The sequence below is a fragment of the Betta splendens genome, chromosome 4, assembly GCF_900634795.4.
Source record: "Betta splendens chromosome 4, fBetSpl5.4, whole genome shotgun sequence".
Taxonomy (NCBI): Eukaryota; Metazoa; Chordata; class Actinopteri; order Anabantiformes; family Osphronemidae; genus Betta; species Betta splendens.
The window spans coordinates 14,034,295-14,106,383 of NC_040884.2; the positions used below are offsets into that span (position 1 = coordinate 14,034,295).

The 72,089-nt window shown below is 42.4% G+C and overlaps 1 protein-coding gene and 1 long non-coding RNA gene across 2 annotated transcripts in view; one reads left to right on the forward strand and one right to left on the reverse strand.

The window, feature by feature from the left end:
• The first annotated feature begins 5,086 nt into the window (after nt 1–5,086).
• On the forward strand, nt 5,087–55,018 carry LOC114853490 (uncharacterized). The gene is made up of 4 exons (XR_003785581.1): nt 5,087–5,352; nt 30,780–30,961; nt 51,752–51,858; nt 54,249–55,018. It is a non-coding gene; the product is annotated as an uncharacterized LOC114853490 (long non-coding RNA).
• Nucleotides 55,019–65,912: 10,894 nt separating this feature from the next.
• Nucleotides 65,913–72,089, reverse strand: part of LOC114854839 (uncharacterized) — a 7,297-nt gene continuing 1,120 nt past the window's right edge. The window contains exons 2-4 of the mRNA XM_055508652.1: nt 71,998–72,089; nt 69,871–69,991; nt 65,913–69,694 (exon numbers count right to left, since the gene is read on the reverse strand). The exon at nt 71,998–72,089 is cut by the window's right edge and continues 222 nt beyond it. Of these exons, the coding sequence (XP_055364627.1) occupies nt 69,432–69,694; nt 69,871–69,991; nt 71,998–72,089 (476 nt within the window). The 3' untranslated portion in view covers nt 65,913–69,431. The remainder of the gene's footprint in view (nt 69,695–69,870; nt 69,992–71,997) is intronic.

Here is a 72,089-nt window from a genome sequence, read left to right on the forward strand (position 1 = left end):
TGATGACTTCCCGGTGAGGGGACGTGACCATACCTCGCCTTCCTGACCAGAGTGAAAAAGTTACGAATCTGCTTCCACACCACTAGGGGGCGCTCTGCCTGGTTTTGGTCCCTCCTGGTTTGTTGTCTTTCTGGCCGTTTCCTTGTTTGATTTGGTTCGCCTGTTGTGTCTTACATTAAGGTCTATGTTGGTGCAGATTCTTTGCGGGTTCGTTGTTGATTACTTTTATCTGATCCCGTCCTGAGTTAAGGCTTGCCTGGACCCTGTTTAGCGTTTTGATTATTTATGACTAGTTTTTTTCTGTATCGTAGGGATTTTGAGTTGTTGTTGTTATCCCCTGCTTGGTCCTAAGTAAAAATTACTTTTTACATGTTACAGTTGTAGGCCGTGCATTTGCCTTTTCACCCCCATTCGTAGTGAGTTGCTTATTGTTGATTTACAGTGTATGAGCTTGTTGCTGGTTCAATTAGTTTTTATGTTCACACATTAAAGCTGAAACATTAAAAATGAAATTGTCATTATTTCTGTGGCTTCTGCAGCAAATGTGTGTGTGTGTGTGTGTGTGTGTGTGTGTGTGTGTGTGTGTGTGTGTGTGTGTGTGTGTGTGTGTGTGTGTGTGTGTGTGTGTGTGTGTGTGTGCGATAGAGAGAGAGAGAGAGAGAGAGAGAGGAGGGGACCCTATCCTCTCGTAGTTGACCTCCTATCCAGGCAAATCTGAATAAGTTCTTTCACGCGGCCTGTGCATTATTACGGAAGCGAAGAATTATAAATGGTAAAAGTCTTACTGTAAAGCTGTGTGCATGTCTGGGGATTTAAATTTCAAAGCCCTGTGCTTTAATGATGGAAATTCATTAGAATTTGTCATTTCATTACATAGGTAGATGAAAACAAGCACACGCCACACATTGGAACACCATTAATAATAACACATGAAGAACACTGACTAACTTGTAAGAAGTTAAAGCTGAGAGCCGCTCCACACTGAGGTGTGTCTTGTAAAAATACCTGTACAGCAGCTCCCTATATAATTTTCATCGCTGTAGTTTCTGTGGTTGCCATGGTGACACAGCAAGCCAGAAATCTGAAAAAATAAAAAATAAAAACAAGAAAACAGTGGAACCATCAGGAAATGGATGAGATGCAGCAGCACAGACCGGCAGCAGGGACTCCTTAAAGTCGCCACTGACCTCCTGTTTACACAAGCGACCTATAGGAGCCATCTGCCACACGCCGCACATCACTGAACTCAGCCACTGCGCGTCACGTGTTCCGGCTCATGTCCACACACGGAGAAAAAAAAAACCCCACAGAGATCTGTGTCAGAGACGTGCCCGTATCGATTTCACATCAGCTAATGCTTTAATGAAGAGAGGCAGCGAATGACGGGTAGGCGAGGAGAAAGCCGAGGGCACGGGGCTTCTCTGGGCTCACGGTGTGACTCACAGGCTCAGTGCGGTCCCTGACCCGCCGCCACCTGTGCGAATTGAATAAGGACGCAGCAGCAGCCCAAGGCCACCGAGTTAAATAATCCCCTGACACACTGAGTACATTAAGATTTAGCATAAATAAGGAGCAGTAAAGCGGCGGCTGGCCCCGGCGCTGCCGCCTTATTAACCCTGTCAGAGAGTGAGAGACAAACTCCAAAGGGAGATGTCAACAGACAGGAAGAAATAGACGCCCGCGGGGCGGAGGACGCGGGATGAGACCTTGAGATCCAAGTCACGCGAAAGTTTTCGAAGGACAGACTGTAATGTACGATCACTTTAGCCTATCGCTAAACTACAGCACTAACACTCTCACTCACATCCACAATTCAAAAGCTCTACCCTTGTGTTAATGGGCGACCATGGCCTCGACCCTACTTCAAGCCTGCAGATCATAGTTTAAACAAAAATATGTATGTTGCCTTAATAGAATTCACATCCACGGCTCAGAGTCACATTGATTTTCTTTCTGTTGACAGCTCCTGTCCGGCGTTACTTTGCATAATGCCTCACATAAATTGCCCCGCATTTGAATCTCTAATAGCGCTGAATAATTTTACCGCAGTACAGTAGATGTCAGCTAAATAATTAGAGCCACATTCAAATGCGCGTGCGTCTGCCCCGTATTAGTGGATGTGGGCCGGAGCGTTAGGCGGAACAGTATGTGCTCAGCAACATCTGGTAAGGCTCAGTGGTCAGTTGATTGGGTTATGGAAACAGTCGCTGGGTGGAGACCGTAATGACTTTAAAGCTAATCACATTAGCCACTTCTCATAGGCGTTTTTTAGAAGCTTGTGCAGCAGATGACTGATGACTTCCCAGGTTAGCTCGGACAAGGACATGGCATTTTAACAGCAGTCAAACCGGCTGGTAGAAAAATATATTCTCAGCCATAAAAGCATGTAAATGCTTTAAAGGACGGCTGCGGAGGTGGTTTGCCTGACGGGTTGTAGGAGAGATAAAGAAAGTCCTTCTATGGAAGAAAGGCTCGGTGTAAAACTGCTCATCTGAGGTCAAGGTGGCGCCAAGACAGTGAAGCATCGTATGGACTGCTTCAGATTGCATGGAGGTTTATTTAAATGATTATTTTTTCCTCTATATAAACTGCAATTACAACAAGTTTGGAGGTTCTGATGTATTTTTACTAAGGTGGTGTTCATTTTGTCTCTGTAGCAGTTCTACAGTAGATCTACTCAGCTAGTACTGTGCGTCATCACACTCCCTCCATTGGTTTTCATGGCTGGTAAGATGAATACAAATCCATTTCTTTGTTTCACAGCCATTCAATGTTTCACTATGACTTTTCTAGAAATGCCACATTCTGCTTCAATTATCTAAAGAAATCGGCCTCTCCTTAACTTTAAAGTGTGAAACAGGCCATGTAGTTGGGTAATCGTGTTTCCTTTTATATCTCCAACACACAGTTTAATTAGTTTTCACACATTTAGTAAATTTTGGTGGGCCATAAGTCAAATAGTTATTTTAACACTCGTCAGGCGTCACTTATTGGTTTGGTCTACGGCTGCTGGGCAAAGTAGAGGTTTACAATAAAGTACCATGTTATACATCCAGAATCAAAGCCTGCTGTTTTATAAGTGTCTGCCTTGTTTTGTAAGGTCAGGACGATCCTACTTTTTACTATATGTCTCCTTTGTTGTGCCTTTCCTGCTCTTGCCCTCTAAAGCTAGCATCAACATGTATTTCTGCTTTCTTTCAAGATGTGGCAGTCAGATCAATGAAAAGGCTCTTAGCTGAGCTGCACTATCAACATCTGCTATCGAACGAGCACTTTTAGGCCAAACTAAAAGTGCAAGATGCTTTTTTCCCTGTTCGTGCTCGTGTGTGACTTTTTGGATGCTTAAATACGCAATGCTTGAAGTCTTATATATTATTATTCATGTCTCAAATATCTAACTAAAGTTGATGAATGGACATGAGGTAACATTGGTTAATGATGTTCTGTCAAAAGACAGAATCATTATTAGCGCAAACTAAGCTAAAAGATAAGAGTTTATATGTTGCTGACTGATTTTAGGTCCTAAACATTACAAAGAGAAGAAAATGTTCAATGTTCAATTAAAATAAAAATTTGGATGACGAAAAAGCTGACTAAGGGTAAAATGTTGATTAAAAGAAAAATCTGAAAAAAATAATTATTAAACAAAGCAACAGAACACGGAAAAACAAGCCATTAATTTTAACAAAAGTCTTCAGTGAGCATCAAGCAGGATAGAAATGTGTCTCTATCTGCTTCACTCCTATTACGGTTAATGGTGGAAGAACAGGAACTCTGCACGCTAAGGCTGACAGACAAATGTGTAGGTCTGTTGGCTGATCCAGACACATCATTAGAAAAGACATGTTTTCCTACCACTGAGAGAGTGTAAAGAGTTAAAATGGTGGCTGTTATGACAGATTACATAAAAAAGAATGGTTTAAATGTGAGCCTATAACAATAAAATAATGTAAACATAAACATAAAAATAAATATAAAAATAAACATAACATAAAAATAAAAGACACATAGGGGCTGATTTAAACAGCTAAAAGGCTACAGACTCTTTCAAAGGTTAAATAATGTACAGTATGACAAAATAAAAAAACTTCGACCCAAATGCCCAAACACAGCCAAAAAGATGCCACGTATACCAAAAATTCACATCAATGCTGGTGATGCTCAGACTCTAGACGCTCAGTTTGCTGTTGTGAAAGGCAACAACAAACTTACAGTATGTAATGAGACAGAATGAACTGAGTGTGACGAAGCCAGAGGACGAGCAGGACAGGAGCAAAAGGAAGGCGCACTAGCACATGACAACACACAGAGGAGACATACTGTACTGTATATATACACAGATGAGAGGAGATAACAAACATCTGACAGAGGAAACACAGGAAACCCATAACAAGGACAAAATGGTACATAGGAGCTCCCGGTGGGAGGAGAACCGCATTGTTACAAAAGAGTTGTTGCGAGCAAGTGATGATTCCCATAGACGGCGATTAAGATTAAGGTTAAATAGAATTAATCCTCCAATAAATACTTATGATGTGGGGGGAATTTCTGGGCATTTTCATCTTAGATGCCCGGGAAACATATCTAAATTCAAATGAAAGCTGTTCCCTAACCGTTTGGAGTATATTTGAAAGTTGGCAAAAATACAAAAAGTATCTAAATAATGCAGCCAAATGCATTTATATATAAAGAAATAAATCAAATAGTGTTAAAAACCAATATATGGGACTTATTTTAATCAAATTTATGATAATAATTCGCCCCCCCCCCAAATCTGCCTGGGCCAGGTAACCCTAATAGGTCACAACTGTGGCCTGCTTTGACTTACAGACACCAGGGAGGGCTCATATGAAAGCTTATAGGCTATAAAACAACCATATAATGCAAAATTAACATTCACTGTAACCTAAAAGCTTGTATGTAACAATGTGGGACAATAATTCATAGGAAGGAAGGCAGCATTTACGAGGTTAACTCTAGAGGCCTGGGAGTTTATGGGGGGGGTCTGTGTAGGGTTGGAGATAATTGGCTAGGGGTTGCCTTGGTTACCCCATACATGGGCTTTTTCCGCCTGGTTTGGCCTCGTTAGAAGCGGGAGTCCTGCTTCCTCCATTTTGAATCCTCTGTGTTAGTTTTGGTTTTAAATTTAGCAAGTTATGGCTCACAGAAGTGGAAAAAAATATTTTTCGCTCAGGACTTGGAGCTGAACACTTGCAGTTTTCGGACCATTGTGGATATAGCGTGTGTTTTGGATTAACGCTTTATCGGATTACATTTGCTGGATCGTAATGGACAGAATGAAACCACACACGACGTGAATGAGCGACGTTTGGAGCTCAGAAGTCCTCAAAAGTAAGTGATGGAAAAGTTATGAATTTATGGTCATTGGTTTTTGAGCGTTTGGTGACTGCGCTGTGATTGTTGTAGCTGGAAATGTTTTTTATGGTCGTAAAGATGAGAGTCTAAGCTTTTCAATGGTGTAAGACATACCTAGGTAGAAAAAAAACTTATCATAGACATATCATAAATCCTAATTCAAGTGTGTGTGTGTGTGTGTGTGTTTGGGGGGGGGGGGGCTGTGCCTGATAAGAGGTTTTAAGGATTCTACATATTTCACCTCCATGAAAACAGCCCATCTGCAGGAAATCAAAGTACTAATACCTGAACAAGTCAGGATCACAGGTCTCTGTATTTATACAAAGCCTGGCAGTTTGTCTTGGTGCATATTGATCAGGCATCCATTACAAAATCATAAAAAATGAGATGTTCATTCTGCAGGACACACTCAGTTATCCCAAGAGTAAACGTCCCAACAAATGCATGGTAAGGTCAAGACATGGTAAAACACCCCAAGAGCTGACACCGAGCATCTTAAATGTTAAAGCCCATGACAGCACAATTAGAAAAGGGCAGAACAAGAGATGTTGAGGGATTGAAAATACCTTGACATCTGACAGTCACCAAAGTTCTTCCTCTATGAACATCTGTTCTACATCTAGAGCTTTGTTAAGCATAGATTCATGCAAGGGAATCGTGATCCCAGGCTAATAAAGGCCTGTAGAGGAGTCTACTGCAGTAAGAGCTCAGCCGTTAACCTGTGGCAGTAGATGTCATGGTGAAAAGCAGATACAGTATATGTTGTTTCTTTAAAGCCAGGCCATAAGACTAATGTGAAGGGGTTTTCTTTTTTCCACTTTATAAAGTACTGTACATCAAAGAAAGGAGTTTTTCAGCCAAGAGTCATGTTTTGTGCTGCACATGTTTTCATGTATTTACCTTTAGTGAGTTTCCATCAGTGGGAAAATGGAAAATATATACGTGAAACTGTGTCACCGTGTCAGTGCAGTACACAAAGGTGAGCACCTTCGTCTTTATTCAGCAGCAGTAGCAGCAGCTTCTGATGATGTGAGTGATGGGGGCGTTTCTTCCTATGTACTGCCTGTATTATTATACGTACGCAGCACAAAAACCAAGCTGCCTCAAACTGAAAAATGGAAAATGAAAGAGCGTTTCCAATTTGACCGAGAGTGACAGTGGTGGTGATGTCATCGCCGTCCACTCCTTCCTCTTGATGACACTTGGACATGCTCCATCTCCTTCTTTCTCGCTCTGCAGCAGGCTCCTCGCCAGTGGTCGCCTGCTATCGCACCGTTAATATCACATCCAAAGCCAAAAAGGAAGCTAATAAAAAGTGAAATTCAATTTTGGCAGACCAAAAAAATAAATATTACCTTTTATGCTCGCGCACATCGCCCTGGCCGTGTGCACTAAGACAGCAGCGGGGTTAAAAATAGCTCTTCGGTTATTGCTGCCTAATTTTTAATTGCAGGCTTAAATGATTGCCTCCCCCGAAGCTGTTGAGTAAACCTGGTAGGAGCAGTCAATTGCCGGGCTCCACAATTAAAGGCCAGCAGTCGGTGTGATGTCGCCGGCACCGCGGGGGTTAAGCCCCGGCCCCGCTAAGCCTATAGATGGGAAACAATGACGTTATCTGGATGCGTCAACCTGCCTTTCCCATTTAGCCTCTCTGCCAGCCACAAATTTGCATGTCAATCATGGCGGCAGATGACATTTAAAAAGCCTGTAAAAGAACTGGTAGGAAATCACAGCAATTAATTGCGAAGCACGTGTGCACGTTCCTGTGAAATGCACATGTACGTACACTCACTCACATGACAACCCCCCAACCCCCCCCCCCCCCCACCCCGCGTCTTCTCCCTCACGCTTTCCTCACCGGGAATTGTAATTACTTTGTGGAGGTAGGAAATTACCAATATGTTTGAAATAATCTCTGTCAAAGCACCTTTATTTCTTGTAATACTGTTAACGCCGCAGCTATCAAAGGTCTTGGAGACTGTCTGGCAACAATGAATTCAGCAAGTCTCATCTTTTTTTTTTTTCTTTTTTGTTCATTCCAGGATTCTGTGTGTCTTTGAGGTCAGCAGAATAAAACACGCCTCAGACGCCACTTCTCTCTCTAGGATCAATAGGAAATACCGCGCGTTATTTGCCTCTCAATAGCAGGGAATCGCACAGTACTGCTCCGGCTCCAGCTCCGCATTCAGATTTATTGTTTTCATTTTGTGTTTATTCACTTTGCGCCTCTCTCCCCGGTTCGCTGGTTCCTTCCCCTTTAAATTGAACAGAGGCAGAGTTATATAGAAAAAAAACATATTCAGCTGAACGCAGGAGCTGACTGTTGACCTGTGGAATCAGATAAACCAATAAAGCCAATATTGGACACTATCATGTTTTGAAAAGCGGCATTTAACAAAAAAAAAACAAAAAACACTTTGCCGTGTGCCGCAGTAGCACAAGAGAATGATTGGAATGCCTTCAGTCTACTCATTGGTCAAAAGTAAAAATCACAAAGACTGTCAACAAAGAAGCATACGTTAATTGGTGACTGGAGATTTTCAAACTCTGTTTCATGAAGACACGTATGTAATGTCTGGGCATTACCATGAACTTCTGAAGGTTATGCATCCAGATCGACCTCCTGCTCCATATGACATTTTTGCCAAAGCATAAATTACAACTCGTAGCATTTTGTAATATTCACCTCTATAGTAATTATTGCGTAAGAAAGGAAAAGACATGGGTCCGTGTTACTTAGAGTGAGAAAGCCTCTCATGGGAAAAGGCTGGGGTCACGAACCCCAAGGCTTTCCTACAGGGGCCAACATTAAAGTCTAGTCTAATTATAATGTGTCGCGATGCCCTGGAATGTTAGAAATGTCTTGTTTTAACCCTTATCACAAAGTTTGTACGAATCCGAACCCTTTAGTTTCTTTGCCTAAATCGGACCAAGTTGTGTTTTTTAAATCTAAATTTCATATTCCATCCAGTAGAGAGTATTGTCTGACTTGTACCCACCGACGGGGCCCTAGTATGTTCTCCCTGCGTCTTTGTGGGTTCTCTTTGGGTTCGCCAGCTTCCTCCCATACTCCAAACACATGCAGGTCAACATACTTGTGAATGTCTGTCTGTTTTGGTGTTCGCCCTGTGTTGGACTGGAAGCCTGTCTCCCAGTCACCTCTGGGATTGGCACCAGCACGAAGTATGGATCTTTACCGGTCCCCCTAAACTATTCTTTTTTCTTTTGTTGTGCTTTGACAGAGACGTTAGAAGATAATAGCTGTGCTGCTGCAACAAATGCTAACTAAATGGTAAGCCTTTAACTTTTATTACAAATCCAAAGTGAACTGGCCTGTAGAGAGCCCTGCCGGAGAGGGAGCGGGTTGAAGCCGGCCCAGGATGGTGTCATCTCGGTCCGACCCAGGCCACAATTTCTAATGCGCTGCAGACAGGCTGTTATCAGACGCCATTGTTCTCAGTTAAATGGAAATCATTCATGTTAACAATGTATTGACTGCGCAATTACAGCCTGCACAGAAAGCACGTCGCCCTCTCTCCACCGGAATAAAGAGACACGAGACAAAATGTTACAAAAAATGAAACGTAGAAAATGACATGAATGCTCAGTGTGTCTGATTCATCTTACAGTTGACACAGCATGTTAATGAATTTACCAGTTAAACGATCTTGTTTGACAACCGTCCGGTGAGAAGAGCTTTACTACTTCCACCTGTTCCTTTGAAGTTCTGATGGTAAGCCTCTTTAAGTAAATGAGCGTGTGTGTTCCATGTCTACGGGCATGTGTGCATGTATAATTGATTATGTGATCCCAGAGGCCAACATTTAAAAGATGAATATTCTCAATTACAGCATTCTCATTAGAGCGTCTGACCTTCAAGCGAGCTCCCTCCGTATCGATCGTCCCGACCGCGGTCGGCGCTGGCCTTTTGGCGGAGATTGCTCGCCACCGCCGACGCTGCCACAGCGAACACAACAGGCTCGCAGAGATGAACCATAATTGTCTAAAGAGCACGTCCTGAGCGATAATCTGTCTGCAGGTGGCGATCAGTCGGAGCGAGGAGACAGGGTGTGGTGGACAGCAGCATGCTGAAGACGCATTACCAACGACATTGAACGGCCAATAAGCAGAGGCACAATCAATGTTTAAAATGTCCCGTTGTTTAAATGAATGCAGATGATGTAATAATGGATGGTACGTTTCTGTGGTGGCACTAAAAGACAGAGGCAGTCCTGAAAGAGGTTTGTCTGTCTGGTCTATCTCGTGATTTACAGTACTTTGTTGTTTTGAGGAGACAGACATTTAAACCTCTGAGCTTTGTTCACTGTGTGATGTAATGCGGATCTTCTTAGGCCAGGAAGGAAGCTTAGGTTATGATGGGCTTATTACGACTGTTTATGAATCATTTAAAGTTTGAATTGTCTCTGCATTATGGTATATCAGACTACGCAACAACATACTGCACAATTGGCTGTCGTGACATGTAACAGCTCTTTCGGTCAATGATTGGCTGGTGGTGAAGTTAAGTTGCAAACTCTTAAATCATGGCCAGTTGCTCTGCTTAGGGCGTCTCGCCAGATGTTTATGTCACTGCATGAACTGCGTATCTAAAAGATGGAAAAAATAAAATAATAAATGGATGAATCACGCACTCCCACGCACCCCACATTAAAGGCTTATCTTCATCATCTCTCCCTCAGAGATCCCACATCTTTTAGCCTCTGTCTTAAAGTTTTCCGACACTAATAGGCTTAGAATCCACTAGCACTGGATTAAGGGCAGGAAGAAAGGCGAGCCACCTCTCTGTGTTCTCGTCTCGTTTTCCTCTTAAATGAAAGGAGACGCGGGCTTTATCCGCAGCTCAGTAGGAAGGGGACACGGGCTCCCTGCTTGTTCATTTGAAGAGGTGACATCCAGTGATCTACTTCCTCTCCTCAGGTCTGTGTAATTACCGGCTTGATCACCGGCCTGACCTTTCACATTCAAGCTGGACAGAAGAAAGCATCCCCACCTTGATGGAGCTGGATAATAAGAAATGGAGGATGAGTGGGTGAGGTGTGGTGAGGTGGGGGGGAGGGGGGCATGTACTCATGGAGCAGGGAAAAAAGTCTAAAAGGGCGGGACTACAAGCCTTGTGGTAATTGTGCCTTTTTATCCTTGTGGGTGTAATGACATGACCCATATTTCTTTGATCACCCTTTGCTTTTGTTCTCCCCTCCTTCCATTCTGTCACTTTCACAATCTTCACGCTATTTACAACAACACAACTTGCCCTAGTTTAAATAACACTTGTACCACTAAAGCAATGGTGGTACAGCTCAAAGCCAGGGGCACATTAGCAGGTTTGTGGCATGTAGATGCAAAATATCTTTCCTCACTTTAACCTTCGTATCAGGCCTGAATATTCAACGTTTTAACTGAATCTAGGAAAAAACAAACAAACATAAAAAGTAATGGTGAGCAGCGCTGTTGGACACCTACACAGGCCCAGTGCTTTAAGGGCTGCCAAAACAAATTAAATTTCAGTTCTGTTCATTTACACAAGGCTAAATAACAACAAAGGTCATAATAAGTCAATTCACAAAGTAAAAGTGTAAGACCTTAGCAAACACAAACATACAGCTAGGTAAGATAAGGACCCTTCTTAAGCAGCACTAGGAAACAGTGGATAGGAAAAGCTCAGGGTGGGCGGCCATCTGCCTTGACCGGCTGGGGTCAAAGTTCATGACATGCAATGCACTAAAAACATAGAAGCAGAGCGAAAGAGGAAATAAGGTAAACTAGAGGAGCTCAGTGCATCAAAATCTATGGCAGGAGTGACCTGAGCCTGGTCACCTTAAAATACTGGACCATTTGATTCGGTTTAAAAAGCTCTGTAGAGATCTTCTTTCAACTTGATATGATGGGGTGGCAGTGTCTGAGCCAAGAGTGAGTCAAGGCTGCAATTTCAATTTTACAGACACTTCTGCACCTAAATAACCATTGGTTGTTTGTCCCCACACTCTCTTGCTCCTCATGGGAGCGTGTCTGAAAACAGTAGCTCCATGACGGCTGACAGGTGGCAGCTCCTCTAACAGCAGGTATCTGTTGTAATGGCACCGTAATGAAGCCTGTCTTCAGACCTCTACATGCTACAGGACATTTGTCAACGTGGTTATACCTGTAAAGAGGTGGATTACAGTAGTTACTGTAGAAGGAAAGTTTCAGGAAGAAATCAATTCTTCTTCACTTGTGGCAAACGCTGCCCCAGTCGTCTTCCCCACATCCTCCTGCCTTCATCAACCTTCACTCTATAATTACTTCACCTGATGTTCTTTGTTGTTCATGTCATAATTACTGCGACTGTCTAAGTATACTGTACCATGAGCGAATTGGTCACAACACCTGCTGACACGGATATAGCGCAGGGACTTATTTTAGCTCCTGGCAGGCGAACAAGAAACAAAAAACAAAAGAAAACAAATGCAACTTGTTTTTCTGTGGAGGACGAAAGTGCTTTACAGTTCGTTCCTTTGGACTGTTTTTGTTTGGAGTCTAAAACTCATTCTATGCTTCTTCTTACTGTACTTTGTTGCATTACATGTTACATTAAACTTTACTAGCAACAAATATGAGACATGGAAGTCCAGCTGAATGAATGAATGAATGAATCAATCAATCACAACATGTTTCAAATCAGCACCGCCTTTACTAAAATTTATGTCCTATAACTCAATAAAATCTTCAACTGAACCAAATATGACTACAGTATGTATCTTTTAGGGACATACTGTAGACCAATCTATTGTATTCTAGTATAAATGCCTTTGCTTTAGCCCTCTACACAGATTGACTGAAGGAAAGCTGCTTATTTTATTCTTGCACTGACACCACTATGGAGCCAGCGGACTGAGAGCTGGACTTGACTTGCTTCACTTTGTTAGGAGGTCGGCCTCGAGCAAACAGCCTCCGTCACCTTTTTGTAAAAATGCACCGAGCTTGACATTTCCCTTTAATTAGCAGTTACCATGCGACTACGTAAACCTGCCAAGCACGCCGGCGGGAAGCAGTACCCTGATTATCCCTCTGAGCTGCATTCTGAAGCACCCCCACCCCCACACCTAGCACACAGCAATATTATTCAGCGTGGCGATCGGAAATCAAAATTGGCAGATGATCAAAAAAAAAAGCAGAGATGCTCGCAAACATGTAGCTTGATGTTTAGAAGCTACCATCAGTGAAAAGACTCCGGGTGCATAAAGGACAGTGGCTTGGAAACGTGTCTTTGTCCACATATAAGCCCCTCCCCCTACCTGCTCGCACAGGGTGCCCCCTGCCTCTTCTTCTTCCAACAACAACAGTGGCTGTACATGGATCAGAGAGTTTCTGCCACTGATTCTCTGCCATCTGGAAGTAAATCACTGTTTGACACTATTCATTACTGGTGATATCTGAAGTGAGTTCCCATCTCTGCGCAGTTTGTCTTGGCAACAGCATCCGGCGATAAACAAAAGGAGAAAGATGAGTCTAATGGGTGTAGGTGACAGACACCTCACCCTGACCCGCACTGACGTACGGTGCAGCCCAGCACGGGCTTCCAAAGGACATCAATACAGAGCCGCACGCTGCCACTCAGTCACCGCTCATGGGCGCCAGATAAGGAATGGCTGCAACAGGGGCAAAGAAACATAGCTCAACACTGTCCAGGAACAGAAGACGCCGCAACTTTCAAATGTAGATTTAGTCGTGTGAAGATTTTGGTTTTTGTGCTGATGCAAGTTTTCGAGCAAAGCTTTCCTCACAGATGTTTGCTAAGCATCGTGTGTAAATTTGTCTCAAGAGACAGCTGTTTATTTAAATTTTCTTGACAACAATAAATCTGTGGAATTTGCTCTTCAAAATGAGCTCAAAGTTTCCTCTTACTTTCTTTTGCTGTTGCTTTTAAACATGTTTTGCTAGCATTTAAGCTAACATAATACAACAGCTGCAAAACGTGCACTTATAAAAAGCTTAATGGTTTGATAGCAACTATTTTACTAGCATTTTACTGCAAGTAACCGTTTATGTAAATAAACTTAACTAGAGTTAAGTGTATATACACATGTATAACTATGGAGTTGCACACATGCAAGTGAGTGTTGGCACACCAGTGAAAATGTGCACGAGAAGGTTGTTTTGCCTTAAAGACATTCTACAGTACATTCAATATTAATTGGTCTTCACTCGGCTCCCTGCTGAGATCTGAAGGTTAAGGTCCTTGTCTTAACCAACTCAACTTAACACAACTCTCCCAACCCACGATACTTAAACAAGTGAGCCAAGAGTTGGAGAATAGAGAGACTTGGTTGCATTAAAGCACATCTGCAGTGCTGCAGAAAAAAAATAGAATTCTAAATCCTAAGGCATTGCTGAGCTACACTGATTTCTTCGTATGAAAGAAACAAATACATAGGCACATTTACAGCAGGGAAATAAGCTATGAATGAATCCACAACTGTTATTGAAAGGAATAAAGGGAAATTATCTTTGGCTGAGAGTCCAATCCAACATGTTTCTCTAATATGGTAGTTATATCAAATATCAGATGAAGCACTCTCAATTGAAATCTTCCTTATGTGGACGATAATGACTTTCCTGCATGAATCCAATTTAAGAGCCTCTAATGGCCCCATAATGTTTCCCTGCACGGCAAATTAACAGCCATGCATGAGGCTGTGGCACAGAAAAGAGACACTTTTACTCACTTTTAAACTCAGTATTTTTGCTTTTTTCTATCCCCGGATGAATGAGGAACAAAGAGCAAAAAAGACGCTAAAGAACTAATGGATAATTGTTGTTAATATTACTCCACACACTGGTGATTTTATTGCATGCATGTACAATTTAAATATTGTTTTTACAAATAATAATTAATGGTTATAGTCCTTTAATGAAATGCAGACAGAATTCCTTGATCAGCAAACCTGGCAACTAACAAAACACACGCTGCATCATGAAGTATAAGTATTCACTATACAGTAGCTATACATAGGTTGCAAATCCTTTGTTTCTACTAATGTTCATACCACCCAGTGACACGGATAACGGGATGTCCAGCAGCGCCGTATGTTCAGACTTCACGCACCATCACGCTCTTTCAGCAGATGTCACGCTGTTCAGCGTAGGAGGTGGACATTCGATGCCAGGAGCACCACAGCTGGTCAAAGGTTCCACTCAGCAGCAACACCCCAGAAACTGCTTTGCTTTTAACCTGCATTTAAGAACAAACATCCTCCTGCAGATGTTTGCTATTCTGCTCTGGGGCCCAGTGCAGGGCAGAGGTGTGGTGGGCAGTCCAAATCCCATAGACACTGAGGAAGACCCCAACCCAAAACCTGCTTTGCAAGTTTAGCTAGAGAACAAGTAGAAGTTGTCAGACATAACAAAGAAGGACATTCTGTCTTTGCCTTCTTCTGCTGTGAGTACGAGCATATTGTGACAGTAAAGTCAACACAATAAAAAATGTCAATAAAGATTTCTATAGTAATATATACTCTAATATATATGCGCAAATTCTCATATGTGGCATTGGTTCATCTTCTAATGTCACAATAAAAGATGGTTCCACTGAAATAAAAGCATGTTCGTGTTGCTATATGTTAATGATTGCTTTTAATAATCTATAATTATATATAAAGCATGTACACTGTAAACATGGTAGAATTCAATTAGAAAAATATTTCACTTATATTTATAATCCTTTAAAAGCTTTGAAGAATCCAGGCTGAGACAAGTTTGTGATAAAACAGACACAAAAGGAAAACAAACGAAAGCCCTGGATCCAATCATTTGTGTTTGTACAGGCCTCAGTGATGTCACATGACACCTCTGGCTGAAGCACCAATAATTATACACTGTAGACCTGATAGAGGCATACTGGTTACCACTAACAGCCCAATATAACATGATGAATTGGGCGAATTGAGAAGGCAAGCCAATTAGATATTCATGCTCGGACAAAATGGATGTGCTTCTTTGTAATGAGACGTGTGTGTGTGTGTGTGTGTGTGTGTGTGTGTGTGTGTGTGTGTGTGTGTGTGTGTGTGTGTGTGTGTGTGTGTGTGTGTGTGCGCGCTTGCGTGAACAGCTGTTTAAGAGGAGGTTGGGGGGGTAGAAGATGAAGAGAAGCAGTAAGGTGTTAGTGACCACTGAGTGGATCAGCGCACATCAGACAAGACGAAAGGAAAACAAGTAATGGAAGAAGGAAAAGAATTCAGGAGCAAGTCTCAAGCAGAGATGGCAGGATGAAACAAAAAAAGAACATTTTAGAGTAAATAGACCGAGTCGGCTGGAGTCCTCTGCTGCTACCACTAATAATGCTGTTCCATTAATACCACTTACCAGCTGACACAACGCTTAATGACCAGGAGAGAGCCTGGCGGACTGTAGGGTGAAGGTAAACCAGTGAGCACCACCCCCCTCAATCGCAATAAACACACATCCCTTATGCAAATGCATTATTATAATTTAATTATTCATCTGTGGCAATACAAACAACATGGGTGCCTATAAAAACAATGGTTACTGTAATGCTACAGTACGTATGTCTATTCATCATCAGTCTACGGTCTATACAGCAGGATGGTTTGGTATCGATACTCATGGTTTCAGAGACCAACTCCTCATGACTTTAATGTTCTTCGACATATAACGGTGCATGTAAAGTGTTTTGGTGATTCAGGTTGACCTCAGGGACAGCTGTAATGTTGACAATCAAAATTGCAATTAGATTTGAAAAGGTCCTCAGGAACTCAATGCTGAGCTCTTCTATTATGCTGAAGCTTTGGATTACAGGTCATTTAAAGGTATGCATACATGTGTTAACACAGTATTTGCACGCAAGCTCACAGGATTTATCTGCAACATTTGAACCATATTTTATTAAAACAGCCAGTGGATCAGGAGTTGATGTTAGGTGATGACCAATTTATTTTATTTGACAGTAAATCATTCCTGGCCGCCCCTGAGCACATATTGAATGTCTATCCATGAGTGGGGGTTGGGGATCTGTTATATATGTTTGATTCTCCAGAGGTAACTTTCAGGTTATATATTCTTACTGTTTAGCTTTAGAAGTGCACTCATGACAATAAACCCTACTTACAAAATATGATTGAAATAAAAATTTTTAACCTAATACTTCAAGTTATTAACAATATCAGTGTTTACAATAAGTGATGTCTCTTATATGTCTCAAGTTTTCTAGGTGTACTAGTATAAATCGTATCTTCATATGACATTCTCTGACTTGGCTGACGTATATTGCACAGCCCCTATAAACTCCAGGCTCATGTGATCCCTAATCTCATCAGAACCACGAAGGACTTTGGACTCCAGCGAATTCCTCAGGTCTAACCTGGCCGGTACGCGCATGAACACATGAGATTTCACTAAACATCTATTATCCAGCCAATAAATGAAAGTCAATAGGAGGGCACTATCAATGGGTTGTCACCAAGAATAATACAGTATTTCTATGCCTATTTTCCCCAAAACAACAGACAACAGCAGCGGGAGAAAAACAGCACTATAACCTTTACCTTCAGCTGTCAGAAACAAAGCTCTGGTGAATTTCTACTGAACGGCAATCACATTGTTTTTTCTCCCTTTCCTCGTTCTCTGCTGTTTCTCTTTTCCACACACACACACACACACACACACACACACACACACACACACACACACACACACACACACACACACACACACACACACACGCACACACACGCACACACACGTGTAACCGCTGCTCTCAAGGTAACATGAAAGGCCCTGGCAGATACAGAGACATTTTAGGGCCCTCATCTATCTCCCATGGCCAGAAGCTCTAGCGCTTAGCAAATGTCAACAGAACATAATGCACACACAAAGGCAATCTTATTTGTTCAAGAATCGCTCTAGGTCACCGCAATTCAGCCAGGAAATGCAAGGGGGGAGAGGAGCCACCAATACAGCACCGCAAAGATCCACCACTCTGCCTTTGTGTTTTTGTCTTTAGAATGTTGTCTCTCTATTTCTGGTAATTCCCCCTTCATTTCTCTTTCTCTCTCTAACCCTGTTTCTGTTCAGCTCTGCTGCTGCGAAACAAATAAAAATCCTTGCGGTGTTTTCCAGCCGACGCTCATTTGGTCAGCGTTTTCCTTCCTCTCTTCCGCAGAATCCCTCTCTCTTAACTGCGTCCATATTTCTGTTTCTCTAATAATCATTTCCCATTTGCATGTTTTGAGTGCAGAGCGTGTTCCGCGGCATTGTGTATCGCCATCGCACGGCAGGTAGCTAATCAACTAAAACATTCTCTCTATTATTGCCGCGGCAGATGAGCTGGCAATCGAAAAAATGGTGAATTCAATAAAGCGCACACCTCCGAAGGGCTTTCATTTGAATGATTGCTTCTCTGCCTTACTTAGTCTCCCCCTCTCTCATTGTGTTTATTTGTCCTCATCCGAACATCCACACCACGTCTCAATGCTCCTGCTGTTGTTCTGCTTCCTCGCTTCATAATCAAGCTGGACAAAAATGCTTTGATTTGTAATAATGATATTTTCCTAAATTCTAAGGTCCTAACATAATAAACTTTACGATGAACAAAAAACGATCTATGTATGCATATTACAGTTAATGAGAACAACTCCTACTGGGTCAGCATTGCCTACTTTCCCTAGTGCATAACAAAGTCTGAGGCCTATATGCTATTAAGCTCTTTGAATCTTTGACCGAGGTGACAAACTTTAATTGTGTTTCGCTTCTTCTCTTGAGTGAAGGTAATAGAAGGCGTCAGGTCAAAAGGTGCATTGCTGCGGCATCAATTCACCATTTACTTCTAACCCTCGCTTACGACCATGGGCTCTGGATAGTTATCCTAAGGATGAGGTCACAAATACAAGAGCTTTCTTCCAAAGGGTTGCCTGGAAATGCACTGGTTGTAGGATATTCCTGTTAGACCTTGGATTAGAGCTATGACACCTTCATATCGAGAGCCAGTTCAAGTTATCTGAACTGAAGTGGTTATCTGGGATATGTCATCGAAATGCTCCTTGGGTGCCTCACATAGGACGTTTGTGAGGGCAAGTATAACAGGAGACATCAGGGTTTATCAAGAGACACGCTGGAGAGATTATAGGTCTTATCTGGCTTGGGAATGTCAAGGGACTGGTCAGGAGGAGAATGTGGCTGAGGAGATGCCTGCTCAGCTTGTTGCCAACTGACCCCCCAAAAAGCAGTGGATAATGCATGGAAACGATCTGATCCAATCCTTACTAAATATAATCCGCTGGCAAAGCAAGCACAAAAAAGTAAAAAGTATTATTATATATTTTGTATAATGTATACTACTGTATGATCTACTACTTTAAATTGACTTGACTGTATGTAGACATAAGTAAAATTATAGTGTTCATATATGTCATATACTTTTTCTATCACAATGCTTACCACTGACTTTTTAAAATAATTTTGTGCACCATCTTTTACTGTACATCATCATCATCATACCTATCACCCCAGAAATAGGTATGGGTTGCAAAGGGTTAAACTGGACTATCGATTGTGTGTATCAACAAAAAACAAGGCTACACATGCTTACGCAAACCTCTGTAAAACTAACAGGGAAGGAATCAGATAATCTCAATAGGAACATTTTATGCATTGGGAATAAGATAATCAAAGTGTTCCAAAAGTAATGTCTGATTATGATGTACAAAAATGGAACTTTACTTAGAAGGGATTGCGTTTTCAGCCAGGGATAAACCAAGAGCATGAGCTGGTGACGTATATCTACCCCTGCCATGCACTAGGGGCTGCACCAGACTGTTGGCAGAGAGGTAGTTAATCCTGGGGAGGATAAATCCTCAATTTACCAGTTGATTTATGTCCAACCTGTTACCCATGATCACCCTTAGAAATAGAGGGAAAAGCTCAGACTTCTGGAAGTAACGCACACACAGGTCCCTGCACAAAGTGACGGATTTGGAGAAAATAGATGAAAAAAAAATCTACTGGTGTTCTTCAATCTACACACCAGGCCAATCGCTGTTCTGAGCACAGCTAAAATAAAGCTGCAGATATTAAAGGGGGGTGTTGTAGGTGTTTGACCATCTGACAGGCTCTTCTGAGGAAGTACACTGGCGCTTAGAGGAACACTTGAAATCCCCAACAGATAGTATTGTCATTTTGTTTCTAGAACCAGTAAGACTGATGCTTTTTGTGAAATGGCTTCACACTATCCCAAGATAGAGATCCACCGATTTATGACAGGATCTTTAATTGGTACAAAGTCACACTCCTTAACTCTGTGCAGCCCTTTGACCAAAGTTACCAATGTTGCAGCGTGCACCTTATAATAAGTATCTTAGTGGGCAAGTATGTGGTGGTAGAATGTGATTAGATACAAAATAAACCCCAGTCCTTTACTAGAAATCTAAACTGCGATAGAATACAAAGAACCCCAGAGATTTCTAAATTGTTTCAAGCCTAGTGACACAGAATGACAGTCATGACTTCCCATTTTCTGCTAAATTGCCAAACCGGCGGAGAGGAGTGCCGGGTAAAAAGGAAAAACGGAGCTGAAGTGGGAGGTCAGAGACGGAGCTGTCATTGCAGACGAATGGGGGGGTTACAAGGTACAAGCCCCTTTAAACACTCTTACCTGTCATCTTAATTGCTTTAACTGTCAATGTTACAGACCAATTAGACATTGCTTTTTATCAGCTGAGCCTGGAAGGAGACAGGTGGGAAAGGCACTTAATATTCAAATCATCCATTCAAATATTTCAAATCAAACATGGGGGAAAATGACGTTAATTATCAGAAGAAACAGCTATCTGGAATGAAACAAATGATTAGAGTTGTCACCGAGGGGGAGTGAGAATTGGTGTGTGAGGGGGAAAATAGGTTGGCCATTGAAGGTCGGGGACAGGAAAGAAAAAGCTATTCAGGCAAAAGAATATTCCTTTTTTATTTATTTTTTTTGAATGTTGAAAGGGATGTGTTAAAAGTACAAAGTGCAGCAACCACCATGTCAGGTTCCGTGTGTAGGTTCCACACTTCAAATATGCTTTCAAACCCCAGAACAAAGATACGTATTCTGCACTGAGGTCACTCTGCTGCACAATACAGCCAGAAGAATGTGTTTCAGGGACACAATACGTATAGATTTGATATCAAAAATGACTGGAGAGAGCTCTCAGAACTTAGCATGTTTGTCACAAAGTACAAAAATATAAACCTATTAGAAAATGATCAATATTATTAGCTAATGTTGTTTTTTCTGACATATTTCAAACGAGCCCCCACAGGTGGAATGTAGCTGGTGATTCAAGTAAATATGTTCAGACCACTGAAGCCCCAAAGCGATGCTCACACCAGTGAGGTACAACAATGACGCCAAAATCTGCCTCGCAAACTTCGCTCAATATAGTCAAAATAGTCTAATTAGCGTGGGCAGCTTGAGCATTGTAACATAAACTAAAAAGCTCACATAAAAAGTTGGTAATTATATAAAGATTTAGTCAGACATTCCACTATCATTAACCTCTGTCACTGTCTGCTGCTCACCACAGACAAATAGCATCTCTCATTCTGTCTACTATTATTTTGCTTTACAATTATTGTATGAAACCAGAAATAAAAAAAACCTTCCCTGAACGAGGGGTCAAACCCACCCCCTCCATCACAGATGAAGATCTACATTGTTCTGTGCGGACAGAAATGACTAGTGAAAAGTGTGACTGACCAAAACCATCACTTTCTGATGATGTGACTGCTGCGTTTGAGTCTTTTCTAAAGCAAAGATTTATTCTTAAGACAAAGTAAAAGTCATTTCAGGACTTCAGTGCAAGTTTTAAACAAAGCAAAATCCACTGTGACCCAGAAAAAAAAAATCTTTTCCTCCATCCTTTTCATTGTGTATTCCATAAGTTTTACTGGCTGCATGAGTTTAACTATCACCTGTATGTTCTGTTAATATCACACTGGACACAGGCATGGGTTTTGTGGAAGCAACTACAGTAATAGTTCACAGTTACAGCACAGACAGACAGACATCCACACACATACACCTATGGACAATCTAGAGTGACCAATGAACCTCATGTTTTTGGACCGGGATGAAGCCAGAGAACACGGGGAGAACATGAAAACTCCACAGAGAAAGGCACCTGGTCCACCCCGGGAATCAAACCCAGGACCTTCTTGCTGTGAGGCTACAGTGCTACCCACTGCTACACACTCTCAACCACATAAAATGAAATAGTGTGGGGTTTTTTAGGTGATAAAGTTTTTGGCTTTTCTAACCAGCTTAAGGTAACATTTCTTTCATTTCTCAAAGCAACTGACTGAGATGCAAAAAAGACACTAATTGATACTTATGAAGCAGGAAAAGCTATAAAAAGATATCAAAGCATCTGCAGCTCGAAATTTGCTCCCGTCCAAGAATTTTGGGAATCGTTATGAACGGACAGTTACATTTAACTGAGGTGGTTGAGGCAAGAGCTGAAAAAGCAATAAAATAAAACTGCACATTAACTTGAAAAAATAAAAACGAATGCAAAGGACCTCCATAATGGTTTAACTGATGGAGGAGAGTTGGTGCACAGTTCCACCAAAGCAGAGTCACCAATAGAATTCAGTCTTTGCTTCATCTCAAACTGTTTGGTTTGACGTAAATAACACATTGTGCAAGGAAGTGGTGATTCCTGACATACTAAACTTTCTGATTTCAAAATAAAAGCCTGCACAGAAAACAGGAATGCAAATACCAAGCATCAAATAAGGTTCCCACTGCAGAACGCTCATATTCTACACCAATAATTGACTAAACAACCAAAAGCCTGGGACGCTCAGTCTCTGTGCCTCTACGGGCTGCAAATGCCTCTGAGATCATTGCTGTTGTAGCTCATCTGGGGCAACCTGTCACCCAGAGTCTAGTTTCACCAATTTTAATCTTTCTGTGAACTCTGAGCTCTAAATAGCGGACCAATAAACCGAACAACGGTGTCAGAGTGATGGAGCTGACAGCTTAAAAGGTATTACCAACAACAAGGAGAACCACGACTTGCAGCACATACCCTATCCCGAATACAAAGACTGGAACACACACACACACACAAACACACACACACACACACACACACACACACACACACACACACACACACACACACACACACACACACACGGTATCTGTCCTATAGTGCTGCCTGACATCCTCACATATTAAGGCTGTTCATGTCAGAACTCTGACTTTAACAATCTTGCTAAGCTGCTAATCTACCAGGAATAAAGACAGTTTGAAACACACACACACACACACACACACACACACACACACACACACACACACACACACACACACACACACACACACACACACGAGCGTGCACCGAGTCAGCAGCGGCAGTGTGTAGTCGGAGGAAACAAAGAGAGAAAAACACAAACCTTCACAGCAGTGTTTGTGTGACAGAAACAGAACCTGAAAACTAAATCCACTTTCTAGAATCGCAGTAAAAAGATTTCAGGCCAAAGGCCACTTACAATCCCTTAAGTATCTTAGACAGCTTTTGCCATGTTCACGCTTTTTCAGAACAAACAAGAAAAGCTATCTGAAATGAACAGAACACATTTTGCATGCGTTCGCCTTGATCTTTGAATTCATGTTTTATACTGTATCCTATGTAAACCATTTTTATTGAAGACATCAGTTTTATGTTTGTTTGGTCCGATCTATCGTAGTAAACGAGAACAGGTCGTTCTGTCATCCTGGTCCAGTCGAGACACAACAATTAAGGAGATGATATTGAACCTGAATGAAAATCCTCTATTTGGTCAATCACCAAAGCACCAGTTTATTTTTATTCACAATGTTCAGCTATGTTTTGTAGTAAACGCAAGCCTTGATTTGGACTATTTGAGATATTTACCTGTTTTGTTTGATGCATATGAAAACAAGATACTTATTTTAAAGAAGACTAAAAGCTCCATTTGTGAAGCTTATTACATAACTAAGTATATCACTTCTAACAACTAACAGACCTTTCAAATGCCCTTGTAAGTATCATTTTCCTCCATTGTCATTTCATTTTCATTTTACTTTTGGCTTTGAAAATCTATAAGTCCTATTGCTCCCATCACTTGTTTTCTTCTTCTACCTTCCTCCTCCTCTGTTTCTGAAGAGTGGGGTCACTTCACCCCAATGAAGTCACTCGCCGAGTGTTAGAACATCATTTAAGGATTTACCACTTTAGATCCCGGTGCATATTGCTGTTATTGCCCGGATTTATGCTCTCGCACTTCCCATTTGGGTGAAAGGTTTACAGGGGATTGGATTTGAATATCGCTGCTATGATTTGTGCTGCACAAAGGTGGCTGAGTGGAGCTCACCTTGTTAACTCAGGCAATTAAAGTCCTGTCATACACACATATCCAGGCTATTATGGAAGCCATGTAAGAAATACAGATGAGCTTTAAAAAAAAAAAAAAAAAATCCAGGGCCGTAGTAGAAATTGTATTTCCCCATAGTGATAGACCTACAGTAATATGGGGTTGATGGTTACAGTAAGAAGAGCTGATAATTTGCATAGTATAGTAATAATGTAATATTACTTGTGATTTGTTTCACTCTTTTTAGTTCTTAGGAGCAATAATAGCAATTCAGGCCTTCAACAATTTACTATCACTGATATAAAGCATGCCCATAGGTGTGAATGGAAGCGTAAGTGGTTGCCTGTCCCTATATGTCAGCCATGTGATGGACGGCCGACCTGCCCGGGCTGCACCCAGTGTCTCATCTATTGACAGCTTGGATTGGCTCCAACACCTCTACGACCCTTAACAGGAGAAGCTGTTAGGATGACGGATGGATGGACTGATGAATTATCCTATCCACAGGATGCATGTGAACTGTCCTAATAAATATTTAAAAGGGGAAAAATATCGAAGCTCTTTCGGGTTTGTTTAAATCTTTGCATGTGTTGTCAGTGGGCGTTATTGTGGGTTATGTTTCGGCTTTGTCTTGTGAACATGCTACTTTCTTGGGGATTGTGAAAAAGAAGTTTTGTTTTTTTTTTCTTTGAGATTCTTCTCATGGGTGAAACACTTAACACAAGAGACAAAAAGGCGAGGACTCACATTCATGAACTACAAGACTTACAATGACAAATGATTGATTAAAAATAAAAAAACAATATGAAAACAGTAAAACATAATAGATATTAACACAATTAACTAACTGCAAGGAAGGAAACTAGTTCAAACAAAAGCAAGAACTTGAAATCAATACAATGCAGGAGACAATTTAAAGTAATGACAGTGATGACATAACATACATGTATCTCTGCTTTTAGACAGCGCCTGGAAATGTCTCAAAATTCTAACCTGACTTGTCTAACCTGCATGAAGTGGTGGAGAAGGAATGCTAGGTGCTATGTAAAAGGCCAGTCAACAGAATAACAGCATTAATGATGCATTTTTATGAACCTCATTTTAAGATGTAGTCTAAGAAAGCAGTAAAACAATTACTAAATATCAGAAGCTACATTTTAAAAGGAAATATTGCCAAAACAACACAAACAAGTAAGTAATACTTACTCGTCTTGAACTGTCCCCTCTACCTCCACATACTGTATGAGCGGTGTTTGTTTTTTACCTTTATAAGAACCTGCTTTCCTACCTTTTTACTCTCTTTTCCTGCTCTTATTCGTATGCAGAGACTCACACACTCACGCTCACACAGACGCATGCTAGGCCTAATCCTGAGGAGCAGTAGCAGTGCACCAGGCAGTGTCTTCAGATGTGTCTTGATCAAGGCAGCAGCCTCGCTCTTTGATGTCTAACATGATTAGCTTTTAGGGAAACGCTGGATCTTTCATAAAAGTGTGTTGGCGCCCACAGTGGGGGGCCGTTTAGGAACGCATCACAATCAGTGCAGAGCGCGGAAGGGAGGGAAGGGGGCTCTGAATCAGCCAAATGACTTCTGGAGCCTTGGTTGGGAGCATAAAGGAAGACAAGAAATGAAGCAGGAAAAAGGGACAGCTGGACTCAGCCATATTATTCATCTTAGTATTTGACATATTTAACCAAAATACCCTAAACTACATTTAAATTGAATCTAATGAATACATTGTCTTAAACAAATGAATACATTGCTAATTTTATTAATTTTGATTAAGCCAAGTATAAAATTAAATCCCATTAAGTGTCCTGTGCCTTTGACCTTCATCTGACATTACTGATACCGGTCACTTTAAACATGCCTCTGGAAGCTGTGCTTCATCTCTGCTTGAAGCTTCGAGGCCTCGGGCTACATTAGATATTAGCATAACACACGTCAGACCCATTGGTCAGTTTCTAAATTGCACTGAGGCTAATGTAGGTATTGAGGTTTAGGCAAATGTGGGATGAGAATGTGGTTTTGCAACGTAGAGACTCCTCTGAGCTTCAGAAGAGGTTACAAGTCCCTGTTTCCTGCCATTTTGGTTCATAGAGATGAGTTTCCTTCTTCTGGCATTTCCATTTGTGTTTCTTCCTAAAAAGGTTAAAATACAGTACATCATTTCTGTAACAGTGGTGCTTTGAGCAGCACACAAAGATTAATGTATATTAAGTGAGACAAAAGTACCAGTTGTGTGTGTGGTCCACCATGTTGTGGTGATTACAATAAGTGTGCGTACAACTGTAGTTTCCACTTTGTAGTCATTCAGCCCACACACAATAAACAATAGTGAAATTCCTAATAAAAACTCTAATCTAATCTGAAACTCTATTCTAATGTCAGCATTGTTCCAAAACATCTCTAGTTAAAAACAGAAGAGGGAAGGTTGAAGAGAACAAGGAGACACAGGATTAGCAGAATCACAGAAAACTTCAGACAGGGAGCAGAAAAGTAAAAGAGAATCAAAGAGTGGAAAACAGACATGAAAGCAAAAAAAAACGGAGATGATGGTGGGGAACAGAGGAGGAAGGAGACACGCAACGCTAATCCTTGCTATCAGCCTCACCAATTAGCTCACTGTATCTGCTTGTAATTCCACCAAATAACAGGCAATGCTTCGTAAGGGGAATTCAATTAATTGCTATTTTGATTATATTTGTCTCTCCCTCATGACATATTTATCTCTACACTGTTTCAATTTCTGCTGGAATTATGTTCATTTACATGCACCTCCCGCTAATCCACCTCGATCTGTTTTAATGAAGCTAAGGAGATTAACAGATTCTTTTTCTTACTCTCTCTCTCTCACACACACACACACACACACACACACACACACACACACACACACACACACACACACACACACACACACACACACACACACACACACACACACACACAGAAATATGCATGCTATTGGAAGTATGATGATGTATTGACCCAATATTTAAAATCTATTTAGAAGCAGCTGGTATATTCCATTTCTGGAATAATCGGTAGAATAAAAATTTGTTAATATTTAAAGAATTGCTTAATATGCTCAATGTCTATGATGTACATAATTCAATTTGGAATATATTTGTATCAATTTTAATAAAACGTCTAAAAATATGTAAGAAAAATAGATTATCTCTTAAGTTATCGGCCACAGTGCTGCTACCGTCGCTACTTCCGTTCGTTATGCTGAGCTCAGCTAATTACGGCCTTAATATATCTGTAAAAAATGTCATTCAGACATCGACACGTGGCTCTTAGTTGTAATTATTGTCCTAATAATCAAGTTGCCTTCATCAGTTTTTTTTCCTTCCAGACACTTTTATGAGGTGATTTCTGCTGCTTTGAATGTCTTTGAACTGTGTTAAGACGCACATCAAACACCCCGCTGTTAAGAATTCGCAGACCTCTAAGGTCCTCTGCAAATTTTGTTGACAACTTCACAGAGCTTTTTGCTTTTATCTCCACAGATTTTGATTATATCGCGCTAAGAGGTGATTGTGGCATTCGCATTAACCCCAATGACAAATCTGCAAACTAATCTGATCTATCTGGATTTTTTTTGCTCTATTGCTGCACATGAACAGGCCAACAAAGCCAAGGGCCCACACTTGATATGCTACTTACCATAGTGAGGACATCCGTATTCCTCAAACCACTGCCAGCGCCCTGTCCGACTATTTGTATTTTCTTTGATTCAGGTTCTTCTATTTCCCAAAGTTTCTGTCTAAAGAGGTTCACCCGTGAACATACTATTGGCCTTTTTATGGAAGCTGCCTCTATGTTTGTAAAGCCCGACATCACACTCACATGTGTTGCCCTTTGATAATTTGAGCTGTGAAACAGCATTGCACCCAGAAAGACACAATCCAGAAAACACCAAAGGCTCAGGACAGAGAAGAGAAAGTAAACGTACAGTAGTAAAGCTTTGCTCCAACGGAGAAGTCATCTTCACAGTAATTATAAGATATTTATACAAAGTGTTTGTATTTACAACTACAACAACAAATCCTCCTACATGTCCACTCTAACAGTTAAGCTTTGGCTGCATCACAGTGAGATCTCCTGTGTTGACGATTCTGGTATAGTTTCCTGCTTTTTACCTTCATACCGAGCAGAAATTCTTCAAAACCCTGAGCCACCTTTCTGTTTTCGCCAATCTCTGACACCAAGGCCCAGCCACTGGCTATCATCCATCCCCAAGTGTAGCTGGTTTCTACTTTAAGAAGGATTTGACTTCACAAAGTTGCAGCTTTGAGTCATTTCATTCATCGGCCTTGGTGTGTCTCCCACTCATTTCTAACAGTTACAAGCGCCAGTTGTACAGAAATGGATTTAGTCAAAATGACTACACTACAATACAGTATCACAGTACAGGACAGACTTTCACAACATATCATCAGAATGTGCATCACGCTCATGAGCAGCATAGAAATAAGGAACAAATACAGGATTAGCAATAGCACAATATGATTAGAATGACAGACACAGTAGCCACTCAGCTCCTAAGATATGTGTGACCATGTGTGCCACACACACACACACACACACACACACACACACACACACACACACACACACACACACACACACTGCAATCAGCCCTTCAAAACTGGTCACTTCAACTTGCAGCAGCAACACAACAGGTTGTCTCGAAGCAACCAGTCGAAGACCTGGTGCGGCTGGATTAACTGTAGTGAGCAGAGAGATACATGAAGAAACAGCACACAATCTGAAGCACACACAACACTAGCAAGAATATAATGTCATTCTGTCAATGTGATGTATCGTGCCAATATCCACCAAAAGAACCAAACTGTAGCTGATTTGCATTTGTAAGGACTTGATAATACATTTGATGTCATATTTATGCAGACCAGCAGTAAATGAGTCTTTAAAAAGTGACTCACTCAGGCCAACAGATCACACAGGTCAACGTTGGAGTTGCCATAACTACCGTAGCACCTTTAGGATGAACCTTGTGGTGGCTGTGAACCATAAAGTTTTTCTTCTCCATCTATGCTAGAAGGAGAATTAAAAGTACATCAATAACCAGCAAATAAATAACTGCTGAAAACTGACATGCACAATAATATTGTCGTAATGATAACACACGTTTCCTGTGAATTATAGATTTAGCAGACACCCTCAGGATGATAGTAAAATGTAACAGCCTACACTGTCAGAGTAATTGGAGTGTTGAGTTTGTTTGCATGAATTATGCACAGTGATAATCCTGGAAAGCACTTCAATAAAGCATTAGGCAAAGGTCACGCGCTATAATGTCTCATTATTCTACTCACACTTCCATTACAACATCAATATCTAATGCACAACGCATTCATAAGCTATTTGTAAATAAAACATTTACAAGAGCGCAGCTTTTCTGGCTGCCGATGTTTATCTCACTCCGGGGCCTTTGCTGCCATTGATTACAATATTTCCCCTCGTCGGCGCTGCCCTCAATTTGCTTATGTGCACAATTTCAAAGCAACGCCGACTTCCTCGTCTTACATAATAATTCAAGGATGCCTCCCGATTCTCGCGGACGTCGGAGTTTCGTGATTGCAACAAACGCACCAGTCGGCGGTTTGAAATTGAATTCTCCTAATGCCGCGCGCCGCAGCCTTGATCTAATCATCCGGCATTAACAAATGTTTTCTGTTATGCTGTCTCCGACCCTAATATCCCAATAATATGTAAATTGATAATTATTCTGTCATACGCGCAGCTTCCAGCGGACATGGGATTATTGAATATCGCAGAAGGATACGTGTATCTTTCACAAACAATTTACCTAATATTGCCTTTTCTCCCCTCAGATGTTTTGTGTTTTCCACAAGCGATATTAGATTGAAATGTCGCAGTATTAGGTTTGTATAGTGGAGAAACAGCACATTACAGACTAGAGAGGTGGTTGGAAGTTGATTTGTGTCATTGTGAGTTGACCTCATCTCACAATGCTGAGCGTGGCAGTACGGGACCCGCAAATTGAGCAAATAACAACTTTTATTGTGACAAAGCATCACACAGTCCTGCCTCATGGTGGATATGTGTACGGCAGGCGCAGGAGGGAATAGAAATGCATTCAATTATGGAGGGAACTTTATGTTTTGTTTTGTTTTTTTTTTTTTACTTATTCTGCATCAGCAAACATGTATTAAAATGATGCAAACTGTTTCCAGAAGCCTATTCAGGTTTCATTGATTTAAGAAGTGTGACATTTAAAGGTAAGTGCAGTTCAGGGTTTTTCCAGACTGAGTTAATTTGCCCATCCAGCGATCCACTGGGAGTAAGTCTTGGTGGCAATTGTGAATGAAATGACTTGAGAGACGAATTGGTGCATCATAATCAATGCAGTTGTTGTACCTGGATTTTAACCCTCATTTGTGCTCAAAAGCATTGGGTATTTAAAAAAAGAAAAGAAATTATAAGATAAGATAAGATAAGATAAGATAAGATAAGATAAGATAAGATAAGATAAGATAAGATAAGATAAGATAAGATAAGATAAGATAAGATTTCATCTCACAGTGGGGACATTTAATTGCCCGAGCAGCCACAAGAAAACAGATACATAAACAGTACGAAACTGTAAATAACACACCCAGGACTGTCTACAGTCTCTGTGTCCGAGCCCTGGATGTTCACCTGTGTGTGATGTGGTTTCTTTCTCCGGAAGTCACTTACCATCTTCTTGGTCTTACCGGTGTTTAAGCACAGGTGGTTACACATGCACCAGTCCACAAAGTTCATGATGACTGATCTGTACTCTAGCTCGTTCCCCTCAGACACACAGCCAACGGTGACTACGACACGCTAATACAGTACTGGAAGAATAAGAGAATATATACGTTTTCTCTTTCAGGTATGAGATAGTGATAGTGGGAGCAATAGCTTTTGATCTTTTTACTTTGTGTTTTGAGGATTTGCCAACATAAAAAAACGAATATTTCTCCCACAGGTCATCAACCATTCTGATTCCTGCTCCATATTCCCTAAACTCTCCAGCTCCTCTTCAGCACCGGCTGATTGGCTCAGACCGGGGGGACAGCATCAGTCACTGGGGGACGCGTGTCCGCCGCCGCTCGGCTCAGCACGAACGTGTGTTTTCCTGTGATCACAACCAGTGTGATAAAGTGCAGGGTAAGAGTCGCACGCGGTACATCCTCGATTAGCTGCTTAGCCATTCACAGCTTGAGGAGGAATTCCCTCATCGACTGGAAGTGAAAGATTAGCTTGTCATGCAAGATTTATGATTTTTCATCTTAACTAACGGTGATTAATAGGAGCTGTTAGGCCCATTTATAGGATCCTGCCCTTACCTTATGTCAAACATGACTGTGTCTGTAAGGATCCTTAGCTCCTTCATTCACAGGAGACACACATATACTATACATGTCATCATCCTCACCCTGAGTGTTTAGGAGCTCCTGTGTCTAGTTTTTAGCCAACCTGACGGCAATACACATTTGAGTCCCGTTATGAGTTGTCTGCCACCAACATATTGTTCGGAACTAATTACACAGTACTTGCTTCATCGTGCTCCAATACGCTAATATTTTGTTGCTTCTATTGTACAACAAGAACAAGAATCAATCATTTTTGACATTAGTATTGAAATGTACTTTACATACGTTACTCCAAAAGAACTTTTACTTTGTCATTTGTGAGATGATTATACTTAAATTTAGTTAGAAAAGGTAAAGTTAATATAAAGAATTCATAAGACAGAAGTTGTGTGGGGCTGTTGAGCGCTAGAGATAGACATGAGTGTAAAATGGATGCACCATTCAATTTAAATATCCCTGCTGTGCCTAATGAAAAGCAATGCAATTATAGCTTCCATCTCTGGATCCATTTTTTCATGAGCTAAACTACCGAACGCTACCCACCCACGACCACTCGCTATGTTATTAGCATCCAGCTGCATGTGTTCTTCTGTGTGTTGGCTTCTTCGTGTTTCACCCCTAGTCTCCGTCCTGCATTAGTGGATGTTACCACTGTACATCAGTGAAGCACAGAACAACTGTAACATGACATAAGATGTGGCTTTAGATTGAACAGGTGCGCCTACAAATACTAATCACCTTCCAGAATTGTGACAAACAAGCTGGAACTGGAGGCTATTTGCTCAGTACCGATGTCACATTATTTGAATGCATGCTGAATCCCCCCGAGGAGAGAGAGGCCCTTTGAAAGTTGAAAGCAGCGGCAGCAAACGCTGGAGATGAAACTGTCAGATAATGACTAGTTTTCCACAGCCTGATTGCAGCCATTCACATTCAGAGTGCTCAGGTCAAAACTTCGTCCTAGCTTCTTTTAATTTCCATTCACCGCATGAGGGCTGGATGGGAGCGTTTGCTACGGGGAGAGGAACGGCGTCGCCAGACCGAGCTTCATCCGGGATTTTACTGCTGAGTAACCAACTTTTACTCGCTTTTAAATCCAAAGCATAAATAAATTGCAGAATTCAATAGCTGTAGTAAATATGTCACGCTGACATGGAGATGTATAGTCAGGGAGACAGAAATGACAGAACTAGGATTTCTCCACCATCAGGACTAAGTCTGTCATGTAGTCAGTTCATTCTTTTGGCTAAACATACTGTAAGCACATGATTGCACCACATTGGTTACTATGACCTCAAAATTATCTCAGGGTATTTCATTACACCAAACTACAGAGCCTACAGACAGGAAACAAATCTTATTATAACACAAACACATTATTTGAAATTATTGCATTCCACAGAGCAAGTGGGTATTTGTTTCTTTGTCCAGTTTTGATTCAAACTCTGGACCAGTCTGGTTGCAGGATTTAATTCACAGTCCATGATCCAAGTCAGGATAATACTTTGGATTTGCAAGACCAAACGGGCTTTACTGAGAAGACACATGTGTTAGCATGGTGATGAATCAAAAACATGTATGCTCTCAATGAGAAAATTCTCATTGGCAGGTTAAAATCATCAGAGACAATCACACAATGAAAAAGTATCGTACAAGAACAGTACGTTCAATCAATCAATCAATCAATCAATCAATCAATCAATCAATCAATCAATCAATCAATCAATCAATCAATCAATCAATCAATCAATCTTTGTTTCTATAGCACTAATTATGCATAAAATGCAGTACAAAGTAGTAGTAGTAGTAGTAAAGTATGAACCCCATAAACCATCACAGCAATAAAAATATAATGCACAATGTGGTCAACACAAACACACAATCTAAGGAAAGGGAACTGGAGTGACACGTCTCTCTTTCTGGTGGTTGTCAGAACTCTGGCTGTTGTTTTGTAGCTGACCAATGTTCTTCTTGGGGGGACCTGAGGAAGGAGCACGGCAGTCTAATCTTAACAAAAGACTCTGGCAGTGGTTTTAAGGTGGTAAAGTGCATGTTTGCTTATGGTCCTGACATGTGCTTCAAGGTGAAGATACAGTAAGATTTTTTTGTAAGTTCCGACGTCCTCAGTTCTGACGTCCTCAAGACCTCAGTTTTGTCCTGGTTGAGCTGGAGAAAGTTCTCTGACGTCCATGCTTTGATATCTAAGATACCTTGTAACAGTGCGCTGAAACCTCCTCCAGGCCTTCACATGTGGGGAGGAGAAACTTAAGCACTGACGTTTCCCTTCAGTGTAACAAATGTAAGCGACTTCATCCTATGGGCAAACTAGTAGACTTGAGATACGAGCCGGGGAGCCACGGTGAGCATCCAGGACTGTTTTCAGATGAGGAATCGTTTCACACCTCATTATCCACAGAGCATTACCCAAACGGCTGTTCACACCCAGAATTGTTTTTAGACTTGAAGGCATTTTTTTGGGGTGGGGGGCTTCAGTATATTATTTCTTCCTTGGAAACAAATTAATTTCCCAACATATCTCCCAGCTAATAATTAGGATTTCACCTCACCAATCGCAGCTTCACTCTGTTCTCGATGTGTGTGCTGGTGTGTCTTCCTCTTCTTAAACTGGAACTCGTGCACGTCTCCAGTTTGTGCATCAGGAGCCCAAATGACGCTGGGATGTTGTTCGGGGGGGAAAGTAAAGGTCGCTTAAATCTTCACAGCGAAGGCAGCCAGCCCGGATCTCAGTATCCATTACTGCAGAAATCCTATGGAGAGCATATGGTGCGCTGCCATAAGGACGGCGAACTATCAATTAAAAGTGTCTACGGAGCCAAACATGTCACTGTGTTTTAGCTGCACTGACAAGATAACCATACAGTTGTCACCACAAGTTAACCCAACGCAGGCTAAAGCAAAGAAGTCAAGACAAATCATTTCTGTGGCTCTTTTTGTTATATCATCATTTAAAAGATGACTAAATGTCTCTATCTATTTTTCCCCTCCTCTCTGACATGCAAATCATTTAGCAAGCCATCTGTCTTAAAGTAGGCCAACTATAATATATATGATCCATTTACTTTTATCTGGCGGTGATGGAGTGGAGCATTTGTTCCCTTTTCATATTGCTTCATTGGCGACACATAAACCTGGCACGCTCCTTAATAGGACCTCATCCATAATGTTGAATAAGGGGGGACGATCGTTTCATGTGAGGAGATTAAAATGATGATGTCTAACAAGAGCTCCTGCTGTCCAAGTTGCCCCGTGGGGTTTCACAAATTTATGGGAGACGGAGGAGGGCCTCCAGATGTGGATGTCTCTCTCTCTCTCTCTCCCACAATTAAACACACAACATCGTTCTGCTTATTTGTTTAATCCAGCAGAGAATCCACTTTGACCTCAGATGTTCCACATGATATTCACGAACACAAATGGGGATGAAACAATAGTGTTTGGGTCCTTTAGCCGCTATTGGGGGCTTAATCCATTTAATTACTCTTGCTGGTGAAGTGTGTTCAGGTATTAGCAGTGAATCCTACAGCGGTAAAACAACGAAAATGTTTTCAAACTTTTAATGGCCCTTTTATAGTGTTTACTAGTTTGTTAAAACAATTTTGCGGCGTGATGCATAATGACTGAGATGCAGCCTTTGCATTGAATTTACGTTTATGATAATGTAACTCTTGTGCAAAATCACCTCTGTCTCTTAAAAACTGCGAGAGCGAACGCAGTTACGATCTTGTGGGGAGCGTAATGCGCTGGATGGATGAGGTCATAACGCGACGCGCCGGTTAAATGGATGAAGTGCTGCAGTTATTAATGGAGGCCAGGTACAGTACGGTGGCAGGGATGTAGTTGTCGAGGTAGATGATGTCGGAGTCGTCGCATTGGATGTTTGGCTACAAGCCTGCGTTGTTTAAGGCATCGTTTGCATTTTCTCCGAAGACATATGTGTTTAGCCTTCGCCTTCTTGTTCTGGGCGTTGGATTCCGATCATTATGCGAAATCACCGGCAGATTAACAAAGCGCACGTCCTGAAGGGGCTTCGCCGGGAGTTTCTCCGCGATACCTTAATTGTCTCCTCTCGCCGTATGTTTGACAAAGCGATCTGTCTGGGGAACCGCACACCAGGAAACCAATCACCAACAAGTGCCCGTGTGCAGCCGTGGCTGAGGCTCGGCGGATAATCTAACACTTCATCCAAGGCACAAAGCGCCGCATGAGAGAAACCTGCTGCAAGACTAACAACATCGGAACTTTTCTGGGCTTTAATACCATCCAAGCCTTCGGTTTTTTAACATGTTTGAGATGCACTTAAAAAAGACATTAAACAAAACATGTGTTAATATTATGTGTCAGTAGTTGTAGTAACGTGAATTTTCTCCATCTTGCATGAAGCTGAGGGAACAAAGCTTCACATAGCAGCACAGAATTAGCCGCGTTCATGCCGGGTTCAGGACGGCGCCGCTGGAGTTATAGGACCGGACGTCACCCTAAACGCTCCTACGAGGCTCCTGAATCCAGAAAGCTGAACGCATTACGCCACCTTATGCTTCCCTTCATTGGCTTCCTTCCCGCATCGGATCAGACGCTGAGGTTTTTCTAATGACACATAAAATCCTAAATGGATATGCTTCTTCATACCGGCCTCTTATCTTTCGGCCTGTCCTCTCCACTTACTGAATTCAGGGCTCCCTGTCTCCAGACGGGAGCCGCGCCTCGCTCCTCTGAAATAAACTCCCCGCTGGCTTATTCTTTCATTACTTCAGGTTTTGTACCTGTTGCCATTTCCCAACAGCAGCTTTATTTAAGTCTCAATGAATTCTATTAAACCTCCGAACATACAATATAGTCCATGCTGCCGGACCAATGAGATTATCACTGTAAACCTCCTGAAAACCGCTGCATCCCCTAAACCTCAGTTTGTTTGTTTCCCTCAGCGCCTCTCCCCCTCTCTCCTCTCCACCTTGTCCGGTCTTTTCCCCTTCCCTTTCTACCCTCTCTCTCTCTCTCTCTCTCTCTCTCTCTCTCTCTCTCTCTCGGTCCAGGCTCTTCCTGTTTAAGTGTGCGCAGCTCCCACCTCTAGACGTGATAACGCTGCACCTGAGACAGGGCCGATTAAAGGCACCCACTCTATGAAGGAACGGTTTTACAAGTGGGCTCTCGTCCTGTTGATGTAATGTGTGCACACAAGGTTGCACGCATGCATGTGTAGTTAGTTAGTTTTGTGCCTTTTCACTTACAGTCAGTTGGCGAGTACAGAGGCAAGTAAAAGATCCCAAACATAACAAGATAGAAATCATAAGAAGACTTTAATAAATGACTCTAGAAGATGACAAGACAGAAGGTAATTCAACATCACGAGAAAAAACGCTGTATATATATATATATATATACGTACTGTACCTGGTGCCAGAGGCAGGGATGCAACCGTGGACGTTCTGCTTCCCAGGCTGACGTATGGTATAGGATGGATGTAACAAGGTGACAAATCCAGTAGAATGAGTTGCATTCTCTTTGTTTAGCATCATTATTCATTTCTACCTTTGTTTGAGGAGCAGTGTCAAACAGCTGGTTGCTGCTGGAGCCTTCAATTACAGCCTCATGATAGTGAAATGATCTGCTGCCTCCACTCAAAAACGTGGCTGTGCTCATTGAAACTGGTTAAATAAACGAGCCCCTTTCTAAATTGTCCAGTTTTCTCTTGATTAGCAGGTAATCTTTGTTTAAATGTTAAATGACAGTTCTGTAGTTGTGTGGTATTGTTATTCAAAGTAAAGGGTAAAAAAAATGTAGCTGTGACCAAAACGAATTAAAAAAACTCTGCCGTTTTAATTTATGCATCTAATGAAAGTGAAAGTGAGATTAAAAAAAAGTCTATTCCTTGAGTTCTGTTTGTCATAGAAATGAAAGTGAGTCACTTAAAAAAGAAAACTTTTTACTCCGAGCCTGCTTTTAAAGCGAGCCTTGACCCGGCCACCGTTCTGAATGACAATTTGAAAATACTATTTAAACCGTTCAACGCATTCCAGACAAGATTCACTTTTGGAGTGTTTTTATCCTTTTTCTACCCCAACTCGTTTTGTCGTCCTTTCTCAGAAACAGCCGAGGAGACAAAAGGAGCTTTTGACAGGGAAGAGCAGTGTGTCAGTGCCTTCTTTCAGCGCATGTGTTTAACATTCTTAAACATGGAGGCGAAATAAATTCTAAGCAGTCAGTGTTCATGCATAACGCTCCTGCTCCAATTTAGTGCAGAAAATAACTTTTATAATTCAACTTCAATTCATCCTCTATTCCTATTTCGAGTTGTGTCTCCCTGCTTTGACTGAAAGAGTGTCTGAAATTACAGTGGGATTATTTGTCAAAAAAAAAGTTTGATATGGATGATAATGACAGTGTCCACATGGAGGATGTTCCAGGAGGAGTTTCCCACTGATTTTTTGTGTCAGAACCAGTTATAAACTGTATACTCATCCTCCCTAGTATTTAAATTTACAAACAGGCCTGAATGATTCCATAAATGAAGCCAACAAGTAAAATGTTCTCAGGAAGGAATATTGAAATACTGCAACACTAGCCCCATCCATCGCACCCTAGCGGAATAAAACCTTCCAGAATAAAAGCATTTAAGAAATTGCTTGTTCAAAACTCTTCTGAATATTCATTGATTTAAAGTCTGTTTAAGTAATTTAAAGAATTCGGTAAATAACATGACAGAGAACCAGCTGGTGACATGCTCCGGCCTTATCTGCAGCAGAATAACGCTCATCCTCGCTTCCCTGTACAGTATATCTGTTGAAAGCTGTGTATTCACCTGAGGCCAACCGATCGCTGCACAGCTTTTCAGCCCGCAGAAAACGCTCCGTAAGTGAGACTCCCGACCTGGACCACATTCATTCTGACCCACGTGACAATTAGGCCGCGGCTCCGAGGGCTGTGGCTCCACGGCCGCGGCCATTGTGCGCTTTCTGGCCTGTGCGCCGATTGTGTTGTGAGCGCGCACGCGACTGCTCCTTTTCACGCCTGCCGCGCGTGGCTAAACCCGTTAGCTTCAATCGATACGCTGAAACGCGAGCGTCATTGTCAGCACTCGGACGAGGGCTGAGGGCTCTGCCGTTTAAAGGCCGCATGTGTGTGTGTGCCTGCGCAGTGATTGTGCATTGTGTGGCTCAAAGCTCCTACCGCGTCAGCAGAGCTCGTCTCTCTCGCCTCTCGATGGGTTGGGGGACGGTAACGCCGGGACCGTGTTTACTGGGAAGTTTGTCTTGTGCTGCAAACTGCAGCTGACAAAGCAGTCAAGTCACAAAACAGCCTCTAAGCGTAGCGTGAGGGTAAGAGAGTCCAAACCATAGTAAGCTTTGATAACACAGACAAGGGCTATTTATGAAAAAGTCTGAGAGAAATAAATTTTTTCTAACAACAAAGTTACTGCTACTTGAGTAATCCTCACCCTTTCTTCAGTATTAACATATTTATAGAGTGTGTCCTTTGTGGCAGCACTGTTACCTGACTATGAATTTGAAGGAGCACTCTCCCTGGAGATATGAAGACTTCAAATTCAGAAATCAAGTGAGACAAGTCAGCGGAGAAAATATACATTTCCTCCAGAAACACCTGCGTCTTTTATTTTTTTTTGGTCCACATCAAACGCGCGAGGGTTCGGGGCTGCCTTTAAGGAGAGTCGGCGAGAGCAGCAGCCGGCTGCCAACTGAGCCACCAGGCTTCCCTGTGCAGATAGAAGCAGCTCTCTGCCGCTGCCGCCTGGCCTCTGCAGATAGCTCTGTAGTCAGCGTGCCGCCGCCTCACTATGCAAATGACACACTCACCGCCGTCGCCGGTGCCTGCCTCGGCTGTGATGGATGTGACGCACGACTGATTGGCTTAATGTTAATTATAGACCCAATCAATGATTGTTGGATTCATTCTGCGCAACTGTACGATTTAAATGGGGAGAGTTGATTATTCTGTTTGTCGGTTGTCTTGGTTCGGAACCTGAATCTCAGACCCCAACGTCAAACGACCCTTACGACCTGTGAAGCGCTTCTCGTTCAGCATTTCTAATAGAGCGCCGTGGTTGTTGGTGGTTGATGGTTGATGGCGCCAGACGTCATCAAACATGTAGTGTGGCACCGAGCATCGCAGCAGGATCAGAGGCTGTTGGTGGACGGAGGGCGAGTGAAGCACAGGGCGCTTCCACTGGTCCCAGGTCCTATTCCAAATTTCAGTTGATGCTTTCGCCCCTGATAGTAGTAGCAGTAGTAGTAGTAGTGGTAGTAGTAGTAGTAGTAGTAGTAGTAGTAGTAGTAGTAGTAGAACAACACAAAACCAAACTACAAACACAGGCCTTTGGATAAACGTAATAATGCATAAGGCACTTTGATCTTAGCCTAAAAACCTTCAAAATGGAAAGCTCAGAGATCAAATTTACTGGAAGAAGCCAAACCTCAACTGTATAAATCTTTTGAGACAGGACTGGTCTAAATGAGACCTGGCTTAACTTCTGCAAAGCACCACAAATTAATGTTTGAGCCAGATGCTATATTTGGTAAAAAAATGTCTAATGTAGCCAGTATTTCTGGGTTAATTGGTGTATTCCATGTCTTTTTATAGTCCAGTATAAATTTATAGTTTGGAAGGTTTATCTGCACAGTAACTGGATACCGTCAATATATGTAGCTGCATCGCAGATCATTTAAAAGCGATTGTCCTCCCATCACAACCTTCCTTCTCATTCCTTCTCTAATGGCTCCTCTTCTCTCCGCTCTCCTGGCAACAGTGGAGTGGCGCTTTGTGTAGCTTTTAGCCCACAGGTTCAAGGCCAAAACACTCCACGGCAAGAGCCGCCGATGGAGGATGGAGAGACAGTGGAGTCGAGGAGAAAGGCATCGGCAGAAACGCATTCGTCTGCCTTTGCTCACCACTGAAAAGGCCTTTTTGTGTTGCCATCACTCTACACAACCGCTTCTTCACAAGTACGCCCAACACATGAGGGGTTCTTATGAATCCGTAAGTATATGCGAACACCCGAACAACTTTCCAAAGCAAAAGCACTAAATTATGTTGTTTGGTGTGACGTTACCCAGACATCCCTCACGGCTGATTTCTGATCTGCCTCTCGGTTGGTGTTGGTTCGTTTTCACAATTTGATCAAAAACATGAAACCTGATAGTGGATATAACAACAAAATAGTATTTGATGTAAGTACATCTTCCACCACCGTCTGGGAGTAGACGCCTCCATCCAGGCTCCTCAAGGCTCCACACTTAATTGACGATATCTGGCTTGCACAAACCCACAGCAACATAGTATGGCTACAATTACTATAAAAGCAGGACATTTACGTTTTTCCCAATCAATATCAAAAATAATTTATTATTTAGCTCTGATGTGTGGAGTTAGAAGTAGCCGTGAAGAAGAAATATTGTTTGGTTATGGCCCATTAGAGCCACAGTCATTCGAACACATCATTGATTACATTGACCGAGTAGATTTAATGTATGTTGATGATGTAATGTTCTGACAGTAAACCATTTAGAAAGAATCTCAAATAAGACACCAGAGATATAAGTCCTGAAACATGAAGATAGTCAAGCTTATGTTGGTAAAAACAATTTCCATAATGTTTAGCAGCTTTAATTTTTCAATCCAGATTTGTGTTTGTCCCAGTGTTTTTATTTCACACAAAGTGTTTACGATTGTGTTGCAAAGACATGAATGTTCATCCACATGTTTTATGCACATATTTAACTCACGGAAAATCCGGCTACTCTATGCATCAGCACATACTTTAGTATGCGGACTGAAAGCAGTCGTGTAGTGGGAAGAGCATCAGTGGAGTTCAGTGATGACAGACGTGGAGATGGGACCAAGTGAGTCTTTACCAGGAAGTAAAGGAAGTGCATCTGTTGCCTGTCTTGTGTCTTACTTTCAAACAGGAACAGCACGATGCCAAAGCAACTGTAAATGCTTTGACAACCTGCATCACTAGATTCGGTCTCCCGTGATTAAAAAAAAAAAAAAAAGGCAGGCTTAGTCCCCTTGAGCCAACACAGAGCTGGACGCTTCTATTATAATCAACAGTAGCCCCACTCAGCCTTAAAGACGGGGAAGAGCTGTAGGCTGGTACTGCAACATACAGTAGTTTAGCAATGATCTGCAATCAGCAGCATCTTCACTGCTGCCGGCATGCAGGCAGAACAAGGCGAAACGTACTGTACAACACCCTCCCTGCATTTCTGTGACCTATGGAAAACATATTAACTGGCAAATGCAGCACGCTTGTTTCGAAGGCAGCGCTACATGCATTCCTGCTTGTGGTGGACGGTGGGACCATGATGTGCTCCCTGGTCACACCGGAGGCCTACAGTTGCCGTCCACAGACCCATCAGTGTGCGAACGCAATGTTTTCTCTAGTAAAACACACTAAGACGTTTGCACAAAGCAACACTGTGATCAGCATCCAGTGATCGCTCTTACTGTACTTCCCCTTTGTTACTGTTTTTGCTATTTGGGAGCAACATCGGATTCTCTACTTAGCCATTTAGGGAATTTAGAACTCTATTGCAACACAGCTTTTATTTAAACTACATGCCAAGGTACATGCAGTGTATTTATCCAGGGCTTCAGTTGTTTACCAGTGGTAGGAACTGGACGTACAGTACTGCAGACGGTTGTTTCCTTTCTTTTTTTGCCAGTATATTTTTATGCGGTAGCTGTGACCCCATGGAATGAAAGGCAGCTGGACTAAGAGAACAATAATAACATACCATTGTGCTTCTCCGCAGATTTAGCTTCAAAGTGCAACTGTTGCATGCAGGCAGCGTTTCTCTCTTTGAATACCGAATTTTTTTTTATAAAGACAGGGGGGGCTGAAAGGTGAGATTTTCAGTTGTATCACAGAGATTTACAACACAACCGTGTGAAACAGTGAAAACGACTCTGTACATCGGTTTGTGGGTGTGAGGGTGAAGCTAGTTGGTCATTTCCAGCAACGCTAGATGGACTGAGCAGATCAGCACCAAGGACAGCTCCATTACTAGCGCCTCAGCACCACGTCAGTTCTGGTGAACCAGCAGGTGTGAAGCCGGACTCAGGCTGCAGCAGCTCAGACGTAGCGCTGCATCTGATTTAATGGAGAAGTGGACTCGGCCGTGGACGCTTGGCAGAGGCTGCTCGCCGTCCCCAGACGCGCACACTCAACGTGCTACTTCTCATCACGGCTACGTCTGTTTCACGACATACTTTCCCGGCACTTTTTTCCTCTGTTAAGTAGAAAAGCAGCCGCTTCTCCCCGTGGCACGTCTCCTGCCTCCTGCAATCATCATGTTTGTTCTGGCCCTGAAAACAATAGGAAAACTTATTTCCCTGTTGCCTTGGTACAAATAAAAAACAAATAGCTTCTTTTAGTAGTGTTTTGTTCCAATCCATAGTGGAGCATTCTGGACTGTTTTTCCGCCGCTTTAACAGTAACATCAGTGGCCAATCTCAATTAGTATCCCGCAGGCTATGTGGCAAAGTATAAAGCTACTTGTTTTATTCTATTCGCAGTGGGGGAGTGAGTGAAAGGATGATTTCCTGATGGCGGCATAGGGCTCTAACAAACCTGAATCTGACCTACTGCAGGTGGGCTCGGCCGGATGGAATGTCCAGCCGTCCTCTGCGCCACGCCTAACTTTATCACCCCATAAATACTTTCATTTCACAGGTAATAAAGTGTAGTTAGAGGGCACAGCATGGCGTCCTGGCTGCCACAATAAAACCGCACTTTGCGTGTAGGATTTTCTTATGATTTTCTGATGACAGATGTTGCACTGGCACGCTCTTTCAGCTGTGTGTCCATTGATGTTTGAAATAGAGCGCTCCAGGGTGATAACTGAAAGCACCGAGATAATATTGCTGGAGGGGGATGCAAATGCTGGGAGACCATTAACTTGGAAAAAAGGTGGCGAGCCTGTGGATTGTGGAAAAGGCAAACTCTACCGGAGAGATTAAATATTTCCAGCCAATTATTAACCTGCTTCATTCTCTATACCCCCCTTCCATCGTATATACTCCAAGCTACATGATTGAAGATTATGAGTGATGAGTTATTATGCACACACACACACACACAAGTGCACTCACACTTTATAGGAACATACAGTTGTAGTTGCACCTGGAATCAGCGATACAAGGCAGTGGCCTGGGAATTTAAATAGAACGGCATTAATTAGCAAACAGTCTAAAACAACAAGGCCACACAGATTAGTCAGAGTCTGATTATTTCCTGTGGATGCAGCAGGCGACCACTAATGCACCAGAATAGGATTAAAAACAAAGCTGAACTCAAACATCCGAAAGCCGCGATTTTGCTATCTGTATTTTTTTATTATTATATTATTCATATTATTACAATGTAAACTAACACAATAAATGTTAAAAAGGCCATTGATTTCTTAATTGAGGAAGGAATAAGGCAGCATATACATTCATGGACAGAGGAGAGTGATAACTGGCAGAAATCTGTGTCCTGTTGCGTCCAGATGAAAACTAACATAAGACTAAACCAAATCAACCCACACTGTGCCAATGTCCCCTATAGATCGAAGTGAATATTAACATTTGCATGCAAACCTTTTCTAATATGCACTTAAATAAACAACCTACAGTAAACATCTCATTGTACACTTTATTCATCTTTTGATTGTGGATGTACCTTAATGGTGGTCCAGTAAGAGTAGTAGTAGTAGTAGTAGTAGTAGTAGTAGTAGTAGTAGTAGTACGTAGTAGTAGTAGTATGAGTAGAGCAATGTGCTGTAAAGTTTGTATTTAATTTAATTGTTGCTATTGTTGATTTAAATCAGTTCACTTTTTACACATATAAATATATTATTTTAAATTTAAACTTTACAACACAAAAAGTCCCCTTGCATGGTATGACTGTAATACATTATTATTTGATTTTTAAAAGTTTGGTTCTGGTTTAGTCTGAATTTTATATTTATAGTTTGTTTAAGCTGGAGTAAGTGTCCAAATGAAATTAATGATGCTGTACCACACTAGTTTCCTACTAGGTGTTACCAAAATAAAAGCTTAATTGCACTGTGCCTATTTGCTTTATGCTTTTCAATACACTGATCTGTTTAGTGTGTGTGTGTGTGTGTGTGTGTGTGTGTGTGTGTGTGTGTGTGTGTGTGTGTGTGTGTGTGTGTGTGTGTGTGTGTGTGTGTGTGTGTGTTGCTACGAAACTGAATTTAGCTTTTTTCGAAATGAACAGTAACAGGTCAGCAAACAAACCGTCACAAACCGAGAAGCTTATGTGAATACATTCTCATAGCACTCTCATTTAAGCCCCCACTGCTAAGATTGTGTGCAGCATCGTTTCTTTCTTTCTTTTTTTTGGGTTGTATACAGTAGCAGCTTAGATGTCTGCAATACCTGGCTGAATTGAATTGTGACAATAGCAGAAGAAAAATTCCCAGAATTCAAACATGTGCTCCAAAGGGGAGATGGCAAATAAAGCAGCAGATTCTGTTGCGTGCGGTGCCATATGTGACGCTTCAAACAACAGCGTGGTGTCAATCAAAACAACTTTTGCATTCAGCACATTCCTACGTGTGCTTTAAACGTCCAATACGTGTTCAGTCGCTCGCAAATCAGACAGATTCATCTCTAAAGTCTCTTTCCACGAGAGGAAAACAAAAACTTTGACAATGCAGCCAAAACAAATGTGCATTGTTTGCTGAGTGCCCCTCTAAGCCGGTGAAAGATGCTGCTGGGATCAGGTCTGCAGCGAGCAGGCGCCTCATAAATGTAGTCCACAGGCACATTCGCTTGCAGCACCGAGGTGGTTTTACAGGACTTACCAACCTTGGGTTTCCAAAAGTCATACAAATTATTCATTAGAGCCAATGTTTACCCTGGTTAAAAAAACAACACTTTTTAGTTGTTTGTAAGACAACGATGAACTTTGCAAGGATGGATCAAAATGGACCGACATGCAGTATTTGTCTAGAGGAACGATACAGATCAGTTGAGGTTGTGCGACTGCCATGAAATCCAGTTGACTTATTCTTTAATGAAGTTCTTCCATTCACAGTTACTGTGGAACCGTTACGGTGGCTGCAGACCCTTTGTCCTGTTTGTGTTGGAGAAATCTTCCTTTTTGAGGCCATTCCAGTTTATCGATAGACCAGGCATCTGTGGGGCTATTATTAGCCTGGCAGTTGCAACCAGCCCATAGTGGATCAATACTAAATGCATAATGCGCATTAAATTAAACAATTGGACAGTTGTGTGATCATAACAATGGACTGTCCTAAACAGGCCAAGGCTTCCATCCCCGAGTCTTAACGGTCTAATAAAGTTGTTCATATTTCAAACACAAGGCTGGTGTGCAGTTAGGCATGAGTGGACACTTTGACTCTCAGCGTTTAGTCGCTGTACTAGGATCAATGGAGGCATTTCCACTTATTGATCTAAAGCAGAGGAAGACGGAGGAACAGCCGAGGGTTCAGCACTATTAAATATAGCAAAGGCGGGAGTAATTTGTTTGCCAACGCAAGCAGGAACTGTACAAATAGTCCGGCTATTAATAAGTGGCCACACTGGTGCATCTGTTTGCCATGAAATGAAAGACAAAAAAGAGAAGAAGATGAAGGGGTCCAACAACACAAAGCACTGACCTTATCCATATGAAGGTCCTCCATCCATCCATCCATCCATCCATCCATCCATCCATCCATCCATCCATCCATCCATCCATCCATCCATCCATCCATCCATCCATCCATCCATCCATCCATCCATCCATCCAGTCAACAGCAGCCATCAACAAGTCCACTCACTCCCTGCAGCGGCTACAGACAAGTCCATTTTAGATTTGGACCTTGAACTGAATTTAAACCGTGGTTGCTGACTAGAGAAAATCTATTTGGTGTTTGTGCAGGAGGAGTTTCTTTACCTGAGTAAGTAATGCTGATCAAGTCAAGGATTTTCTTTCTGATGCAGTCTTCGATCTGAATGAGCAGCTCCAAACCTGTTCTGAGGCAAGAGAGCAGGATTTGTATATTACGCACACATGCAGTCCTCATATCTAACACATCTCCACTATAAATCTCACAACAACACAGCTGAAGCATTTTCATGAAGTCATCAGCCCAGTTGCTGTGCATCTATGTTCCTGGCCCTTGGAGTAAAATTTTCCTGGACATATAAAAAGCCAAATCGCTTGCACACATGCACTTACATCCACCCAGTGCAGGATCAGTGGGGAGCTGTGGGGCCTGCTCTGGCGTAACTGGGGAATAAATGATGCATGTTTTCATCCAGCCCAGCAGCACAAAGGGCACCTTGATCTCTGTGTCAAACCCTCCTGGCTTTCAGTCGGGAAGTCAACACCTACTGTACTGTATATGCATGCATCCCCTCCCCATGCTGGTACATTGTGGCGTGTGGGGAGATGGTCCTGTGCGCTGGATGCCAACATTCATCTCAACTACTAACTCACAGAATGTAGCTGGAGACGCCTGAAGGATGAGACGAGATGATGCTGTTTATAGCCAGGCTACGTTCCCTATATGCAACTCAAGCAGACATTAAACATACAGTATCTGAACATGTCAGCTGCATAAGTTTATGTTTGCATGCGGGAGAGATACAATTAAGTAGGAACCACTTGCATGAGAAGTGCCAGATTTTTTTATAGTCCTTAAAAAAAATAAGTTGCAAAAGCTAAAGTAAAATTAAAAGAGGAAACAGAAAGTCAACGACTTTGAAAGTCTGACCCTCTGGAGGTACAGTAGCCACACATAGACACAGAGCTGCTGCTGTAGATGTCTTTATTGTGCACTCATATTATTCAGTTGGTGGAGAATGTCACACACACACAGACAGTACACCTAAACACACACTCATTCACACACTCACTCACAGGTCCAGGATCATCAGTGATGATGGATTAAAAGTCCAGTTCAAATAAGCTCGGCCAGGAGAGTAATAAGCGGTCCGCTGGCTCCACTGTCACTTGTCAGTGTGTGTGCGTGTGTGTCTGAAACGGTGCCAGCAGCCCGGTGCAGTGCACTCAGCAAGATGTTAAAGATAATCAGAGGCAATGGCCCTGCATAAACCCCCGCTAACTGGCAAGCTTGTTACAATACGCTGCTTAGTTCGCTAAGCTGGCACAGGCTCTCTCTCTCTCTCTCTCTCTCTCTCACACACACACACACACACACACACACACACACACACACACACACACACACACACACACACACACACACACACACACACACACACACACACACACAGGTGAAGGTGTGGTGTAAGTAAGTAAGTACAGATTTATTTATGGAGCACTTTTCAGAACAAATGTTACAAAGTGCTTCACACAGAGAGCAAATCACATACGCACACACACAGCAGACAAACACACACACACACACACACACACACACACGCACACACACACACACGCACACACACTGAAAAAAGGGACAAAAAAACATTTCAAATGCAGAATAAAAAGAAAAAGAGAAATATGACATACTTTAGTATTAAAAATCCTTCTGCAGTCCTGAGAAAAATACCAGTTTATTGAATAGTAATAAGCAAAAGTATTTCAAGGTTTAGATGTAAATCCATGAAACGCATAACATCCTCTGGTTGACTTTGTGCCAGACGCAGCCATAAACAGGTTGGACAGAGGATGTTGGAATCTCCCAGCTGTGTGATGGGACATACATGGGCTAAAGCACCGCAAAAGCAGCTGCTGAAGTTCATAAAAGGCTTGAATGGCATTAGGCTAAATAACCTGTTTACCAGGTGCCGAACCAGACCCACCCACCCCGCAGGCGCACACACGTAAAACAATATGAAACAACATGCTACGCGTGAAATCACTACTTTTGTGAAACTACAGCTTTGCAGGTCGTTATCCTAATTGTCAAAGCTGTGGACCTTTTCTGCAGATCACTATAATAACTCCAGCGCTCCAGTAGAATTATTATCCGGCGCTACCATGGGCACCCACTAATAAGCACCCATAAACACTCTCTCCATTATGCCTGTGGAAGCCCAGTCCGAGCCTTATTGAAAATGAACAAGGATCCGATCTGGGATTCCGGGGCCTAATTCATCCCTTTAGTGGCGATGGGCGAGCCTCAGCCGGCTAACGGCGGGAGCATCATTTACGCTAACAGAGCCTGTGGAGACGCAGCCAAAAAAGAGGAGGAAATAACATTAACATAATGCTTCATTTACATAACCGTCTTAGCGGCCACACAAAGACACACACACACATATATACAAGGAAGCGAGTGTGGTGCAAATATGCAGACGCTTTGTGATATACAGCGTGTGTGTGTGTGTGTGTGTGTGTGTGTGTGTGTGTGTGTGTGTGTGTGTGTGTGTGTGTGTGTGTGTGTGTGTGTGTGTGTGTGTGTGTCCATGCGTGCTACATACATGCGCATCAGTTCAGGGTCTTTGTGCAGCACGCGGCGGTGGGGGGCTGGATGGAGGTTCAGCGCACGCTTTTTGTTTGACGCCTGTACGGCTGTGGCTCCTATTAATGAGCTCTAATGTCAGTCCAGAAGGATTCTAATTAATCTGCACACACACACACAAAAGGCCCGTCTCACCCCCCCCCCCCTCTCTCTCTCTCTCCCAGCGTCTCTGACCTCTCTCCTCATCCGAGAGCCATCCCTTCCCTACTTCCGTCCTGCCTTCTCTCCACCGCCTATGTAGGACATTAACATCAAGGCATGTGTATGACAGGAGGTAAAGGCCATAAGGGGAAGAACGGATGATTTAATTGCGCCAAAGATGGCTATTATTATGAGACCACAGAAGCACCAGCAGCCGGGAGTCATCCGAGGACCCCCGAGCCCTCCACCATCCCCCGTTTTTAAGTGTTCAGCCAGCGAAGGTTGTGTCACCGCTGTCACGAGTCCCCAAATGAAGACACTAATGAAAGGTTTGGTGTTTGCATCTTGGACGAAGAGCTGAGTAAAGAGCCCTTCACTCGTAAATCTTTTTTCATCTTTACCCTTGATTTTAGACGCACAAATACCCAGAAGACTGACACCAATGATCAAAGGAACCATTTATATATATATATATATATAATCATGATTACAAGTCCAAAAGAATTATTAAAGCACAAAAGATGAACTACAAACAGTGAGGAATGGAGCACTACAAGCGTTGATGCGTGGCCTTTGAAACATTCTCAAAATGATTTTGGTTTGTTCCAAGCTAATTGCACCAAATGTAGGAATGTAGCTTCACTAAAAACACAAAACACAGAGCAAAAAAGTAATCAGGGTTCAGGTTAGTTAACGAGTAGAAAACAAAGGTTATCACCAAAATGGTTGCACAAAGCGTCCATTTGGGATGACGCACTTTTTTTTCTCGGGCCATAAACAATCACAGTCGGCTCAGCATCAGCCTTTCTTCCAAATAAAGAGGTCGGGGTGAACCTTTTTGGTTTGTTTACCGCCACTACAATTATCCGACTTCGCTATAGTGATACTGCAGCCTTCCCAAAATTCCACCAACCACTTTAGACGGTAAAGCAATCGCAGCATAACCCGAGGCAAATAAAACGTTTGTTTGTGTCGAACACCGAACACCGACGATCAATGCACAAATCCAATTCAACTGTCATTTTGACAAAACGAGCCCTGCGTTGTTCTCCCGTGTCCTACAGGGAGCGAGAGGCCGACGTGCTAACAATGCAACGTCCGTGTAGCTGGAGCTGAGCTTAGCTCTTGCACTAGCATGACTTCACTTCCTGTCTGTTTCCTGTTCTGACTTTCTGTTTCCTGTCTCGTTTTTCTCCTTTACTTCATTTATCTGGTAAGTTTGTCCTTTGTTGCTTCTTACTTCATGTTACTTCAGTGTGTTTAAAAAGGCTTCTCCTGTTATGCAGTCATTTTGAGTTGTATTTTTATGTGTTATGCTTCTTTAGAGTAGTTTTCTACATTAGCAGTGACTTTACAATGTACAGGTAGGCGTGATTCCCTGTTTAATTCTTTCTTAGTTTCATGTGTTCTATCCTGGTTTCCTGCTCATGCAGTGATCTTTAGTTACCGTCCCTCTGTTTTCAACTTCTCGTACATACATGTATATCTTATCTGTTATGTTATTAAATGTCTTACGTTGTCGGTCTGCCCTGCCGTTAGACAAAACACTGTCCATCTAGTTAGGAATAAAATGGGAATTGAAATGGGATCCACGCTTCATGTAACGACATGATGTCAGATAAACTTCTGTAAATCTTATTTCCAACCCATAACTTATAAACTGTCCCCAAATTCCAACTCGTTCACCATCCAAACGTGAAACACCAGCGTGTTACAGACATGGCGTCTATGCGTCTATTACATGATATTCTCGCTCTTGCTTACACACAAACACAAACACACACACACACACACACACACACACACACACACACACACACACACACACACACACACACACACACACACACACACACTCTGATCTCCAGTCGACAGTGGTGTCTTAGCCTGTCATGCATTTAGCAGTGGAAGGCCATGTGTTAATGCAGGCAGGGACAGGCAGCTGATTACCTGCCTCCTGCTGGAGATAACCAGCAGAGAAGCCATAGGATGCCATTGACTGAAGTGGATACATGGAGGCGCTGTCATATTGGGGCCAATTGTAGCCCCGATGAGAGACAGTTTTAACCAGGGCAATTTAAATAGGGTGGGGTGAGTGGGGGACAGATGTAGCCATTACCAGCATTCATTGCCCCTTATTAATGACATCAGTGTCAACAGAAGGATATACGGTGACCCAGGCTGCTGTGCAGTATATCCCCATGGACATAATGCCTACTGGCCTCCAGTTTACACCAGAAACTTTCACTTGTTTATACAGGAAGTAATGCCAGAGTCACATGATTATGGGACGTTTAAAGGTCAGGAATGCTGAGTTGCAAAATTCCGATGTGTGTTCTTAGTTTTTCCCTATGTCCGGTGACAGTTCCCCACTCTCATCGAGTCTGCCTCTATTCGCTGTGGCCACCCTTCATGATATACAAGCCATCCTGACAGATTCACCAGTTGCTAGATTGCTTGTTGCTGCTAAACTCCTCAGCCTGCTCTTGACCCACTGGCCTTTCTGGTGATTACTGAAGCTGCAGTCTATTTTCTCAAGCCCACTTCCTGTTCACCTGAATCTGTAGACATTTGATCTAACCTCTGGAGACTTTTGGACTGGCTACCTTTACTGCACCTATGGGGACGCCTTGATTGTCTTGAGTGTTTTTGTGTTTGATGTTTGAGGTTGCTATGTTAAGTTTAGATGATTAATTAAGATAAATGTATACACTACATACAGTTCTGTATATTTTTTTGTTTATTCTGTCAGAAAAGGGGAATTTACTTTAGTAAGTGTATACTGAGGAAGAGCTCCAGTATGCATATTAAACTACATACAGTATGACTAATGTTGAGCATAACCTGAGTCGAGGTCATCGGTTTAGAGACAGAGATGAGATTGGCAGACTGTTATATCCCACACACTACCGCTCCCTGACCCTGCCATTTTCTGTCTCTTCATGTCGGCGTCTCTGCAGCTTCCTCTGATACGGGTTCCACAGGAAGCGGAGTGAGTGAAGTGTCTTGGCATTTGGGCCGCTGATGATGCGACGCTTCGTTCTGCGAGGGAAAGGACAGGACACCGGTGATTATTGGTTCAGATCTTTCACAAACACTAACAGCCTTTGCTATTGCTCCTTCTTACAGCAGACACAGTGTCAGAAAGCAGTGGGAAAGATGATAATTGTCCAACATAAGCTGTTTTACATTCGCGAAACATGCTGTTGGCTGCTTAGGTTTGAATACACGAGCAGAATGCAGCAACTTCAGATGGGAAATCTCCCTCTAGCTGTTGAAGCAGTCGTGCAGAGTGTCATGTTAGATAGTGACTATATTTCTGTATACACTTGACTGCTCAGCTACTTCCATGATGAATTGGTCCATCACAGAGCCGAACTAGAAATCAGCATCAGTCCATGTCTATGTGTGTTGTTGTGCATCTGTGCTGTTGCTGTTGAACAGTGTGAGTGTCCCTCGGTGGGCGTAGGACAGTGGACCTAACACCACATAGATTAGAAAACCGATTTCCTGGAGATGCTGACACACACACAAAGACTTTTTTTTCCCCCTTCTAAGTCGTTACACACCAGTCTGAGCTTGCTGTTTTTGTTCTTTTATTTATTTATTTTTGTCGCACTGCTGTTTGAGCGGCGGCGGAGGCTGTCGGTCTGCGCGGTGTCAGCGCTTGTTAGGGGGGTTCAGTTTGTGGTAAACAATGAAGCTGGAGCTCAGAGGGAGAACACTCTACCTTTGAACTAAGCCTGGAGAGACTAAAGCTGCAAAACAGAGGAAACACCTCTGTTCTTCTTGGGTAACCGTGCGCACTGTGACTGAATAGTAAATGCACCAGGGGCCTCAGCCCTCGGATATGGGATGTTTTCTAACAGGCAACTATAGCTGCTATTACTTCTCAAACTAGAGTCTGGGGACTAATGCGGACTTGAGGGAGATCAGAGGTGTTGAATAGTTACCGTATGTCTCTAATGCAAAATCTGAAGGAATAAATGTCTACTGTGATGTCTGCAGTTTCTACAGTCAATCAGTGAGAAGATGTTCAAACCCAGGTTTTGGTTTTGAACATCCTCTCTGTCGCTCCAAGGCAAGGGGCGGCGAGTGAGTGGGGAATTTTATTTATATACTGTGTGCATATATATATATATATATATATATATATATATATATATATATATATATATATATATATATATATATATATATATATATATATATATATATATATATACACTCACACACACGCGTGTGAGTGTATATATACACGCGTGTTGGTTTTGAACATCCTCTCTGTCGCTCCAAGGCAAGGGGCGGCGATTGAGTGGGGAATTTTATTTATATACTGTGTGCATATATATATATATATATATATATATATATATATATATATATCTATATATATATATATATATATATATATATATATATATATATATATATATATATATATATATATATATATATATATATATATATATATAAAATATATGTATTTTAGCTATAACTGCCAATATATCTAAACATCTTTGCCCTATAAGTCTTCAGAGACTGACAAGAATAGATAGTCATTATATATATTATCTCCTCAACACCCACATTAATTCTTAATAATGTCGCCTTCCTATTACAAACACAATACCGGGGCCAGATATGAAAGCTGGAGCGACGTCTCAAAATAGTCGTGTTGCTAACTGTATCACCTTCCACGGAATTAGGCCTCGGGCAAATGGCTTAACAAGATTAGCTGTCGAAGCAATTTAACGAAGGCGCGGTAATTGTTTAATGAAGATATTGAATATGCAGGCCATATTGTGTTCTATACGCTGCGACTTAATAACTGTCTGCGGCTCAAATGAGAGCCATCATTTACGAAACTAACTGCTGTTCCGGGAGGAGGGAAAAAAATGATGCTGCTCAAAAGAGGAATAAAGTTTTATTTATTTATTTATTTTTTTATTTATTTTTAAGCAGTTAATTCGAAGGAATGAAGGAGCCACACCAACAATTGTCCAGCTGGAACTATGTGCAGCTTTTAGAGGATAACTTTGACCCCCCCATACAGACTGACGAACTGACTCTGAGGTGCCATCAATTCTGAAACTCAGACAGGCAACTGATGTAATTATGCTGATTAAGCATAATAACATAAGCTAATACAGGCATTTTTTTTATCACAACCAATCTTTTTAATAATGAAATGCAACATGTTACCTTACTTTACATACTGTAGTGACCGGTTGTGTCTAGTCAAAACATTGTTGGTTATAGTGTTTGCATGAGGATTGTTCAGTTTACATGTAGTTATTAGTTTATAAAATGACCAGTCTTGATAATATTGTCTCAGGGAAACAGCTTTTTCCTTACACAATTCATAAAGGCTTGACATCGTTGTCCTTGGAATAATCAATAACAAAACATACACTTTTTACTGTCTTTCTTTCTTCGTCTTTGTCTTGACGATAGCCCTATTTGTTGTTGCTGTGTCCTTAAGCGCTGATTGAGGAGGTAAAGGCAGCGCGAGGCAGTCGGCATGAAACCAACAGAGGTAAATAAAGCCAGTGTACGTTGCATGAAAGCAGCCTTTCTTAGTTCTCTCAGTGCACCCACAGACGACCTTGGCTTTGAAAGCACAATGCGAAAGACCTAGAAATGTGTGTCCCAGTGCAACGGAAAACCTCCTCGCTGATTTCTAGCAACATGATGAAACTTCCTCGAAATCTCCTGCAACGTTGGACTGTCATTCATCGTATTAGCGCGTGCACTGGAGGACACCGAGAAGACGTGCACATGCACGACTCCTGGTTACACATATATATTCATTACATGCTGTAGAGGTTGGTGGGCTACACTTAGGTTTACCCAAACATTCACATGCTTGTATCTAAAATTATGCAGGTTTAGGAATTGTAATATTGTATTGAATAGTCAATGTAGTAAAAGTAAATGTAATGTATGTAAAAGTTTCTGGTAGTTGGTGGAGCATCCATAGCTTGCCCCTCAATCTGTAAAGTCAGTCCTGATTAGAGTTAATAATAATTCATGAATAAATACTGATACTTGTGTAAAACCTGATGCTTCATCCCAATTTGAGCAGAGCTGTGTGAATATTTGCCCTGTGATTGGAACCGAGCAGTAATACGGCTACTACTGCTTTTGTGGTGAATACTACTGTATGTATGTTCCGCAGTGGAAATGCACCATGACAGCTACTGTAACCTCTATAAAAATAAATATCAGCTCATTGTTTTGTGTTTTGTTTTGCCTTGACATAGGTCTCAAAAAGATTTGTAATTTCAGTGTGAAAAGCAAATACGGCATCACTGGCGTCCTCACAAATGCTGACAGCTGTGTTAAGGCAGAGAGGTCTACGAGCTGCAGCTGCCTTCTACACACAGCCAACCATAAATAGCTTTACAGTAGTTTACTATACTGCACCTTTGGGTACAGTTCTCTTAACAAGCTATTGCTCATTCTGATGATACCTTTAAGAGGGTTATAGTTTAGTACTGTATACTGCACATGTTAATACGGAAACAGAACCGAACAGAACAGAAACAGGCAAACAAATTAAACTTTTCAAACATTCATTTCAATTCAATTGAAAACTCAAAAGGTATTAAATAACACTTTACTATGTATTACAGAATGTGGTAGGTGTGGGTCACACATATACAAAATCACAAACCATTTGTCACAGCGGTACATTATTGGTGGCCTGGTAGATGAGTAGATACAATATCGGCCTCGGAAGTGGAAGGTCTCAGGTCCAAGCCTTGTTTCCAGTTCCCTGGGCTCTGCAAAGTTTCTGCTCACTGCTCCGCCAGGGCCTGCACAAAAATGCAAAAATTAACTTCCCCAAGGTGTAATCAAAACATTTTGAATGTTATCATTATTATTGGCTGTACAGGAAGAACCCACAACCCACTAGAAAATCATGGATTGTGGATAAAAAATTTACAACCCATAAACTTGAACACTAGAAATGAACACTAAAGTCCATGATTAGAAAAGTCGTTACCCAAGATTTCCTGTAAAATGTAAAAAAATATTGATGCAGGTTTTCTAGACGCATCCTCCTTAACGGCTTCCTTTTAGTTCTTCCTCCCTAAGCTGAGCTCTGCCTGGCTCTTCCACATTAGCCAAACCACTATTTGCTCCCTTCCCCTGACAGATTGTCCACTGTGCTCATGTTTGCCAAAGCTTTTTGCTAAGATCGTTTCCCATCAACCAAATATTTGTTCTACATGTGTAAGAAGACTTTATTTCCACTAACAAAAATCCATTATGTTCAGGTATTAGGATTAAACCATGCCTTTTAATCTGTTGTGTATTCTTCTACATCGAATTGTGATTCCTGTCTGTGCACTGCTATCATAAGTTTGGAGAATATGTGGTCCCCACAAATATAGTAGCTCAACACGTTCAATGTGACTAAAGCAAAATGTCACAAAGCAACTTTTAATGAGAGTGTAAAGCCCAGTGAGAAGGATGTATTTTCCATGGCAGTTGGCAGGATGGCAACGTTAGGCTGCTATATCCCCCAGTTCTCCAAACTCAAGTGTTCTCCTTAATTGCAGGTCAGTGTGAATCTGACACATCAGCTGCCATGAGCCTTAATTAATTCTGCGCTAAAAAGAAGCCCAGGACGCCCACCCATCTGTTTGTCTTTAACCTGCGAGAGAGGAAAGGAAAGGGACGGAGGGAGATGAAGGAGTAGAGGCGGACGCCAGGAAGGAAAAGTCGTTTTGGTTCAGTCAGGATGCCCTTTTCACCGCGAGCAGCCGCGACCCACTGAGCCTCTCGCGTTACGGCCATCATGACCAAGAGAAGCAGAGCCGTGATGATGAGCCGTGTTGTCTAGCAGAGCACAGGCGGTTTCTGAAGTGCTACTAGGTGACAGTGTTCAGCCCAGATATGCATTTAAAAGCAGGACTGAGTTGTGGAAGGTCCTTGTGTTGGTGTCTGGGTAATCGCTGTGTATTATTAATAGCAATGTCTTATGAATGCAGTTTATTAATGCAGGATGAGGTCATACTCACCGTTCCTTCACTAGTTTCTTTCATGTAAAGTGGAAACCATGTGTTCTTAGTATCAATGGAAAGTCTTTACAGTCCAACAGGAACCTTTTAATTAAAGTAAGTCAACTCAAACTGGAAGAAACACAATGAATGATTTATTTTAAATAATGTATATGTCAAAAATTTGCATTTGTAAATCTAACATAGGATCAGCAAGACACAATGCGTTCTGTAGAAAAAATAAATCAAATCTCCCCCTACATTCAACATAAGATCTACATCACCCAGTTCTGATGCTGAAAGGGTTAAAAACCTCTTAAAAGGATCTGATTCCACTGTGTCCTGTGGAGTGCACTCGTTCTCCTCGTGTCTGTGTGGGTTTCCTTCGGCCGTTCCGGTTCCACCCTTTCCACCATTCTGAATGATTGTTTATCTCCATACTGGTGTGCGTCTCTGTGATGGACGGGTGGCCCGTCTGGGGTTAAGCCCGCCTCCCGTTAGACTGACAGCTGGGACGGACCTCACAAGGACAGTGAGCGAGGCCTCTACTCGGTGGCAGCCGAGGTGTGAAGCGTGTTGTAGTCGGCAGCTCGCTTGTTGGGGATATGATGCTAACATCGGAAGTCACTTGCTTGGCACAGCGGCAGAATCTGTTGACAGCTGTGAGGCGAGTGTCACACAAACTGTGAGGAAACATACAATAAAGTATGTGACGATGTGAGATCACAGCAGCAGCAGCAGCAGCAGCGCTGTTCCTCCTCTCCACTCCTCTAAACTGGAAAACAGCCTTCCCACTCATGACACCAGCCTTTGATTCACAAAATGGATGCCTACACATGAGAGAGTGCACCAGGCCTGTAGTTACACAGTTACTGTGTGTGTGTGTGAGTGTGTTTGTGTGTGTGCGTCACACAGTATACAGCTATTTACACCACAGACTTCAGTTGGCTAGGCCAGTCACAAGCACTTACTGTCAGGCCTCTAACACACACACACACACACACACACACACACACACACACACACACACACACACACAGGTAGTAACAGAGCCTAAGGTTGTCTCCACGCTCCCAGCCCGCGAGTGTAATCATGAGAAAGGAAAGATGAGAGGCAAAGAAGACCACCTCCACTCAATATGGTGACTCACTAGGGATCTTGTCAAGAGAGAGGAAGAAGGAGACACAGATACACACTTAAAGAGCGAGGGAGAAGTATAGTGCAGTAATAACGTGGAAAGAGTCCGCTAAGAGGCAGAGCGCGCTGACCTTATCCACCCCTGCGTCCTCCGGCCCGGCCTCAGGGATCACACGCCGCGGCCCGGCTCTGTAATCCGCCTCTCAGCTGTTTGTGCGGATCGAAGGACCCGTCTTACGTCTGGCACATCCAATGGGCTGATCCCTAAAGCGCTCCATGGCTGTAGATCCACACGCCTCCTGCCTCCCAGACCACAGGACCACGGCAGGAGCACGTCGGGGTTCAGTCAAAGTTCACCACAACTAAATGACATCTTTAATATTTGCAGGAATATGCAAAAAATGCAGCTCATTCTGTATTCATACTGTAAATAAAGTAATAATGTAAACGTTGGATTTTCACACCGAGGCAGCAACAGATGGTCCCTGAATGCGTGGGTCACTGTATGTATATGCATGTGTTTATAGCGATGACAGGGGTCCCTGTGTGTGTGTGTGTGTGTGTGTGTGTGTGTGTGTGTGTGTGTGTGTGTGTGTGTGTGTGTGTGTGTGTGTGTGTGTGTGTGATTGTTTGTAACAATCATACATAGCACATGAACATATGTCAGTGTTCGACATGGCAAACACACACAGCAGTAACAGCAGCAGCCCACACCTCCAGTCTAACTGTCCTCACAGGCTTTATTTCAGTAGCACAGTTTTTACATGATATGGAAGATGATATTGTTAATAATGGGTTAATACGGCTACATCAAACATTAAGCATTTCTGTGCGCTGTGAGCTGAAATGAATTAAAAAAATGTCCAGTGCACCTGTGACAGTCGGCCACTGATGAGGTCATTGTGTCATTGTGTCATCCTCTCAGTCTTTGTTGGCAATTCATCCACTTTCATCATCTCCTTCATAGAGACAAGCTTTGGAAATCCTCTCCAGACATGTTTAGTTCTTCTGTTGTTTCCAGAAACACAGGTGAACATTTACTCCCTCCAGTGTCTTCAGGCGTGTCCTGAAGTCTCCCCTCAGCTGAGCTTACACGTACCACTCAACGTTCCCCCTTGATGCCTTGTACTCATGAGACACTAATGTACTTGAGTTCATGATCAGCTCTGTATGTTAAAGTCCAGGCGGAGCTGTAGAACAAAAAAACTGGCTACTGGATGAGGTTAGAATCAATACAACAGAAACAATAAGTATTAAATACCCACCAAATGTATCCTTGGTCAAAAGTAGGAGCTGGTGTTTGTACCTGTAACAACTGAGGTGTGAAAACTAACATGCATCCATGGAAACGATAACTAGAGGAGAAATAGGAAAACATGGTGGAAAATCAGTCCTGAGCCTTTACTGCAATTGACAAATCTAGGTTGTGGTTCAGTTTCTGCAGTGAGAGAGAACCAAGGAGCAGTCACGTTAAAGGCAAACTGGAACGCACATGCAAGTTTAAGTCTCCTGGAAGCTCCAGGGAATCATTGTGTCAGGGTTGGGATGTATTACCTGTAGTGGGTCACACATGCATTATAACAACACACAGGCCTTGGTGGCTTGTGATGATTGAAACCAGACAGTAGATCTTCATCAGCACCAGGAAGATCTTTTCAGACTCCTGGTGGATGACCTCTGACCCCTGGTCACCTGACGCTGTGGAGCGCTCGCATCCTCGACGGACTTAGAACTGTAGGAAACAGCAAAAGAGTTTCCGAAAGAGAAGACACGAATTGTAGACGTGAGCGGAGAATCGCAGAGACCTGTGTTTAAGGCTCGTGTTGCTCCATACGGCTTTGTCTCGGCATGCATCGCGGAGGAGGCGTGGGAGGAGGTACAGTAGCTGCTGCGTGACTGGAGGAACAGTTGGCTATACACTAACTCGTCCTCGCGCACGCAAACGCTCTCGTCTCCTTTATGTTCTCTACTTTCCACGGCTCCGTCGCATCTTTTCTGCCGGCTCCTCTCTCGCGTACAGGACGCAGTGTGCTGCAGAAGCAGAGCGCTTCCAACGCATCGTCTGAGTGCTGTGACATCGGCCAGATCGCTGCACATTAAAGAATGAGTCTGATCACAGTCAATATTTTTCTTCTTCCATACAATCGTGTTGTGCAGAACCACTACCCCCGCTGCCAATAACCCTCCCCAGAGCGGCGAGCGTGGATCAATGCGCAGCTGAGAATCACATATTAATAAGTAAAGAAGTCTTTTCGCGAGTCTGCTTCATTGTTGTAATCTGTTGGAATGTGAACGTTTTGTATTCACTTACAGTTTCACGTCCAGATAGAGAAACAGATTTATAGGCCTATAATGATTCATTCACTGCATCAATGCACCAATGATTAATTATGCTGATTCAACTGCATAAATCTTTTAAAGGAAATAATTGGATTGGGATTGGCTTCAGCACCGAGCAATATGAAACACTTTGAACTAACAAACTAATCACCATTACGTAAACAAAGATAACACATTTGCTGAAAATCTCATTAGTGACTCTGTCATAAGGTCTCTTTTCTTCTTGGAGACCTTCAGGTGGATTTCTTGCCTGGGTCAGAAAAAAACACTGTACTGTTTGTAGGTTTACTAAGACACCATAGGCTTGGCCTGCAAATTGTAATCAGATGGTACCTATGTGTTAAATGACAATGTCTGTGTTAAACTGACACGAATGCCAAACATAGACAACGTGATGTCATTAGAAACTATCACCTTTATGCTATGATAAAACATTTCTGGCCTGATGTTAGTGGCTCAAACTGGAGATACTGTAGACGATCCTGAGGTGAACTGGGATGGACTGGCACTGACCCAGACCAGTAGTGCACCACTCACCAGCGCAAACCCATCATGTTCGTCCCATATTGTCCTAAAAACCTACATTTGTAAATATTTGTGTATGTGTTAGTTATATCTCATCCTGTAAAGCCTATTTTAGAATGTGTTGAACCAACCATGTGCCATCATTTGTTTTTGTTTAAGGTGACAGGTTTACAGCTATATGTGTGGATTTATACATATGGCGCTGTAAACAGCCACAGTGATGCATGGGCTGCCGCAGCAGTCAGTCACGGTGCTCAGTGGTGAAGTAGATGAATGTATCAATATGGATATTAGCCTGGATCCAAAACAAAGTAAAATACAATCGTTCTGAAGCTTTATCAGCAAAAATAGTTGGACTTACAGTTCAGCTCTTACTGGTAGCTGGCCAGTACTTAGTCAAAGCATTGTACTTTTCATTAAGCATATGCTAATACTAGTCTCCTTCATGGCCATGCTACACTATTCCCAGTCATTCCATAACTTACCATTTACAGTATATGTATATATACAATGTACATGCAGTTGCTTCTGAAATGTCTCTTTACATGATCGTATGATGACAAAGAGTGAGGCTACTCTGAGTCTCCTGTCGATGGTTCAGGTTGAATTAAATTATGTAAAATAAAGGTGGGTGAGCTGGGTGTGAAAGTATTTTGGACCTCACTGCGTGATTCATTTTGAAAAGCTGGAGGTGGAGAGGAGGCCCAGGCTTTTAATAGGTTATCCTCTCATTACGGGACACAAAGGGTGAAGATGCACGTAAGGCCCAGAGTTAAAAGGTAGATAAGTCCCAATGCTGAGGTTTCGAAGATGAGGATATTAATATTCAGGAGGATTCATGAAGTGCACCAGGTAAGGCTGTAGCTCATCTGCTGAGGGAGTAGGTTTGTCTAATAGTAATCTTCATTCCTTCAGGAGACGTGCGTCTCACAACATAAAGGACTGATGCAGACTCCAGGAACTGAGGCCCGTGTGGCCGCTCAACGCCGTCTTCGAGGCACGAGCGGAGCCGGTTTACTAGAGGAGTTCTCATCTGCCCCCGGATCGTTTTTGGGTTATTTGTTTTAATTGGACGCATCGCGAGAAGGAGAACGCTCGCCACAGCGCTGCAGAGCAGAGGAGTTGGGAGAGGAGCCGTAGCATAAAAGAGGAGTGGAGGGTGGGATCAAGAGGGCCGTCCGCTGAGGATTGGACTCCCCCATTCAATCTGTGCAATCTCCACGACAGTGAGAAATAGATTGCTTTTTAAATAGATTGCTTAGCTCCCTGTCTTGGAGCCACTGATGTGGATACATTTCATAGTGGCCCGTTTTTAAATGAGTACGCATTTGATAGCAGAGCCACTTACCCTGCTTTTATTAAGGGTACGATACTGTACAGCCGCTCACTTCTTATTTGGACTTTTATAAACAAATGGGAAAACAGGTTGGAAGACATACATTAGAGACACATTAGTGCAGCTGGGAGCCGAGCTTGAACGTGTGAGGATGAAGAGCACGGTTATTAATTGCATGCAGTCTATGTGTATAAGCTCCAGCGGGTCCTTCGTTAGAGTCGGCGTTGTGCTAGAGGTAAAAGACGAAGGCGCGCAGAGGAGCACGTCTGTGGGCTTCTTTCTAAGCAAGAGAGGAAATGCAGCACATTCCCAATTTATTAATACTGCAGACAGGGCTTGTTGGCGGAAACCACATTATGCTGCTGGTTCGTGGGTGGGTTGGGCAGGGAGGAGGGGGGCAGGGTGGTATCATGATTCAGTGAGGGGAAGAGAGCCTCAGGAGACACTATAAGCTTCCTCCGCCGCTGACTAGCCTGAGCCCGGTCATCACAGGGCGCTGGCTGAGCCTTGTGCACGGCGCAGGGCAAGCGCTTTGTTCCTCCGAGGGTGCAGCAGGTAATGGAAAGAGGGAAGTGAGAGGGTAATTGCACTATCAACATATACCCGCCGCCTAACAATAAAACAGCCAGCAGAACAGAGAATGCAAATGCTGATGTCTCTCTGAGATCCTGGAAAGTACAATACCCAGCTGTAATCTGCTGTGAGGAAGGAGTAAGAGCTGGAGAGGGTGGATCCATTTAAAGCGGTTTATTCGTTGTCTTACGTCTTTATTTGTTCGTTTGTCAGACCCCCCCTAAAAAAGACCAAGAGCAAATCTAAATTCATTATTGTGTCAAAAGCCTTCCACATACATTACATAATTACATTACATTACATTAAAAATGGTTACCATAAAACAGATATATTTTAAATATCTGTTTAATATTTGTGTTTCAGCCAAATGTGTAATTTAGAGTGAGTTTTATCTGTGTCTGGTGGATTCTGGTTCGTTTTGTTTTTAATGGTAGCTAAAAACTATTCATGCTCTCTCTCAGTACTTGTTCTGCATAAGACACTGTGCATTTGCTTGTTATTGCTGTTGCCTCTTAACACACAAGGCTGGAGACAGCAGCAAATGTGGCATCGCCTTGGCTGACAAGTCAATACAAGTAAAATATTTTCCACTGATTCTACCACGCTAAGTGGTTCTGTGTGTTTTACTGGGATTAGAGGGATTACATGCACAGATCAGACTGACTTATATCTAAAGCCAGTTTAAGTGAAAAAGAAAAAAGGCAGACAGCAAATAGATGCGCACGTGTAGATTTGTTTTGTTAGTTGAAATCCATCTTTGAAAATGTTGTTTTTCAAAAAAAAATCATACTGATTTGAAACATCACTAGAAAAGTGTTGATTTTGTCATTATAAAACAATTTTCTCTATATATTCTTGATGAACTCATGTCAGATTATAATCGAATCAACAACACTTTCACACTTCACAAATTTAAAATGGTGAATTATGAAAACGTATTATTGTAGTATTTATTGTTTGGAACATTGGAACATTTAAAGTCCAAAGTTGTTAAATACAATACTTGTTTTAGTATCTACAATATGTTGCGCAACACAACACAATTAAACGAAAATAAATGAAAAGCAAATGTACTGTCTTCAAATCCTTAACCAAGTGCTTTGAGTTGCCTAAAACACCTCATAGTACAGTAAATACAACCCAACAGCACAGTTTATTATAATAAAATGAACATTTGTTCCGTATAAACATTTGATGGCAATTATCCTAATGTGCAACAAAAATGTCTTTACTGTGTAAAGAGTATCTTTACTGTGGATATGAATCGTTCCTCCACTAATGAATAATTTCAAACTAAATGAGTTCAGTAAATGCTAAAATCATCTAATAAAGAAAGAAATAATATGAATTTGTTGGAAAACCACTTTGAACAATAGATTAATCCACGTTTAGTACCTCAGTGAGACAGCAGGTCTCATACAGCACTGGCACACAAAAATAAGATACTAATACGTTATTAGGATTTGAATATACACACAAATATAAAAGCTAATAACAGGGTCTGTTTATTATTGTTTAGAAATGCACATGGAATTTTTTGGTTAAATCAAATTAATATTCCCAGATGTGAGACAACCAATTTAAAATCCTAAAGGTGAGTTGTTTAAGCAATTTTACAGTTTGTTCATAAAACAAATAAATGGAGAAAAAACTTATAATTTGATAGAGATCATGTTTGGTTACATAAATGATGGAAATTCTGCAGATCTTTCAAATTGAAGGTTTAATTGTACCTCTACAAAATACACATTTAGCAGTGTTTTTCACATTTTTACCATTTACCGTGATTTTTCTTTTTCAAAGCACTCAGCTACATTACACTCATTTCCATGCTAGAGAGAGAGCAAAGTAAAGATGATGCATAATTAATTGGTACAAAAGCTGAATATTTCCTGTGGCGATTCTGCCAAATGAGCCTGGGTCCTATCCTTCCCATCATTACAATCAATTCCCCTTAATAGTGCGCTTAATAAATAATGAGTGGCCTGAAAACATATTTAGCCAATAGCTGCTAAGCATTCGTCAGGCAGAAAGCTCCACCTCTGCAATTTGTTTTATGCCTGTCCAATGTGACATCATTTTATTATAAAATACCAAACTGATGCAGCCAAAAGCATGGAGATTGGGTGAGCTTGTACAGGCTCTGTGTGTGTGTGTGTGTGTGTGTGTGTGTGTGTGTGTGTGTGTGTGTGTGTGTGTGTGTGTGTGTGTGTGTGTGTGTGTGTGTGTGCGCATTGTCGGACCAGCAGTCTCGGTTTTTGGATTCTAATTACGCTGGTTTTAACAGGATTAAGAGATAAAATGCTCTGGATGTTTGCGAGCTGAATTAAATAGGATGTAATATGGTGATATGCCGTGTGGCGATAAGAGCGGAGCCGCTAACAGTAGATCAGTTGTCTGGTGTGAATAACAATGGCCTCCTTCTGGTGTATTGAGGAGGTTGACATCATCCTGGAATTTGCCCTGATGTGGATTTTCTAGTTTTACTTGTATTTGATCATTGTGTTGTGAGTCTTCAATCAACTGGAACAAATTATACAATTTAAAACCACAATATTATAACAACTTACTACCTTTTGGTTACAAGTCTAATCACCTTTTAAAAGCACCAGACAGTTAGTGCAGTTATCTGCTGTTTGAAATAAGATCCTTCAACCTAAATTGTCCTCGTGACGATCCAGTAACTCACACACTGCTGGACCTCATCACACCTACTGTGTGAAGCTAAAGAGAGAGAGGCATCTTCTGAAGGATCTTCACAGATAATCAATATGATAGAACTTGATTTGACTGATTTTATTAATCAACATACAGATTGATTAATGCACTAATCCTGCACTTAGTTTTGGACTCATGTTGGGTTTGATTTTTTTAAACGATTTGTACATTATAAAGCATGTGCATTTAACATTAAACTCCTCTGCTATGTTGATGTCGTGAGCATTTAGCTTTTGCTCTAAAGATTTGTCTGAAACTGATACTAAAAGGCCTCTGCAATGAGTTTTGACTTATACTGTATATTTCCAAGGCAGGTTTCATATTTGTACCAGGATGAAAAAAAGGATTCCTGTAATCCACAGCTGAGGCCAGTAAATCGTCCAAAATGTAATCTTGAACGCCTTTTGTGGAACCACAGATGTCGACAGCAGGCTTGTAGCAGGTGCTGCACGTGAATAAAGGCCTCTTTTCACATTCGTCTTATTATTTTAATCAAAGCTTTATTTCACATTTCAAAAGAGGGATTTATTCATATTTACAGCCTTTTTATAAACATTTACATGAAATCGACAGAAATATGAAACACACATCAGTGCCGCTGTTAAAATGAAATGCATGCAAGCGTCCGCCCGTGGTTAGCTTAAAAAACAATCCTCACCATCAGCATCATCAGCATCATCATCAGCAGCAGGAGCAGCGGCGGCGGCGGCAGCGGCAGCAGCATCATGCCATTAGTACAGAGCAGCATACATTAGTGAACAGCCACAACAGCTCTGTGACTGCAGAGAAAGACGTGTTCACATTAGATAACCCGCAGTTTAGACATCCCAGCGCTGCCATAAGCAGCAATTACAACCCTCACAGTTGAGAGGACACGATGCTTAATTCATCAAATCATCAAGGAAAGTGTCCGCTGCGTTCGACATTACGTGTCAACTATTTGTTTTACAGCGTGGCAGAGCTTCACAACAGTTTGAAAACAGGCAGTAGACTGTCCAAATACAGGCTGGCACACACAGAATGACACCGAGACAGCACTTTATACCACATCATCACTGACGAGCCTTTATGTAACTGAGAATTTCATCACTACGACTCTAAAAGCTGTGTGTTAAAAGTCAAAACAGAGGAAAATAAAGCTTTGGAGTTTGGAGTTAAGGGCAAATTCAGTCGGATTTTTGGAGCTGGAAAGTAAATCGATGGCTTCCAGTGTGTCAGTGGAGGTGAGTATAATGTGTTCACATGATACGAGATGACTGGATCACGTGCCAACAGTGATGTCAGCCAGCCCAGCAGCAGCAGCAGCAGCAACAAGCAACCCAGACGCACGCAAGCACAGAACAAGAGGACGTCCACAGTCGAGGTGGAGAAAGGTTTGTGCGTGTGTGTGTGTGTGTGTGTGTGTGTGTGTGTGTGTGTGTGTGTGTGTGCGTGTGTGTGCGTGTGTGTATGTGTGTGTGTGTGTGCGTGTGCGTGTGTGTGCATGACTCTTATTTATTTCTGATTAGGCCAAAAACAAACAACCAAATAAATAAATACACAGGCTCTATTTTACATCCTCCTCCACACATCCTAGTGTCTCGCTTTGTTTGTTTCCATGAGGAAAAGGACTGTAATTATCAGCTAAACTGAGTGTTAAACATATAATTGTATTATTTGAATAATCTGCAATGGTTATGACTGAGGATGATTTGTATAATTACAATCATGTCTCAACGACTGTGTGGCTGACTTTAAAATTAACTCCTGCCTGGGAATATTCAACATGACAACTTAACCTGCATAGAAATAGGCTCATTTGATGTGGCACTGCAGCTACAGAAAGGCGTGGAAAAAATGATTTGCACCAGCCTGACAGTATGAGGAAATCTCCAGCGTATGATCATGGGAGGTGACATTTGTGAGGACATGGCTGCATGAGTCAAGTTGATCCTATTAGGTGTTTAAATGGATTTTACATGGGTGTTAAGGTTCAGAATGTGCCATCAGACATGGAGAGGGGATCCATATTCATGGAGCGGCGCCCCTCCCGACAACACGGAAAAAGCCGGTTATAGACCATTTGAGCCGGGGGTAATTGTTTATCTAGACGCCTCTCACATCAATGCATAAATTGAGTTGTCGACCGCTGGTGGTGGACATTTTGTTTTCTCAGCCTTACGTGTGTGTGCGAGGCTCAGCAGCAGCAGCAGCAGCAGCAGCAGCAGAATTACATGTGGTGTAAACCTTACTGCGATAAATGTCATTTGAGCATTGATTTGCATAAAAAGGGGCCCAGGGAGGGGAAAGCTCGGCTCGGCTCGGCCTGTCGTCAATGGGTTCCACTGTATACAGTAACGGCAGTAAAAATACACTAGGCACTAGTAATTATCAGTGTTGCTAGAGCAAAAGTACTGCCAACAATTTGCTAATTTCAACAAAAAATTGAGCTTTCATGTTGTTAAAGGAATCCGTTCTCAGTTTCGTGCACAGGCCTAAAACTGTGAAAATAAATATTTAATTCAACTTTTTCGTATTGACATAGAGGTCAGCAGCTATTTTGATAACATGTTAATATATTTAATCAACTATTTTTCTTTGATGCTAAGCTACGCTTTTGACTTTGAGGTAAAGCTCTGCAAGTGAAGGCATCACTGTTACATCAGCTGACTCAAAGGCTTGTTTGGGCTGAAGAATATTTGGCGCGTTCATTGTTTGAGTAGTTTTTGAAATGAGAATAGTGCACGTGCCGTTATAATAATCGAATCTGTGTTTTTGTCATTCTGTGATAGTTTTAGATTCAGATTGAATAATTTGTTGATTTCTGATGAAATAATGAAATATAAATCATAATTTATAATTAACTCCTAAAAGGTTTGTAATTTTTTGAAATAGGAGTCAAATTTTCTCCTGCCTGCTAAAATTGCATCTATTTCTGTCTTACTTTTTGTTTGTTTGTTGTTCTTGGTATCCCATGGGTTTTACTCGACCACCATTGCTGTTGAAATTGGGCCTAGAGTTCCAGTGGCCCTACACTAAGACTTCTAGGTTTAGTAAATGGATCTATGAATAAACTAAATAACTAAAATGACTTTTAGAAACTTCACTATTTGGGCAAACCAGCAAACTGTGCCACAATGGCCTAAACAAGGGGCTTTCAAAGAGTCTGGATGGTCACTGCCATGTTGAAATGACTGTCAGTAAATGGACTAAGTCCATCAATGCATATTCTTCGTTATTTCGTTTGTTTTTTAAAGCTTTGTTTAGTTTTGGTTCATCTTCAGGTCGCTGCACATGGAGGCTGTGCTGGTTTATCAGGGTTAAGTCCAGTCACACTCCTAGTTTATGGGGCCTAAGTCTGTGTTGACTTCACATTTCTGCGAATCGATATCTAGGCTGGACCCTCCCACTGTAGATGTGCATGTACGTGTTAGCGTGCAGGCTGTCACGGCGGCCTTACACCATGGTAACAGACAGCGTTCATGCAGATAGAGTTACATAATAGGAAAGTGGCTGTCAGACAAGACAAAGAGCCAGTTTTTCCTCGGAGACTGGACAATTTCAACGCAACATGTCCGACAGACACACACTGACACAAACACACGCACGCACACACACACACACACACACACGCACACACGCACACTGTCCAACGCCATGGAGACAGAGGCAGACTGACAGATGCATGGTGGGACAGACGTGAGGACACTGTCAACCTCGAACTGTGGCTCAGCAGACAGGAAGTGGTCAGGCAAAAAAAAAAAACACATTGCAATGCAGTACAGGTCAAAGAAGAAGTGTTTTTTTTTCTTTTTGTAAAGGGTGGGGGCGTGGCTTCACCCAACCTGACAGTCCTCCGTAGGGTGGATGGGTGCGTAGTCGGGGTGAGGTGAGGAGGTGGGTGGGTGTCGGGGGCTTGGGGGGGTGTTGCTGATGTTGGGCGAAGACAGGACTCTCCTCGACTACGCGTATTCTTAAGCAATAACAACGTGATCCGTATTATCCACCCAAGAATACCCGTCACCGAAGAGAGTCTTTCAGTAAACACGGTGTGCTAAGCCAGAAATCACGTGAGCAGCGCCACTGCCATTGCATCGTCATCATCACCACCACCACCACCTCCACCATGGCCATCACCGCCACCATCAGCAGCCTCCCTTCAGGCTCCAGTGGCAAACAGACACATACACATATAGAGAAAGTGGGGCAGTTGCATTGATTGAAGACACCTCGCTGCAGCGTGAGGCAAGGCTCCATCAATGGCTCCTCTGCAAAGGAGAAAACTGACAATGGTGGCATTTTCAATCCGAGCCAGCAGCATGTGCGGAGTGGAGAAACAGAAAAGAAGAAAAGAAGGGTGTGTAAAAGCTGATGTTAGCTTGATACACTCAAGAAGTGGGAGAAGGAGAGAAGGGGAGGTGCGGGTGCAGGCCTCTAACCCCCGCAGCGAGCCTCTTACCTGGGCCTGGCGACGCTGACCCCCGCGTGCTGGCGCTGCTCGTCCGGACCCCCGGCCGCCGCCGCCGCCGTTGCCGCCGTTGCCACCGCTCCCGCTCAGGCCTATCAGGGTGTAATGTGCTCTGGAAGGGGAGGGGCAAGGCGTTAGGGGCGAGGTGGGGTGTGTGTGGGTGGGGGTGGGTGGGTATTCGTGGGGTGGGGGGGGGGGGGGGGGGGGGGGGTGCACACACACAAGGGAGACGTGGGGTTAGGGGAGGTCAGGCCGGGAGCCGCTGCGGTGTGACAATAGCCCCGTGCACTCCATTACCGCCGCCGCCACATGCCCTCCCCACCCCCGCAACGCACGCACACGAGAAATCAACACATGGGTTTTACCACAGAGGGGAGGGTGCAGCGCATGCGGAGAACTAATTGGTTTGATTATATAAAAAAAAAAAAAAAAAAAAAAACGGCGCCGCTTTCTGCGACGCCATACGACTCCAGCGCCTCCCTTCACGCCGACCGTCACATACGTTCAAACGCACATTCGGTCGAGAGTCAGGATTGATGGAGACGCGTCACCGCAGCTCAGGACGTTCAGTCCTTTGCAAATTTCCAATGTAAAGCAGCCCTTTAAATGAATTCCTAAATGTTAATTTAGCAATCATTATTATGATTTCCCCCTCTTCCTTATTTTTAAATTAAAGCGATGAGTTTAAATGCCAGAGCGAGGCCATGAATAATGCATGAAAAGTTCAAGCAAATTTATTCCATTCTATTCTAATTGAACTAGCCGGCTGAATACAAAGAGCATGCTCCAGCTAAGCCCATCCAACATCCGTCTGTTGATTTGTTGTCTCCAATCAATATTTACGATGACTCTGCGGCTGGTTTGGTAAAAGGAATAAGTTTTGTTGCTCTGTGCCGTCACGTTAGAAATCCGAGGATTATTAGCGTAATCTGAAGCGGGAGGGAAATTTATTAAAACAGGCGGTGGGTTTGATTGTTGTTTTTTTAGCATTTAACAGTATAATCACATTAGAGAGAAAGACACACACTCATATTCATCCAGATGACAGATTCGGACTGCACATCTGCTGAAGCAGGGTGGACACACTGATAGATGGAGTCAACAGCAGGGTGGACAGAGGAGGAAGAGGAGAGGAAGAGGAGCAGGGGCTGGAATAAAGAGTGAACAGATGAAGCTGGAAGAAAGGGATAAAAGCAGATGAGACGCTAATCCACAAGTTTTTTCCTCCTCTTTGCAGCCTCTTCTTCTCTGTTTCCACCACTCATCCTCCACTCAGCCCAACACACACACACACACACACACACACACACACACACACACACATGCGCGCGCACGCACGCACATAGATTACCTCAGCCAAAACCGAGAAGACCCCCACCCGTCCGCCCAGCCAACTACCCCCAAGCTGCAGAGAGCTGGGATTTACCACCCGCAGCCAAACACAGGCACGCACAGATCCACAGCTAGCCTGGCCCAACCCAGGCCATCTGTAGAGAGAGGGGGGAACGAGAACCTGAGGGCTTCAGCTAGAGATCATCACACACGTACGCACACATAGAGAGGTCAACCAGCCCAAGTATCATTGATTGTTCAGTGGAAGCACCCCAGAGACTCATCAGATTACTCTGAGAGCAGGGGCAGCAGCTAAATTCAAACAGCAGGAATCTTCCCCTTCCTCCGCGTCCATTCAAAGTTTCACACACAGGTACGAAGGCAGCGCACAGCGAGCACACACAGCCACAAGTCAGGACCAGGAGGTAAAAAGTGATGGACTGATTTCCTCTTTTTTTTTTTTTTTTTTTTTTGCAGACACCCACCTCCTCATTCTCCTGATTTGATCACCTAAAGGTTTGATGAATTATGAATATGGTAACAGTGGACGGGGCACGTAGGGATGAGACACGCAGCGTGCACGCAGAAGACAAACACAGCAGGTTATGGGAGGAAAAAAATTGGAGAAATATATAAATAAAAACCTCCTCCAGGCAGAGAGAGAACAGAGATCGTCAAAAATATTTTTCTGAGATTTTCCAGCAGAAGAGAAATTAAGGGAAAAATCAAAATCAAAGGGAAAAAATGCGACAACAGGTCCGGTCTGTGTGCTGTTTGGCCTCTTACCCTCGTTTCCTTTTTTCTCCTGTAACCCTGGGTGTTGCCTTTCCTCCGCTCTCCTCGTGCACCTCTCGTGAAATTCCCTCCCCTTCCTTCCC